At 54.5% G+C, this 68424-nt stretch overlaps 5 protein-coding genes across 6 annotated transcripts in view; 4 read left to right on the forward strand and 1 right to left on the reverse strand.

Moving 5' to 3' along the window:
* The first annotated feature begins 1474 nt into the window (after nucleotides 1–1474).
* Nucleotides 1475–14873, forward strand: LOC309975761 (keratin, type I cytoskeletal 19). 2 transcript variants are annotated; one of them, XM_082860991.1, is made up of 6 exons: nucleotides 1475–1523; nucleotides 13199–13281; nucleotides 13509–13665; nucleotides 13972–14133; nucleotides 14246–14371; nucleotides 14503–14873. In XM_082860991.1, exons 2-6 carry the CDS (start codon nucleotides 13229–13231, stop codon nucleotides 14755–14757), a joined length of 753 nt encoding a protein of 250 aa, XP_082717117.1. In that variant the 5' UTR covers nucleotides 1475–1523; nucleotides 13199–13228; the 3' UTR covers nucleotides 14758–14873. The 2 variants fall into 2 exon arrangements, with proteins under 2 accessions (XP_082717117.1, XP_082717116.1); XM_082860990.1 differs by lacking the exon at nucleotides 1475–1523 and adding an exon at nucleotides 11244–11700.
* Nucleotides 14874–19841: 4968 nt separating this feature from the next.
* On the forward strand, nucleotides 19842–24290 carry LOC309975748 (keratin, type I cytoskeletal 15-like; the record flags this gene model as incomplete). Its single annotated transcript, XM_082860973.1, has 8 exons — nucleotides 19842–20628; nucleotides 21451–21533; nucleotides 21617–21773; nucleotides 22249–22410; nucleotides 22496–22621; nucleotides 22799–23031; nucleotides 23470–23495; nucleotides 24196–24290. The coding sequence occupies exons 1-8, from the start codon at nucleotides 19858–19860 to the stop codon at nucleotides 24288–24290; spliced, it is 1653 nt and encodes a 550-aa protein (XP_082717099.1). The 5' UTR covers nucleotides 19842–19857.
* Nucleotides 24291–32172: 7882 nt separating this feature from the next.
* Nucleotides 32173–52222, forward strand: LOC309976094 (keratin, type I cuticular Ha6-like; the record flags this gene model as incomplete). The annotated part of the gene is made up of 14 exons (XM_082861575.1): nucleotides 32173–32670; nucleotides 33767–33849; nucleotides 34383–34539; nucleotides 34727–34888; nucleotides 34978–35103; nucleotides 35197–35417; nucleotides 36014–36036; nucleotides 48832–49313; nucleotides 50008–50090; nucleotides 50351–50507; nucleotides 50887–51048; nucleotides 51150–51275; nucleotides 51443–51664; nucleotides 52052–52222. The coding sequence occupies 14 exons, from the start codon at nucleotides 32173–32175 to the stop codon at nucleotides 52220–52222; spliced, it is 2673 nt and encodes an 890-aa protein (XP_082717701.1).
* A 3060-nt stretch (nucleotides 52223–55282) lies between these two features.
* Nucleotides 55283–59140, reverse strand: LOC309975759 (keratin, type I cuticular Ha5-like; the record flags this gene model as incomplete). Its single annotated transcript, XM_082860988.1, is given in 9 exon segments — nucleotides 55283–55430; nucleotides 56058–56278; nucleotides 56787–56912; nucleotides 57184–57345; nucleotides 57452–57608; nucleotides 57796–57805; nucleotides 57808–57877; nucleotides 58680–58901; nucleotides 58904–59140. Coding segments are annotated over 9 exon segments (1353 nt in total).
* Nucleotides 59141–67162: 8022 nt separating this feature from the next.
* LOC309976095 (keratin, type I cuticular Ha2-like) overlaps nucleotides 67163–68424 on the forward strand; it is a gene marked incomplete at both ends in the record, with an annotated part of 5021 nt that continues 3759 nt past the window's right edge. The window contains 4 exon segments of the mRNA XM_082861576.1: nucleotides 67163–67340; nucleotides 67343–67587; nucleotides 67591–67629; nucleotides 68262–68344. Coding sequence (XP_082717702.1) covers nucleotides 67163–67340; nucleotides 67343–67587; nucleotides 67591–67629; nucleotides 68262–68344 — 545 coding nt within the window.

Below are 68424 nucleotides of genomic sequence, written 5' to 3' on the forward strand. Positions count from 1 at the left end.
TAGGTCCATCCACCTCACTACAAATAGCTCAATTTCGTTCTTTTTGTGGCTGAGTAATATTCCATTGTATATATGTGCCACATCTTCTTTATCCATTCATCCGATGATGGACACTTAGGTTGCTTCCATGTCCTGGCTATTGTAAATAGAGCTGCAATGAACATTTTGGTTCATGACTCTTTTTGAATTATGGTTTTCTCAGGGTATATGCCCAGGAGTGGGATTGCTGGGTCATATGGTAGTTGGGGTTTACCGTATTTCTTAGTGGTCAAGATGCCGGTGAGGACAAGGTAAAGTGGGCCTGGCAGGAATGGCAAATTCCGGGTTCCCGGAGCCTCCCCTCCCCCTCCCTGGCTCAAACCCTTCCTTCTGAAAGCCCGGATACGGATCTCTGCCTGAAGGTGCTGGGTGGGTTTCCGCCTGCCGGGGACCTCTCTGTGTGTTTACTGAGCTAGGATTGATGTCTTCGCTGCATGTTCTGGTCTCCTCAGGCTCCTGCCCTAATCCCAGACCAGGCCTGCAAAGGAAGTCCCCGCCCCCCCCAACCCCAGCACATTCCACTGGACAGGGCTGGGGCTCAGGCCAGGGTGGCTGGAGGGCTTCCTGGCCCTGTGGCTCCAGAGCTGATTCCCCAGCTTCCCTGGTGGCACCTGGAAGGCCTCAGGCCTGGTGCTTGGGTGCCCCAGGCACCGGTGAGGGCTGGGGCTGGCATCCCATAGGTCCTGTCTGGAATAGCAGTGAAGTACCCAAGGGAGCCAATGAGGTTTTGTCCTCCATTAATGGTGTGTGTGTGTGTTTGTCTGGGGCGGGGCGCATTTTCCTTCCCAATCGACTGTTGGCTGACCAAAATGCCTGTTGGATACAAGGCCCCTGGCAGAGGACGGGGCCTCAGTCATTACTTCTGTGGGCAAAGGGCTTCTCCCCCAGCACACCCCAGACCTGGAGCCCTCCTTTGTTCCCCGCTTCCGGCAGCCCACCTTGTTCTGGGATTCTTTGCGGTTTCTACTTAATGAATGTTTATCCTGCAGCCGGCTGGAGCCAGGAGAGGCCAGGAAGAGCTGAGAGGAGCCAGGAAGGGCCAGGAGGGTCAAGGCTCAGCATTCTGTCTCCAGAGGGCTCTGAATTCCAGCTGCCCTCAAGAATGTACCCGCCCCCCCAACACACACCCTTCCATCTGCCCTCCTCCCTGGGGAAGTAGCTCTTTTTCCCGGAGCTTGGCCAACCTGATCACCCCTCCCCCAGTCTGCTGGGCTGCACTTGCCCTACTGAGGCCACTGACGCCTAGGGCAATTCAGAATTGAAAACATGTGAACACCTTCCGTCCCAGATTATAGAGGTGATACACGTTCACTGTTGCTCTGTTGAGATTTTGAAAAACGCAGGTTCTGGTCAGAAGTCACCTCCCAACTCCTGGCCCTGACTGTGGGCTCCTTGTGGGCAGGGCCTGTGTGGACACAGCCTTTGTCTTTCCCCCTCCCTCAGTGGGCATCAGCGCTGGCAGACGTGGGCACAGGGAGTGCTTAGTGAGTAGAACCCAATTAGAACCTAGTTCTGGACTTCATCCAAAGCGGATCCAGGGATGACCCTGCGGGGGCGGGGGGGAACCACTGACCTTCTCGGGGTGGGGGGCGGAATCGGATAAACCACGGGTCCAGACTGCAGTGCAGATGCCAGGCTCCGGCCCCAAGCTAGGAGCCATCCTAGATTCCTGTCCTTCCCTCGTGCTCCTCGTGACTCCATCAGCTCCACCCGTAGCCTCTGCGTCAAGCCACTTCTCACCAACCTCTCACATCTCCTTGAATCCAGCCCCCAGCTTCTCCTGCCTGGACTTTTGTCAGAGTCTCTTATCAGATCTCCAGCTTCCTCCTTAGCTCCTGGTCTGTGATCTGGAAAGCGGCCACAGGGATGCCAGGGCTCCTCCGATCAAGGTCCCTTTACTCTCAGTATAAAGCCCAGCTCCCTAGGAAGACTGCTGGCCTGTGTGCCTGGCCTCCTCCAGGACTCCCCTCCTGCACACCGCCCCTGGTATACGCTTCTCAGCTCCGGGCATTCTTCCTCAGGGAGTCTGCCTCTGCTGTGCCCTCAGCCCGGTCCCCGGGGATCTGGAGGCTCCTTCGCCTCTCTCAGGTCTCTGTCCACGTGCCACCTCCTCAGGGGCCTCTCTTCCATGCCCCCCAACGCCCTTCACTCCTTCCCTTCTTTGCTTCTCCCCGGGTGCCCTTCACTCCTAGAATCACACTGTCTGCCAGTGTGAAAGCTGGCAGAAGCCCAGCATGAAAGCTCAGGAGAGCAGGGAGATTTTGACTGTTTTGTTCTAGAAGCCCAGAGTCTAGAAGGTGACTGGCACATAGAGGGTGATCTGTAATTATTGGTCGAATGAAAACGAAAAAGGTCTTCTCCCTTTTTTTTCATCTTTTCCAGCAAATAATTATTAAGCATTTACTAGTGCAGGTGTTGGCCTGGGGCTAGATGCAGAGGGGAAGCTCTGTCTAGCTGGGGAGACAGAGCCAGGGCATTTGATGGGGCGAATCCGGGGCCTGGGGCCGGGGAGGCTGGGAAAAACTGGCCCAGCCTGAGTGGATCATGCAGACGTCCCAGAGGAGGTGATGCCCAAGCTGAGCGCTGAAAGAGGGACTTGAGTTACTGGCATCCAGGTAAAGGAGGCAGGTGAGAAGGGAGGATGCTCCAGGCCAGCGGAAGGGCCTGCTTCCCTCCTGGAGGGCAGGGATGTGGCCCTCACGGCCTAGGGTCAGCCTCTGGTGCACAACAGGTGTTTGGTGAAAATGCTGAGATAGCTTGAGTCCAGGAGCCACACCTGATTTTGAGGAAGACAGTTTCAGTTCCTGGACAGGAACCCTGCTGTGGGGAGGTCAGCAAGGGCTCTGTAGGGTTCACAGGATCAGATCAGTTTTGACATGGAAAGGATCCCACATGCTAGAGCCTCTGCCCCTGAGGGAGGAAGCGCCGGTTCCCTTGAGGATGCTGGTGGGAGGGAAGTTAGCAGAAGTCCACTCGGGGGACCACGGTGGGCTCTAGGAAATCAGGGCAGACACGGGACATTTTTCTTTCTCTCTGTCCTGTGTCTGGCCCTCCCCATGCCCCAGCTCACGTGGTACGGGCCAAGGTTTGGCGCAGGAATCTGAATGGGGCCCAAGTAGCCCAGAATCAGGGCAGAGGCAGAGAGAGGTACCCCTGGCTAAGTGGCCGGCCAGGGCCCTGCCTGTATGGAGAGGAGCTGAACCTGGTCACGTACACTCAGCCCTGTGGGAGGGGCGGGGCAGGGAGAGGCCAGTCCTGTCTCCCTGGGGCGTGGAATGTGGCACTTTGGGGGAGGCTGACCCTCTCCCTCCCCCACTGGTCTGGACCTGGGGCAGTTCCCCAGGACTCAGTGCTCCCTCCCCTCCCCCATGCTTGGTCCCTTTCCTGTCAGGCTGGTTTTTCCTCCCTGGGGGACTCTAAGAGGAACACCTGGGGTCATCCTGGGTCAGCCTGCTGTGTCCCACCTTCCCTGGGTTCCCACTCGTGGGAAGTGACAGCCGCACTGGGTCACTTGAGTTGCCGCAGAGCCTCGGTCCCCGTGACACCACCCACCTGGCCTGAACAAGCTTCAGCCATTTCTTGTCTCCATCCTTTACTCTGCATCATCAATCCTGGGACTAAGTCCAGGCCCTCTTTAGCCCCAACGGGTTCTATCTCAACAGACCTAACCTGGTCTCCCCACCCCTGGCCATGCCTCGCTCATCCTACCAACCCATTCAACGCGTGGAACCCACGGCAATTTCTAAACTATGAAATTGACCACATCACATCCCTGGTTGAAATGACTTTCCACTGTCTTCAGGATAAATCAACCCTTTGGCTGAGAGTTACAGCCCCTGCGATTTCTCCCCTGGCTTCGCCCCTCCCCCACATGCCCCCAACTGAACTGAATGTCCAATGGCTCCCGAGCTGGCCCCAGCGATCCCACTCTCCCAGGATCTTCTGCCTGATAAACACCAACAGGTCTTTCAGCCTCTTGCTCAAGGGTGGTGCCTCTGTGAAACATCTTGCTCCCAGGCAGAAATGAGGGCTCCCTCCCTTTGCCCCCCTCCCCGCCTGCCCGCTGCTGCGTGGGAATTCCCAGCACCCACACACCCGATTATGCTGATTTGTATGAGGTCCATATGCCTACTGGTTCAATAGTTATATATATATATATATTTTTTTTTTTAATAAATTTATTTTTATTTTTCGTTTACGATTTTTTTTGGCTGTGTTGGGTCTTCGTTGCTGAGCGCGGGCTTTCTCTAGTTGCGGAGAGCAAGGGCTACTCTTTGTTGCAGTGGGTGGGCTTCTCATGGCAGTGGCTTCTTTTGTTGCAGAGCATGGGCTCTAGAGCACATGGACTTCAGTAGATGTGGCACGTGGGCTCAGTAGATGTGGCTCGCGAGCTCTAGAGTGCAGGCTCAGTAGTTGTGGCGCACAGGCTTAGTTGCTCCGCGGCATGTGGGATCTTCCCAGACCAGGGCTCGAACCCGTGTCCCCTGCATTAGCAGGCCGATTCTTAACCACTGTGCCACCAGGAAAGCCTGGCTCAACAGCTTCAGGATGGTGGCCCATAAGTGGCTACTCCCTCCAGCACCGCTAGAAACTCCCTCACAAATGTCTCCCATGTGCTCTCAAGGTGGCTGCTGGTTGCAGGCTCAGGCGGGGGTCACTCCAGCTCCAGCCCACCTGTCCACGTGCACTACATGGGGAGGCTGGCTGCCCGTCGTGAGAACCCCCAGGTCCCTGCCAGAGGATGACACCGGATATTCCTAAGGCTTCCAATCCTTGGGGAACCAGAACAGAAGGGACCTTGCCCCCCCCCACCCCCGGGTCAAGTTATCCGAGCTGAAGGAGCCCTCCTGCACCCAGACTCTTTCCAAGTCCCTCTTGAAATGTTCTGTCATGGGACTTCCCGTGCTTCCAATGCAGGGGGCATGGGTTCGATCCCTGGTCGGGGAACTAAGATGCTGCATGCCACGTGGTGTGGCCAAAAAAAAAAAAAAAGAAAAGAAAAGTTCTGTCGCCTTCTCTTCTTTTCCCTTCTCACCTTCTTGCTTCATAAAGAGGGAAATCAGAGCAAAGGACCCAGGGGTAGGGGCAGGAGCCTAGAAACCTTTTGCGGGGGGCTCTTTTCTCCCCACATCTACTGCTCCTCTTTCCAAAACTTCCTCTCTCCTTTCCTAACCCAAGACTAGAATGTCAGAGTGTATGAGTGGGGACACAGAGGTCTGTGTTGTGGGTACAGGGAGGGGAAGAGGGATTTACTGGATTAAATATGGCCAGTTATAAATGTCCATCATATAGTGTTTCCTAAGAAATTATTTTTAATTAGCAATTAATCATTTTTAATTAACTAGTAATACGTAAATACATTCTTGTTGTAAAAATTAAAATAGCAGGGCTTCTCTGGTGGCGCAGTGGTTGAGAGTCTGCCTGCCGCTGCAGGGGACACGGGTTCGTGCCCCAGTCCGGGAAGATCCCACATGTCGCAGAGTGGCTGGGCCCGTGAGCCACGGCTGCTGAGCCAGTGCTTCCGAAGCCTGTGCTCCGCAACGGGAGAGGCCACAACAGTGAGAGGCCCGCGTACCGCAAAAAAAAAAAAAAAAAAAAAAAATTAGAATAGCAGAGACAAGCCTTGGTTCCCCTGACTACTATCCTTCAATCAGCTTCTCTCCAAGGAAATCTCTGTTGTCAGTCTGGTGTGTTTCCTTCCTTATTTATGTGCTTACGTGCATATTCATATGCACTTGTAGAAATATCATCTTTTAAGTGTATGTCAGCATTAATTATATGTATTGCTCTCCCGCTGCTTTTATTTTACCCAGCAGCTGGTTCTTTAAGATTCTTCACGTGACTAAATATCGACACGACTCATTCTGTTTAATTCTTCTCCCGCCATGTGAATGTTACATAGTTCACTCAACTGTCTCCCTACCTGTTGTTGTTTCCGTCTTTCCTTTATTACAAATGATGCTTCAGAGAGTATCTTTTTATATGCCTCCCTGAATATATGAACAAGGGTTCTTTGGGGTAAATGCAGAAGAGTGGAACTGGGGCTTGCAGGGTGTGTGGAATTTTTGAAAGAAAGACACAGACAAATCGCCCTGCAAAGTGGCGACTGCAACTTGCCTCCCGCTAATGTGCCTGTGGGAGTTCATTTGCCCACATCTTCCCCAGCACTTGACGTTATCAAACTTTGTAATTTTCCAGTCTAATGGGGAAGAGCGAATCTCCCATCTTCTCCTTGTTGCCCTTGATTGGGCTGGGAGGGGAAATTGGTGCTGGGTTTTGGGGTTTTTTTTTTGCCCATGGGTCATAATTTCCCAACTCCTACTTTATTTTTTAATTTTAATTTTATATTGGAGTATAGTTGATTAACAATGTTGTGTTAGTTTCAGGTGTACAGCAGAGTGATTCAGTTATACATATCCGTGTACATCTATTCTTTCCAGTTAACTTGGTGCTGTTTATAGAAACTTCTAGCTAGCCCTGTTCAGAGTTGCATCTTCTACTTCTCCTTTCAGGGTCCCTGGTGCCCCAATTCCCGAGCTTCTGGGTTTTGTGTTGAGAATCTTCGTGCTTCTGTGAATTTCCTGCCCTCCCCTCCTCTGTCCCTTCCCTATGCTCCCGAGCCCTAGGTCTCAGCTTCCTCGTCTGCTTTTAGTTACCATTTTCGAGCTTTAAAATTTTTTGTGGCCATTTATCATCTTCTGTTGTCTCTTCTTTTATTCTTTTAAAATAGTCCTTTACTGTCAGCTTAACAGGGTTTTAGGAAGGTGCAAAAATGAATGTGGGTATTCAATCTACCACATTTAATCAAAACGAAATGTCTCCATAATCCCCTGCCAGACTGTCAGCTTCTTAGAGGCAGGAAAGGCTTGTATTTACTTCTGTATCCCAGCATCTAGCATCTTGCCTGGCAAATAGGGGATAGGACTTGATACACTTTTGCTGAATGGAGGAGCGAGTGAGAAAGTATTGATAGCTGAGCATCTTGTGCTGATGGTCCTTAGGAAGGGGATGTTGCTTAGGGAAGGGTTACCAATTTACATGACAGGCAAGTCCATGAAGTCTTGCATCCTTTTCCTTTCTGTCCTCCAGCTGATCACTTCTGTTTACATACATGAGCCCATCTCCTCTTCAAGGCTGAACTTTGAATCTTGTTTGTATGACCCACTGGCTGACCAAACAGATACTTGTGTATCCAAGCAGGGAGGACAAGTTGGGACCTTGGCAGGTGACGCTATGCCTTTCCCAACTTGACGACCCTTTCTCCAGACCAGTGGAAGAAATCACCTTAACCCCCAACTCATGAGAGGAGGGACAGCGTTAGTGGTTGGGACTACAGCTTTCGGGAGTTAAAGATCTGGGCTTGAATCCTGGGTCCACTATTTACTTGTGTGACTTTGGTCAAGTTAGTAACCATTTTGAGCCTCAGTTTTTTGGTCTATAAAATGGGGATGATAATACTTTAAGTCACAGGATTAGTTGAGATAATGTATACAAAGTGTTTAACCTAGAGGCTGGTCCAGTAGATGCTGGCTGTCATCATTTTCACCTTTGTCATATCATCGTCGCCCTTATTGTCATAGTCACACCATTTCGTTCTACCCAGGGACTAGGACTCTCACTTCTTTCCAGTGGTCCCCAACCACTATTTCATTTCCTCAGGGATGATGAAAACTCCCCTACCTTGAATCCCTCCCCTCTGGGAACTGCAATCTGCATTTGCTCTAGTGTAAGAAGCTTCTAGGGTGGGTCCAGGTGGAGATGCAGAGAGAACCGTTGGCCTCAGGATTTGGACACAAGTTAGCCATGTGACCTCAGGAGAGTCACTTTACCTCTCTGAGCTTCCTTGGACTGGACCAGCTTTTCTTGTGATATATGGATTATTAATAGGCATTACCTGACAAAAGACGCCATGGTCCCGTATATTTTGGAACTGCTGATTAAATGAAGTTAAATAATAATACTTAATATAATACTTACATGTATATAATACATTATATACAATCAAATGATAAGTATTTATTGTGTTACATTGTTATTAAATAGTACATCACTATCTATCTAATTAGCACCTATCTAACCACTGAAACAACTCCAGGAACTAGATTGTTATTATGATTATTATGCCTCTTTTACAGATGAAGGACTGAGGTTCTCACAGCCTTTAGTACCATGCATTGTGAATTTCCAAAAGGGAGTGGGGACAGCAGTGTTTCTGATCCTATCTGACAGCGGCCCCCCTTTCCCACAAGGATGTCGTGGGGCTGCGGCTCTGCAGCAACAAGTCAGGGGAAGGCTGGGCACTTTCCTCTCCGGGATCCTTTCATGCTCAAACATTCCCTTTTCATCACTCCTGACCCTGTGTGCCCCTCCTCTGCAGACTGTGGGTCCCCAGGCTGGAGATCAGGACTTGGGAAAGGAGCTACTCCGATCAGGTTCTACAAGTTCTTGCCCTCACTCAGCCAGGGGCAGATCAAGGACTCTGCTCGTGGGCAGTCTGTTTACCTGTTTACCGCAGCTTGATTCCTCAGTTCCGTCTCTGGGGGTGGGGCGGTGGGGGGCAGATGTGCCAGAGAAGTGTTTAAAAGCCACACAACTCACGGTGGAAGGTGCTAGGCATTGTTCTGGCCAGAGAGTGGGAGCAGGGGACTGTCTTTGGGGTTAGCCTAGGATTTGGGGGGAAGAGACTCAAAGGAGTCATTTTGGAGCTGGGACTTCCTTGGAAGGGAGAGTGCAGCCTCTGTTGCACTCAGGACCCCAGGCCATGGGGCTGAGGGTTAAGAGGCTGGAAGCCAGAATCTGACACTCCTGGCTGTCCATCTCGAAGCTTCTGTTTCCTCATCTGTAAAATGGGCATAAGAATACCTTTTCCACTGGGCTGCTTTGGGGATCCAATGAGATCTGAAAAGGCTTTGTAAATGGTACTTCCCTGCAGTCAGTTGTTCTTATGGCTTTGGGGTAGGGGGCTGGGACTCTAAGCTCTTCTGAAGTTTAGTGAACTCACAACCCGTTAATCTGGAGGAGAACTGCTGGTCCTATTCTTTGTTTCCTAATGCAAAGTCCCTTCCCAAACTCTCCTATCAGGCCACAGAAGCAGAGGTTCCAGCTGGGGCTTGGTGTGCTAGCAACCATCTGGCCCATCTCCCCCTTCCCCTACCAGGAGCAGGCCTCCTCCTTCAGGCCAAATAGTGACTCACGTCAGATCAGCCCTGGCAGCTACAACCTTTGTGAAAGCCCAGCCACACCCTGATTGCAGGGCCAGCCTTGAAGCTCCTTCCCCCTCGGAGCCCCGGGACCCACTTGCAGGTCTGATTCACTAGTTTGAACAGCCTCAGGCTGGCTTTCCTAGTGGCTTGGGGCTGCTCCTGGTGGGTTATGGGTGTGTGTGTGTGTGTGTGTGTGTGTGTGTGTGTGTGTGTGTGTGTGTGTGTGTGTAGGGGGGGTTTGGTGCCCCTGTTCCTGGATCCATTGGTGGCCAGAAGACAGTTTATTGGGGACAGGTTTCAGAGGCTGGGGACAAGTCTTCATTTAGCCACAGGTGACCCAGGTGATAATATGCAGAGAGGAGGCCTAAGGTTTCACAGGAAACTGAGAATAACTGACCGATCTCCCTACCACCCTGTCAAAAGGGCACCGGGCCTCTGTCCTGAGATTGGGTGGCTGCTTTGACATAAGGATGCAAAGGAACTGCGGGGACAGTTCTGAGGAGGTGTGAGGTCCCTGCGGACAGGAACTGGGGTGAGGCTGCTTCAGGACCCTGCAGTGTCTGGCAGGGGGGCCTCCAAGGCGATCATAAAGGTGGGTGGAGTTACTGAGCTGGATGAAGAACGGGGCTGGGGGCTGTGTATGGAGCGGAGGGACCCCTTCCTCTGTTATCGAAACTCTCCACCTTGCGTGTGGGCGCCCTCCCTAGCAATCCAGTCATTCATCCATGTACTAGGACAGGACTGTTAGGCACAGGAGGATTCAGCCTCTGACACCCTCCTTGGAGATGCTCACAAGGGGGTAGGGATTCCATCCTGTCTCTGGGCGGCAGGTGCTAAAAGTCTCATGGGCGGGCTTCCCTGGTGGCGCAGTGGTTGAGAGTCCACCTGCCGATGCAGGGGACGTGGGTTCGTGCCCCGGTCCGGGAGGATCCCACATGCCGCGGAGCGGCTGGGTCCGTGAGCCATGGCCGCTGAGCCTGCGTGTCCGGAGCCTGTGCTCCACAACGGGAGAGGCCACAACAGTGAGAGGCCCGCGTACCACACACAAAAAAAAAAGTCTCATGGGCGAGTTACTCACCTCCCTTAGGCTCAGATGCCTCACTACAGCATCACTTCAGTAAGTCTGCATCGAATGCATGCTTTTGGGGTTGGAGGGTAGAGGGTTGTCCTGGTTGGGGGTGGGCATGGGTGGATGGTTGGTGAGAGTACTGAGTCGGGGGTTCAGCTCCCAGGTGGATCTCCGGCTTGAGCTCGGGATTCTGAAGGTGCCTTTTACAGTCCCGCTGCAGAACCCCTCCCAGCAGCTGTTCCCAGGAGCCTATTGTCACCTTGGGGCTTTGTATGGCCACAGCAGGGTGGGGCGGCTTTGTCTCAGGAGGCCTGGGAAGTTGCAGCTCAGAGCACCTCATGTGGGGGACTGAGGGGGGGTCAGGGTGTGGGTGATCCCCAAGGGGCAGGTTCTGAGAGACTGTAATTCCCAGTGGGGTGTAGGAATCAAGTGAATGTACTTTGGGGGGGTTAATTTTGATCACAAGGAAGGGGCTCAGAATGTGATGGGGGGACTCTGAGTGAGGGATCACGGGGTGGGGGGCTGACGTCTCGTCGTGTACTCTCAGAAAAACTGTAATTCCTGGGGGGTGTCAAACTCTGGGTGATCTTAATGGGGGAGGGCCAGCATGTGAACTGCGGGGATGTCTAAGTGTACGTGTGATGGGGGTGAATATCCGAACGAGTGTGCCAGCGGGGTGTGTGGCTGGGCATCTGAGTGGGCTGGTGTGGGGCAGCTCTCCGGAGGGCGGGAGCCTCTGGTCCCAGGGAGGGGAGAGTCGGAAGCAGAGCCGCCAGGAACTGACCAATGGGGAGAGCGCCCGTATTTGCTCTCAGGAGCCTGCAAATTCCTGGGCCCTCAGAAATCCGCCCGACACCGTCCCCCCTCCCCCGCCCAACCCCGGGCATAAAAGGCGCCAGGTGAGGGCCTCGCCACTCCTCTTGCCGACTGCAGCCACTCCGACCGGTGTCGCCCGCGTCCTCCTTCGCCATGACTTCCTACAGCTATCGCCAGTCGTCGGCCACCTCTTCCTTCGGGGGTCTGGGCAGCGGCTCCATGCGCTTCGGGGTGGGAGGCGCCTTCCGCGCGCCCAGCATCCACGGGGGCTCGGGTGGCCGCGGCGTGTCGGTGTCCTCCGCCCGCTTCGTGTCCTCGTCCTCCTCCGGGGGCTACGGCGGCGGCTATGCGGGCGCCCTGGCCGGCTCCGACGGGCTGCTGGCGGGCAACGAGAAGCTCACCATGCAGAACCTCAACGACCGCCTGGCCTCCTACCTGGAGAAGGTGCGCGCCCTGGAGGAGGCCAACGGCGACTTGGAGGTGAAGATCCGCGACTGGTACCAGAAGCAGGGGCCCGGGCCCGCCCGCGACTACAGCCACTACTTCAAGACCATCGGGGCCCTGCGGGACCAGGTGGGAGGCGGCCCGGCCGCGGGAAGTGCACCTGTCGCGAATACCCAGCCCCGCGGGCGGGGTGAGGCCCGAGGCGGGGGCGGCGGGCTCCAGAGCCACCTCCCGGCCGGGGCGGGAGCGAGGGTTAGGATGGGGGAGGGCCCGCAGGGTGGGGCGGAGGGAAGCCGGCCGGTGAGGAGGGGCAGGACCACGGGGCAGGAAGTGGAGGCCTGGTTGGGGGGAGCGGGTTAATGTGGGGGGACTGGAGGGCGGGAGGAAGAAGGCGCGCCGGTCGGCTAGGCCTGGGAAAGGGGGGAGGAAGGAGGGGGAAGAGATGGGGCGCGCTGTGGGCTGCCCTGAGGTCTGGACCTGAGTCGCTGTGCAACAGGGAAATGCAAGAGTTTGGCCAGGGAGGAATCTGGTTCTCGCCGGGCCAGACCTGCCTTCTGCTGCCCCCGGTGTGAGGCCCTCTGCATTCCTTGTCTCCCGCCGGGCGGGTCTGGTTTCCATCACGCAGAGGCTGAAGCCCCTCCCCCGCCCAGGGGGCCACTGGGGACTTCGAGGAGCTCTAGGAGGAATGGGAGAGGCTAACTCTGGCCCCTGGGCAAGGAGGGACATATGCTGTGGCCCCCGGACTGGGTAAAGGAGAGACGAATGCTGAGCTTGTGAAGACCTCTGTGGAGAGGCCCCGTGCCGTGTGGGTGGAGACCCCAAGTCCCTGCTACAGCCTCTTGCTGGGAGGCCCTCAGGGTCCTTCAGGGTGGGGCTTGGTCTCTGCCCACAGGGAACGCCTCAGAGCTGGGATCTCGGTCCCGAAGAAATGTTTCAGAAGCCAGTGGGACATTTAACAGCCTCACACGTTGGGTCTCCAAACGCACAGTCCCCACAGCGTAGGCCAGGGCCCACCCTGTGCCTGGAGTGCTGCTGGGTGCCAGGGGCCTAGACCAGACCCGTAGATGAGGGAGAGCTAGAGGTGTAAACAACAAGCGTAGTGCTTTCAAACTTTTTTATAAACTGTGACCCACACAAGGGAATACACTTTGCCTCAAAGAGGAGGCACAAAGTGTCGGCACATAATAGATGCTCGACAGAGCGCTTTCCCTTCCCCGAAGGCAGAAGGTGCTTTGAGTAGGGGTCAGACCACAGCCCACCCCTGTGCTCCCTGCATCTGGTTTGCGGATCACTCGAAGTTGCCTCCCTACGAGCATTTAGAGTTTCCCTGGGTGCAGGTGGTGGAGACTTTTCCCCCCAGGCTTACCTCCCTGCCCTTGCTGTTTCCCCCCGGCTCAGCCTCCCTGGCGGTAGTTTCTCCCGCTCCAGCTCCTGGGCCTGGACCCATTCCAAGGCCTCCCAGAGAGCAGGCTGTTGGGCAGCCTGGGGTGGCTGAGGCTTTGGTCTCCAGGCGGTGGAGGCACACAGGCACACACACTCCTTTGCTCTTCTCTCTCCTCTGGGAAGAAAGTGGGTGGACGGTGCCCATGTACGAACTGGTGCTAACCTCCTGCCTTCCGCCTTCCAGATTCTTGGTGCCACCGTTGAGAATTCCAGGATGGTCCTGCAGATCGACAACGCTCGTTTGGCTGCAGATGACTTTCGAACCAAGTGAGTGTCTGTGCCTTGGGGGCTGCAGAAGCCAGGGCAGGGGCGGGGGGCAATCTCAGGCCCTTATGGGGCTCAGTGCCGTGGGGAGAATGGACTCTGCTCTCACCCACCCCAGCTGGTCTGAAGCACACCCCATCCCCCATGGGCCCCTGAACCCAGGGGAGGTGGGGAAGTCTTCAGAGGTGCAGAGGAAATGCTGGCCTGACTGCAACTATTTCCTCCGAAAGGTTCGAGACAGAGCATGCCCTGCGCGTGAGCGTGGAGGCCGACATCAACGGCCTCCGCAGGTTGCTGGACGAGCTGACCCTGGCCAGGACCGACCTGGAGATGCAGATCGAGAACCTCAAGGAGGAGCTGGCCTACCTGAAGAAGAATCACGAGGAGGTGGGTTTCAAGCTGGGCTTCCCATCCATCCCCGCCCAGCTTCCCAGAGCTGAGGACACTTTTCTTTATCCTGTACCCTCTGACCGTGGCCACATCTGCTGCACCCTTGACCTGGCCCTGAGTGTGTCATGTGGCTCCCAAGCGTTCCAGCAGGGGATGGTGGTGACCCCATCTGTACCCCAGTGCTGGCTCCTAGGTCTGCACCTGAAAACCAGACCCCTATGGCCTGGGGGATGGGGGCGTGACCTGGCTCAGGCCCAGCAGGCTCTGGGCCCTGACATGCCCATCTCTGCTGTATCTTTCTAGGAAATCAGTGTCCTGAAGGGCCAGGTGGGTGGTCAGGTCAGCGTGGAGGTGGACTCCGCTCCGGGCATCGACCTAGCCAAGATCCTGAGCGACATGAGAAGCCAATATGAGGTCATGGCTGAGAAGAACCGGAAGGATGCTGAGGCCTGGTTCACCAGCCAGGTATGGACGGGGAGGCAGGTGCCCCTTGGGGAGGTGGCAAGGAGAGCGGGCTTAATGCTCCCAGGCAAGGGTCTGCCTCAGCGCTTACTCCCTCTGCCTCCTCTCACTGCAGACCGAGGAGCTGAACAGGGAGGTCGCTGGCCACACGGAGCAGCTGCAGAGCAGCAAGACGGAGGTCACCGACCTGCGGCGTACCCTCCAGGGTCTGGAGATCGAGCGGCAGTCTCAGATCAGCATGGTATGTGCCCTCTGCCCTGTGGGATGCGCACTCGTGTCCTTGCGGCCTCGGGCAGCCTGGATGGTGGCTGGGCCCATGCCATTGCTGGGCACCGGGCTCTGCTGAGTCTCCTTCCCTCTCCCTGCCCTCAGAAAGCTGCCCTGGACAGCACGCTGGCCGAAACGGAGGCTCGCTTCGGAGCCCAGCTGGCGCAGATCCAGGCGCTGATCAGTGGTGTCGAAGCCCAGCTGAGCGATGTGCGTGCCGACACAGAGCGGCAGAACCAGGAGTACCAGCACCTAATGGACATCAAGTCCCGGCTGGAGCAGGAGATCGCCACCTACCGAAACCTGCTGGAGGGCCAGGACGCCTACTACAACGACCTGTCCACCCCGAAGGTCCTCTGAGTCTGGCAACCTCCTGGCCTTCCTACTCTGCTGCAGAGGGATTCCCCTGGGTAGGGGCATGGGAGGGGAGGGACCCTTATCCCTGGCTCTCCCCCTGATCTTCCAATAAAACTTTATGGCCCAAGGGAGGAAGGACGTTGAGTTTGTTATTTCAGCCCATGGTGGGGGTGCCAGGCCTTGGCACTGTTTAGGTTTTATTGTTTAGGTTTCATTTGGACCAGAGTCCACGCTTTCCCGGGAAAGGGGAGGGAGGGCGCTCACAAACTCCAGCTGTTACGGTAATTCCTTTGCAGAGGTCTTCATGTATCTCACCTGTTCCCTAAAACAAGGATGTTTAATAAGCATTGCTCCCATTTTACAGAGGGATAAACTAAGGCTCAGAGAGGCGAGGTGGGTTGTTGTATATATAACTGTTCTAACACATGGCAAAGGTGGGATTTGAAACTGGTTTTTGCTTCCAGATTTAGTTTTCTTTCCACTGAACTCACCCCAAGGGTTGGTGTGTGTTTGTGTATCTGTAATTAATGTTTACTGAGCACCTACTAAGTGCTATTTAATCAAACAACCCTGAAAGGTAGTATGAGTTGCATCCTATAGAGTAGGAAGCAGGCTCAGAGAGGTTAAGTAACTTGACCAAGGCCACACAGCAACTACATGGCAGAGCTAGGACCAGAATTACATTTCCTGATTCTTAACCCACAGTGCCACCCCTGCACCCCGTCTCCTAGGATGACACTGCTTGTGCCGTTTCCTCAGTACATTCCAGTCTTGCTCTGTGTGAAGGCCTAGGACTGGGATCCCCTGAGGCAGTTCCTCCTGACAGGTTTTTCCACCTAACTTAAGGAGAAACTGGGGCTTTGGGGTCAGGGGGCGGGCACCAGCTCAGAACAGGGCTGGAGAGGGCGCCCTCGTTGGGGTGTGTGTGCGCACGCACTGACACCTCCATCCATCCCCTGGCAGCCCTGCGTAAGCCCCTTACGCCCACCAGCCCATACCTGGGCTCAGAGCCTGGAATAGGACCCAGCTGTGACCCAGACCTCCCACAGAGACCCCCAAACTGGCTTGCCTGGGGCCCGTCCCAGGCCCCCAAAGGAATGCAAGTCCCAGCTTCCTGGTACAACTCTGCCCTGGGGTTGGTATGGTCCTGTCCCTGTGGTTTACAGCTTAGCGGCCAAGAATGGAGGCCAATTAAAGGTAAACATGTCCCACTTCCCCCAGCAGAGAGGTTCAGGCTGAGTGGGTCTGTTCAGGCCCCGTGGATCTGTGACAGCGGCCGACCGTGTGAGGGAGGGGGCTGAGTGAGGCGGAAGGTCTCTAGGGGGACAGATGGACGCTCTGCCTCCTGTGCTCAGCCCTGCGCTAAGGAGGCTCAGGACTCCGCCGTATCTGGTGTTCATCCTGAAGGGGGTGCTTTTTCCGCCATTTTCCATGAAGCTTGGTAGCCTCATTAGCTTACTCCAAATCACAGGCTGGTGACCCCTGAGCCCAGCTCTTCCCACTTCCCCTGCCGCAGCCCTGGGCCAGGAGCCCCTTCTGCCACGTCCCCAGTTATTCCGCTCTGGCCGTCAGCACCTACAGACTCACTCTCCCACTTGACTTAGGAGGCCTTGGAGCTAGAGGCCAGAGGCCTGGCTGCACCCCCAGTCCCAGGCTGGGAGTGCCCAGATATTTGTCCCCTGTTTGTGAAAGCCTCTGTTGTCACAGCTGAAACCCTCCCCTGTGCCCCAGAGGCCCCTGGAATGTGGCTGTGAGGCGGGGTCTGGGCCCCATACAGGTGGGGCTGGTGACTGGGTCTCAGGTCTGGGTGTCAGGAATAAAGCTTTCCTTTGTGTGCAGGTGCGCGCGCGTGCGTGTGTGCATGTGTGTGTGTGTGTGGACACTTTTCTGTCTCAGTCTGGGAGCTGAAACTAGGGGTACTGTGTTGACAGAAGCAGCTGGGATAGAGGAAAGGGAGCGAGAGGAAGGGGGAGGGGATTTGGAGGGGCAGCCCTGCTGGTCATCTTGACCACTTCAGTTTGCAAGCATTTCCGGTCCGTCATCTTGCTCCATCCCTGTGAGTCAGACTGGGTCAGAGTTATTTCCATTTTTCCAATTGGTAGACTGAGGCTCGGAGAGAGGAGGCTTGATGACTCAACGCCATGTAACTAATAAATGAGAAATGAGGAATTCTCCAGGCCCCAGGGCATGCCCTCTCTCTGACCCTGGCATCTCCCTGGGGAGCAGAGGAGATTCTAACATCTATGGAGGTCCCCACTCCCCCTGTGACACTGAATGCTCACTGTGGCCCTGTAGCTGGGGCCGGTGTTAATGGGGTCAGTGTTTTGTTTTTTTTTTATTTTTTTTATCGTGGTAAAATATACATGACGTAAACATGACCATCTCACGCATTTCTCGGTGCGCAGCTCTGTGGCGGTTCTGTGCACTCACATTGTGGTGCAAGCGTGTCGTGCAAGCGTCACCCTCCATCCTCACAACTCTTCCTATCTTGTAAAACGGAAACTTGATCCCCATTAAACCGTAACTCCTCACTCTCTCTCCCCACCCCCGGCAACCACCATTACACTTTCTGCCTCTATGATCTTGACTCTTCTTAGTGTCTCACGTAAGTGGGAAAATGGCCCGATTTTAAGTCAGGAACCTGGCTCGGAGATGTTGAGTCGCACCCGGAGGTGGAGTCCAGCTCAGGCTCTTTCCACTGGGCTGCATCGTCCCATCCCTAGGAGGGAAGGCCGGCTCTGGGACAGCCTGTCTGCCTGCAGTGGGCAAAGGACAGAAACTGGCACAGCATCCCGGGCGGGCTGCCTGGGGCAGGGCCCAGGTCTGCAGTCTGGGCTGGAGCCAAATGGAGCTTGACCTCCACCCTTGCCCAGCCATCACCTTCTGGTGCTAGTGAGTAGGCTCCGGCCACCCAGACCTTGAGCTCATAGGAACTGTTTGGACCGAAACCAGGGATTTGTGACTGGGGCAGCTGCTGCCTGGCCTGGGCCTGAGAGCGTAGGGAAAGCCCCCTTGAGGGGCTGCTGGAGGGGAGTCAGGGTGCAGAGAGAGGCTGGCTGGGGTCCAGCCCTCCCTCACCCCGGGGTGATGCCACATAATTTTTCCCGGGGTAATTGCTGGGGCCGTAATGTCTGCAGAGGCTTTAAGGAGCTATGGCTGATCTGAGTTAGATTATTTTTCTTTCAGAGGAAAAGACAGTGTCCTCCCATCCACGAGACAAGACCTCACTGTCTGGGCCCAGCACTCAGAGGCTGGCTCACTGTGATACTGGGCGAGGAGAAGCCCACCCCCACGTACCAGGAATACTCCACTACCCCAGCTCAGGTGCAGGAATCTGGAGTCTGGGGAGGGGAACACCTTCTTTTCCTGTCTCCTGTTTGAGTGTGTGTGGGGGGGGCGGTCAGAGGACCCAGTGAGTCCCGGCGATGCCCTCTTACTAGCTGTGCCACCTTATACAAATCACTTCCCTCTCTGAGCTGCAATTTCATTCTTTCTGAAATAGGGGCAGGGATCATCTTCTTAGCTGTGAGGAATAGAGGAGGCGTGGATGCAGAAGTGCACTGTAAACTGTGAGGGATGCGGTGGAAGTAAGAATTTACTGTTATTAAAGCAATAAAAACAATGACCTGCATTGCCCAGTAGGTGCTGGTTATGGAAGAATATGGCAGAGTGTGACGGTCACTCACAGGGCAGATCTGATGCCCAAGGACAAACAAAATGTCCCCGCAGGTGATGGTACTTGGGAGTCCTAAGTATTGGACATGCACCCCTCTATCCGGTGCCTCAGAAGACGGGGAGCAAGGAGGAGGCAGGATGGGGGCTCTTGGGCCTCAGGGCTTCCCCGTAAGTGGGAGCTGAGAGTGCCCGTTGCAACAAGGAAACTGAGACTTGAATGGTACCGTGTCCGAGGTTTTCCAAGCAGTGATGGGTAGAGCCGGGCTTGAAGCCAGGTCCCAGGGAATCCGGAGCTCCGTCAGCCTCATGGTGCTGCAGCTGTGGTCCAGGAATCCTCCTCCTGACCCTCCAGCCTGGTCTTGCTCACTTCCCCACCCCTGGCTGTCTCTAAACCCCGCAGCCAAAGCCAGAGGGCCAGGCCACGCCTCCGGTGGCACTGCCCACAGGCATCAGGTATCCCCGGAACACGGGCCCCTGAGCTGGCGGCGGAGAAAAGGGCTCTCCCGAGTGTTGGACTCCCCTCTCCGGCCTCAGCCTCCTGCTCTCTGAAGCGGTGCCTCGACCTTCAAGATCTCCGAGGTGTCTTCCAGCCCGCCCTGCGGGCCTCTCTATCCCCCCACCCCCTCATGGTGCTCAGGCACATACAGCTTTCTGGATCGGATCCCTCCTCAGCTTCGTGGTGCTTGACGGGACAAACAGCGTTAATCTAGCGCCGCTGTGCAGTGACTTGCCTCTCCCTGGAGAAAGCAGGGGCTTTCTGGATCTTGGTCCTGTCTTATCTGCAGAGGTTTGCCCCAACTTGTCCCAGGAGCAAGGAAAGGTTCAGTGACATGTAGTTGGCAGGCGGTGGGATCATCAATCAGCCCCTTGTCTGCCCTGAGCCCGCTGGCTTTTGTGAGAATGCCAGTGCCATGGGGCTGAGGGCCGGTGTGGGGGAGCTGGAGAAGAAGGAGGGGGACTGGGGGTGGGGGAGGAGAGGAGGAGGGGGGAGGAGAGGAGGAGAGGGGGGGAGGAGAGGGGTGGAGGAGAGGAGGAGAGGGGTGGAGGGTTGGAGCATCAGGGAAGTGACAGATGCTGGCCCCTCTGGTCACCCCAGCTGGAACTTGACTCAGGATCCCTCTCCTGTCCTCAGCCTATCCCTGTGGGCCCTGCATTCCTCTGTGTACCTCTGCCCGCCAATCCCCAGAGCCCGCAGGCTCGCACATGGGGTCTGTGAGAGGGACCGCACAGGGCAGCGATGAAAAGTGGATTCTCGAACTGAGAGCAGGGAGCCGGCCACCTGCAGGCAGCAGAGAAGTCCAGCGGAGAGTGGAGTTGGCCTGAGCCTCTAAGAGTGCAGGCGGAGGCCTGGCAGACGTGATGCGAGTTTGCTCCTTTCGGTTTTCTCCTGGAGAGTAGAGATGAACCTGTAATCCAAGTGTTAAAACCATGGCCCGGGGCAAAACACCATTCATTCTGAATCATCTCTTTTGTTGCATTAAAAAAAAAAAAAAAATAGAAAGAAAAGAAAAACCCCAAACCAGCCACGTGGAGGTGTGCAGGTGGCTGTGTTTGTCAGGAAGGCAGAAGGAGTTGGCTTCCCTTTGGGGGAGGAGACATGGCCCCACAACACCCTGGGAGGGGTATATAAGGAGCCTGGGGCTGGGGGTGACAGGTGCAGACCTCGGGTTTCAGCCCAGCTCACGCCTCCTGCCAGCTTTGCTTGTGCTGCTGAGAGCTCAGGGCTGCTGCCTGGCCATGAGCACCACATTTCTGCAGACTTCTTCCTCCACCTTTGGGGGTGGCTCGACCTGGGGGGGTTCCCTCATGGCTGGGGGAGGAGGCTTTGGTGGGGGGAGTCTCTATGGGGGAGGTGGGAGCCGCAGTATCTCAGCTTCTTCTGCCAGGTTTTTCTCCTCGGGGTCAGCAGGGGGCTATGGGGGCGGCTTCAGTGGAGCGGCTGGTAGTGGTTTGGGTGGAGGCTTTGGTGGTGGCTTTGGTGACTTCGGCGGTGGCGGTCTCCTCTCTGGCAACGAGAAGCTCACCATGCAGAACCTCAACGACCGCCTGGCCTCCTACCTGGAGAAGGTGCGCGCCCTGGAGGAGGCCAACACTGACCTGGAGGTGAAGATCCGCAACTGGTACCAGAAGCAGAGCCCAACCAGCCCGGAGCGGGACTACAGCCCCTACTTCAAGACCATCGAAGAGCTCCGAGACAAGGTGAGTCCTCGGGCGTCAGGGAGAGGGGAGCAGGTGGCTGGTGCCAGCCGCCTGGGGGAAATCCTTGCCTTCCCAGGCAATGATGTGTAACCTCGGCAAACTTGGAGCATGGGGAATGCGTTCCAGGTGTGGATGCCCGCACACATCTGCTCAACCTGGCAGTGCTGGGGATCCTGGCACGCTGGTCTCGACCAGTAGGGGCCGAGGTGAGAGCAGTGTTCACACCCAGCAGGGCTCTGCCTAGCGCATTCCTCGGGGTTTTTTGCAAGAACGGAGGTGTAGAGATGAACCTCCAGTTCTAGGAGTCCAGAACACCAGGACTGCCTGCCTCACCCTTCGAATGTCTTGGGTGACAAAAGCACTGTTGGACCTTCGGAGACCTGGAACTGGGTATGGGCTCTCCCAGCCACTCACTCACCCTTCACTCACCTGCACCAGTTTCTGCAGCTGCCCTCCAGTTTCCCCCGGACTGGAATGTTCTGTAGATGCATGGCTGTGTTGTGCAGGAGGCCGGCGACCGTGAGTTGTCTATAGGGGAGGCTGGTGGAGTACCGCCAAGAGGGCACCCTCTCCAGGCCAGGCACTTTCCACAGGGGGTTCTCCTCAACCCTGGTTCCTTGGTCTTTCATGTTCTGGAGACGAGGAGGGTGGCTTGGGACAGACCAAGTGGTGGCCTGGACTCTGCCCCGGGGCCCTACAGGCTTCCGTTGCTGGTGTCAGAGGGGAGATGTTTAGTGAGGGGTCCCGCCTGGGGTGCAGGGCAGGGAGAGCAACAGGGAAGAGGGAGGGGTCCTCTAGACACCAGCTCCCTGTATCTTGCAGATCCTGGCGGCCACCATCGACAACTCCCGGGTTAGCCTGGAGATTGACAACTCCAGGCTGGCCGCGGATGACTTCAGACTCAAGTATGTTCCCTCTGCCCCCTCTCCCAACTCCAGTGGCCCAGACCCCTCACCCTTCCTCACTTGGGTTCCCTCTTCCTTTCCAGGTATGAGAACGAGCTGGCCCTGCGCCAGAGCATGGAGGCCGACATCAACGGCCTCCGCAGGGTGCTGGATGAGCTGACCCTGGCCAGAGCCGACCTGGAGCTGCAGACTGAGAGCCTGAACGAGGAGCTGGCCTACCTCCGGAAGAACCACGAGGAAGTGAGATCCAGGCAGTGGCTGGGGCTGATGGGAGGCAGAGTGGGGCCTCTGGGGCCTCCTCATAGTTGGGGGAAGGGCTTCGTGGTTCAGATATGCACGCCCCCCAACAGGGGGGTCTCCGTGGAGAGGAAGGGGCACTGTCGACCCAGACCCCTTTTCTCCTCTGATCCACAGCCAGGCCAGGTGGCCAGTGGGCACTGCTGTCCTGATTTGCTTCAGGAACTGACACAAAGGCCCTACTGTCTTGAGGTCCTCCCTCGGCAGGACCTAGAGAGGAGGAGGGACCCTTAGTGCTGAGGGGCTCGTGCGATCAAAAGTCTTCACGTGCAGTGGGAAACGGGGGCCCGGGATGGGTATGGGGCAGAGCCAACGTCACGTGGTGAGTTAGGGATGGAGCCGGGATTGGCACGTGGGACCCCAGACTCAGCTCTGGCTTCCGCCCTCTGTCTCTGAATGGGCCCCACCCACCCTGCAGGAGATGAAGGAGTTCAGCAACCAGCTGGCTGGCCAGGTCAACGTGGAGATGGATGCAGCACCGGGCGTGGACCTGACCCGCGTGCTGGCGGAGATGAGGGAGCAGTACGAGGCCATGGCGGAGAAGAACCGCCGGGATGCTGAGGCCTGGTTCTTCAGCAAGGTGGGCCTGACCTGCCAGCCCCGCTCCAGCTCCCTGAGCTCCTGGGAGGCCCGTGGAGCTCACTTGTCTTGTGCGTGACCTACAGACAGAGGAGCTGAATAAGGAGGTGGCCTCCAACACAGAGATGATCCAGACCAGCAAGACGGAGATCGTAGACCTGAGACGCACGGTGCAGGGGCTGGAGATGGAGCTGCAGTCCCAGCTCAGCAAGGTCTGGCTCCCACCCCACCCACCCCAGCCTCTCCCACCCTCCATGACTGTGTAAGCCTTGGCGTTCCCGAGCTCCCTTTGGGGCTGTTCCTTGCCATCCATTCAGCCTCTCTCCCCAGGCCCTCGGCGGCTTCCTGTCTAGCCTGATGTGATGTCTGTTGGTCTGCTGCCCCACCAGAAAGCCGGGCTGGAGAGCACGCTGGCGGAGACCGAGTGCCGCTACGCCCTGCAGCTGCAGCAGATCCAGGGCTTCATCAGCAACATCGAGGCCCAGCTGAGCGAGCTCCGCAGTGAGATAGAGTGCCAGAGCCAGGAATACAAGATGCTGCTGGACATCAAGGCGCGGCTGGAGCAGGAGATCGCCACCTACCGCAGCCTGCTGGAGGGCCAGGACGCCAGGCAGGGGCTCGGGTGCAGGGGGCAGCGAGGGAGGGCCGGTTGTAGGTGAGTGGGGAGAGTCATCTTAAGTGCAGTGTCTACAGTGAAAAGAGAACAGAACAAGGAGTAAGAGGTTCTGGACTCTGCGCTCTAGTCTTTGGCCGCTACCTTGGGCAGGTCCTGTCACCTCTCTGGACCTGTGTACCCTCTGTAAATGATAGCAGTTGGGCTCGTGGTCTTGGATTTAATGCTGGTTCCATTTCCAGCATGAAATAGATGGAGTGTTGTCATAGGTCAGAATCTGTGTGCTTGGGGGTGGCTCTCAGGGTGTCCCAGGCTTTAAAGAAGTCAGATGTAGGAGTGAGGGTGGTGTGAGGGCTGGAGAGGACGGCTTAGCTGTCTCCCGGGGCCTCCTGTAGGCAGACCTGAGTTTTTGTCTGTTGCTTACATCTGCTGCCCCCTCTCTTTCAGGATGGCTGGCATTGGTACCAGAGAAGGTAAGAGGCTTCACTCTTCTTTTCTTTTTTCTGGCCACACTGGGCGGCATGCGGGATCTTAGTTCCCTGACCAGGGATTGAACCCGTGCCCCCTGCAGTGGAAGTGTGGAGACTTAACCACTGAACCGCCAGAGAAGTCCAAGAGACTTAACTCTTCCTGAGTTGAGGGGAGAGGGAAGCTATTGAAGCCACAATTCTTCTTGGAATGGGGAGGAAGGTGAAAGAGGCCAAGCATCCCAGTAGGGTGGGGACATGCCCATTCCAGTAGGTACCTCTTCCCCAGTGGGACCCCTCTATCAGCCCCAGGTAGGGTTGGGATTGAAGATTTACTGAGAACCTTCCAGGACGAGTAAGCTTTGTCCAGGGTATAGCCCCCCCCCGGCTCCCCCTCCCCCGCCTCCCCCCCCACCCGCCCCACCTTCATGCACTTATGGTGAGATGCCCGTGATTAATTTCTGTTTATGTAGAGCTTAAAAGCCCTGACATTCTTGCTCACTGCACAGCACACCTGCCGCTGCCGCCGCCAATCTCTCTGACGAGTGATTCCGCACCAGTCCTCCTGGCAGCTCTGGGCGGATTGGCCAATGGCCATTATCAGGCGTGCTGTGCAGTTCTCCCAGAGCTCAGCCAAGGTCCTGGCCCCTTGGGAGGGAGGACAGGGAGAGTCTCCCACTCCAAAGCTTGCCTCTTCTTTCTACAGCCTCCCTGGGAGGTGGTGGCAGCGGCAAAGTCCTCATCAATGTTGAGGAGTCAGCGGATGGGAAGGTGGTTTCTTCTCGAAAGAGAGACATCTAAGTGCCCAGCGCAGGAGAGACACCCCCGTCATCCCCACCCTCCCCAGGCTGAGTGGACAGCTGGCTGGAGGGACCAGAAAAGCAAACTCGGGCTTCCCTGGTGGCACAGTGGTTAACAATCCACCTGCCAGTGCAGGGGACACGGGTTCGAGCCCTGGTCCAGGAAGATCCCACATGCCGTGGAGCAACTAAGCCCGCGAGCCACAACTACGGAGCCTGTGCTCTAGAGCCCACGAGCCACAACTACCGAAGCCCGCGTGCCTAGAACCTGTGCTCCGCGACAAGAGAAGCCACTGCAATCAGAAACCCTCGCGCTGCAACCAAGAGCAGCCCCCAACTCGCCGCACCTAGAGAAAGCCCGCGTGCAGCAATGGAGACCAAACACAGCCAAAAAAAAAATAAATAATAATAATAATAAATAAAGAAAAAAAATAAACGAAAAGCAAACTCCAGGCACTGCCTTCAGAGGGTCCAGCTCAAGGGGCCCCTCATCTCCTAGTTGCTTCCCATGCTTTCCCAGACCCCGCCTCAGCTTTCCCACCTCCCTTACAGCAGGGAGGTGCGAGAAGCAGCCGTATTGTGTAACAAGCTCATGGTTTGCACCATGTCCATGCAATAAAGAATTGCTTTTCCTTTTGCAAATATCTCTTGGGAGTATGTCCAGTTTTTCTTGTTGGTGGCCTCTGAGGAAGCCCAGGGCCCACACGCTGCCATCTCCCCCTGGCTTTGAACTCGTCCCTGCGTGGTCACCCTTTGGGTTACCTGGGGTGCCTGGGACAAATCAGGTGGCTCAGATGACTTGCTGTCTTGCTTACCCTCTTTAGTGATCACAGAAGCAGGAGGCGGGGTCCCTTAGAGCAGTGTGTTGTACTTAGCACAGGGCTGGACACACGGACTAATCACTTACTGGATGGTTGACTGAATCGATGGCTCTGGTTCACCACTCTGTGGTTGGCACTGTGCTAGGCACACCCGCCTATGGGTCTCATTTAACCAACTGCCGGTGGTCAGGATTTATTATTCCATCTTAGAGATGAAGGAACTTAGAGAAGCTTACAGATGAGGAGGTCAGGCTGATGACTTGCCCAGAGGCCTCGTGGATGGGTAGTAAGCGGCAGGGCTGGGGCTAGGTCCCACACCTGTATGACTCCAAGACCAGGGCTTGTTCTGGGACCCCAGGCCCTGGTTCTTCACAGCTCATTGACAGGACCTTCCTCCTTGCTTCTGGCCTTCACCATATGTACCCCTGAACCTCCCCTCTTTTCCAGCCAGGCACACCTGACCTCCAGAGTGGCTGAGCCAGTTCCCCTCTCTGCCCCCCTGCAAAGCTGGCCCCCATCCCCCCCGAAGCTGTCATCCCCCCCAAAGCACTGAAAGTGCCCAGAGGGAAAAACACCAGCTCCAGGAAGTCCTCCCTGATTTCTCCAAGCTTAAGTCCAAAGCAGTACCAACCCCTATTTGCCCTTCTCTGTCTAAATCCTGCTCCTGCTCTCCAGTCACCAGTCTCCACCTGAGGGCTCATTAGAGCAGCGGTATCCACGCACACCTGATTTGTCGCTTCTGGTTTGGGGCTGTTTCCTTTAGGATTCGTAGCTCCTGATAGAGGGCAGGGAATGAGGAAGTGGAGAACTCTGGGTGCCATGGCTGGGCTGGGCTCGGGTGAGGATTGTGGGGAGAGGGAGAACCGGTTTCTTTGTTCTGCTGGGAAGAGCAGGTAGGACGTGCCGCTGTTCTCCTTAGAATCAGATCATTTGGGAGGAGGGCCAGGCCCTCTGAGAGGGAGCCCGTAGGTCTCGCTGGGTACAACTCCTCACCCAGCAGCCGTGACTGGAGAGAAGGTGGCATCTGTTCTTTCTGGGGGAGATTTAATCTAGAATGTGTCTCCTGAGTACACACTTTGAGGCCCGATTTCCCTGGGGCCGGAGGAAGGAAACGGAATTTATTAAGTGTCTGCACACTGCCAGGCTCTGGGGAGGGCATTCAATGGATGGCATCTCATTTATTCTCCAGACAGCTTTTGAAGCTGTGGGGTCAGACTTCAGAGGCAGTTGTCAGAAGAGGAAACCGAGGGCCAGGGAAGCTCAGTCACTTGAAAGAAGCCATAAACTAGGAAACAGTGAAACTGGGTTTGGGACGGTCTCTCTGATTCCAGACCTTTGCTTTTTCCCTGGATGCCATAAGGGTGACAGAAGCTGACAACCTCTTCCTTAGAGGGTGTGATGGTCTGAACCCCATTTCTTAACCTCTAGGGGCAGCCTGTTCAAGTGTCACACAGCCATTACAGTCAGAAAGATTGTCGTCACATGCCACCTTGGTCTCTCACGCTGTGGTTCAAGCCCAGAGCACCAGGTTCCACGTCCCCAACGTCCTGGGCTCAGCCAGGCTCCTTCTGGGAACTCTCCGACCCCACTGTGGCCAGGCTGCTGCTCGTGCCTCGCCGACTTCCGGGCCTCTGTTGAGCGGTCTCAGGTCGCCTAAACGGCCACCGAAGAGTCTTCTTTGCTTGCAAAAATTACCACGTCTGCAAAGGTGCAGGGTGGCATGGGGGCTCAGCCCTCATCCAGTGAGCCTTCTCTCCGGGCCAGACCCTGAGCTGTGGGGGTGGGAAGGGGAGGCTGCTTCTATCTCCCCTGAGTTCCCATTCCTGCTCTGCTGGGATTCAGGGACAGGCTAGCAGAGAAGCCCTTGGAACTTGCCAAGTCCCGTCCCCTGTCTGACCGTGGAGTGAGAAGCCCACACCTAGGGATAGCTCATGCCTGGCTGAGCCCTTAAATCATCTTCGGGGGGCAGAGACAGCCCACTTCCTGCCCCTGGATGGAGGTGGGGCTGGGTTTCCAGCCAATCCGGGAAGCAGGCAGCAGGCCTCTCTCCTCCCCACAGAGAGGGCAGCTTTGGGACTAGGGATTAGGGCCCAGGGGTGTGTGCTGTGTTCAGGCTGGCTTTCCCAGAGCAGGCGTGGGGCATGCCCACCCCTCTCTCCCTGAGGACTTTGGTCCCTGTTCTCCTCCGGGTCTCAGTTTCCACATCTTTAAATGGAGGTGTCTGACTGGACGAGCTGATCTCGAGGTTGTCTATGGGCTGCTCTGCGTCCTGGGAGCCTGGCCTGTGACAGCAGGGGCTGTGTCTGTTCCCTGCACTGCTGAGTCCTCAGAGGGGTAGCTCAGTAAATAGCTGTCGCACGAATGCATGAACTTTCTTCTCTTTTGCTCTTTCTTGCCTTAGACGTGGCTCTGGACATTCGCTCATGTCTTGGGTACGTGCCCACCTGGGGGTCACCTGTCCCTCCGTGGGCAGCTGGCGACACGAGGGGAAATAAGGAGGTGGCAGCTTTTCCCATGAGATTTGCAGCTGGGGTGACCCCACTTGATACCATTCCTGCTAGATATTCCTTCTCACCTAAAGCCAGCAGACAGCGTGTCTCTGAAACAGCTTCTTGGACGGTTAGCCAGAGCTCCCCTGTGCCAGGAGCAGTATTTGGAGGACAAAGCCCTTATCTTCAGGAAATGTAAGACTGAGTGGGGGAAATAAGACAGGAATGCCACCAACTGTCACCTGTCTGGTTGCTGTGGGTGCCATGCTGGCTGCAGAAACCAGAGAGGGAGGCAAAGCAATGGGCTGGCACTGGATGGAGGAGGCCCAGAAGAATTCTCCGCCGGGTCATCTAACAACGAGAAGCTCGCATTTCCTCACTTGTAACAGGGAGGGAAGAGTAGCTACTGCAATCAGAAGCCCTCGCACTGCAACCAGTGCGCCTGCCGGGAGCTCCTGTGGGTCAGGTGCTTCTCAAATGCTAACTCCTCTAATGCTTATTTTTCAGTTGCAGTCACCAAGGCACTGAAAGGTTGAGTAACTTTCCCAAGGTCACACAGCCAGTCTGTGGCAGAAGTAGGGTTGAAACAGGTCCACCTAATTCAAAGCCTTTGCTGGCGTTTCTGGGGAACCCTGGCGGTATAAAAGGGATTTTAGAAAGCTGATTATGTAGAAACGTGAAGCCCTGAGGCCTTGAGGCTAGGCTGGAGAAGGCTCCTGGGGATTGCTGTGTCAAGCAGGTGTCTCTGAGGGTGGAGGGCTGACAGAGGGCCCGGGTCCAGGGTCTGGGGTGGGTCTGCCTTTCACAAGAGACCCCTCCCCTGTGAGGGAGCCTTAGGACTCTTTGGGAGGTGGTCAGCCAGCCTGGGCTCCAGGCCCCCCGTTGTCCAGGGAGAGAGGGAAGGAGGGAGGAGCCTGATCCAGGATTCAAGCAAGGAATGCTGGGTTAGGAGCTGGGGGATGAGGTCTAGGCCTCAACTTTGCAGATGAACAATCTGGTGACTCTGGATAAATTTTTGAGAACTAGAGCCTCAGAGGGCATTGCTGAAGGAAACTTAGAAGCCATTTCAACGTAAGGCCCACGATGAGTCACCATAGGTACCCCCAATGTACCCCATATGTACCCCCATATGTACACCATATGTACAGTGAATCAGTGGTAGAGCTAGAGATCCATGCGAAACTCTTCCCTTCCCGCTGCCCCGGGCCTTGGCATTCTGGGTCTCAGTTTCTCCCACATGTGAAATGAAGGAGTTGGATGGGGAATTTCCTAGGACAATTTAGGCTTTGACATTTTGCGTTGAGTAAGTACCCTTACGAGCCCCCAAGCTTTGGAGCTCACATCAGGCCAGACAGGCTGACCATCAGACCAGCAGCTGCACAGGCCTAACCACTGTGGGATGCAGGCCCAGCCACCAGCTGGGTCTTGGGTGACAGGAGGCCTGAGAATGGAGAGGGCAAGAGAGAAGGCCCTCTGGATGGGACAGCGCCAACACTGGCCTGAAAGGCATTGACCCGGCAGTAGTCAAGGGCGCAGACCCTAGAGCCAGAGGTTTGAATCTTGGCCCTGTCATACTCAGGTTTGGGCGATGTAGTTAACCTCTCTGGGCCTTCGTTTCCTCATCTGGAAAAAGGGTACAATAACAATAGCAGAGTTGTTTCAAGGACTGCTCTACATGCATGTAGAGTGTCTCACACAGTATTCACAAATGTTAGCTAGTGGTATTTTATTATCTTTTAGCACATACAGAATGGAACCCTCAGAGGTCAGACACCGAGTTTGCAGCAAGACCCCAAGACACCAACTGGTGGGGTAGAGAGAGCCAGATGCCAGTTTATGGGGACCTTGGACGAGTGACTTATCTTCCCTGAACCTCAGCTGCCTCATCTATAAAATGGGGCGAATAAAAGCCCTTTCCTGTTGTTGTGTGACAACCTGTTAAGCTCAGCTTCCTCTGCAGGGGCCACTCATAACGGGGCTTTCCCTCCCCTTCCCTGGAAACGTTATAGCAGAGGTGATTTTGTCAGAACGCAAAGAAGGAAGCTTTAGACGTGTGGGTAGCGCCTCAGCCCCAGCACTCTGTCCTGCCCCATTTGGACAAGGGCTGCGAGAGGAGAAATGGGGTCCCCAGGATGGGTCTCTACCTAGCTCCCTGCAGTAGCACTGGCATGTGTCCCCCCGCCCCATGGGCCCTGGGGTTCACCTTGGGTCAGAGGAAGGCATTCCCGTGCCAAGGCATCAATACCCTGCTCGGGACGGGTGCAGAGGGGCCGTGCCCTGACCCTGTGAGGGAGGCACGTCCTGGCCACCGCGGGGCTTTGGAGGATCTGTGGTTATTGTTCCTCTAAGAGGCGTTGGCTGAACTTGCTCTTCAGCCCCAGGAGGATTGCCATTCCAGGTCTGGCAGGTTCCATTAATTACCTTCTTGGAGGGCTCCTGCTTTGGGCTGAATCACACGTTTTCAGAGAGAGAGAGCTGAGCCATCAGTTTGGGCAGGAGGGCAGGGCACGGTCAGGGGTCAGCCTGAGTCCCTGGCCTCCCCGTGGTCTTAGAGCACCGCAGCCCTGGCTCTCTCCCTGGCACTGACACCCACTGGGGGAGACGCAGGCCCACTTCCCTACCCATAGAAAAGAGAGGCCAAGAAAGCCCTGACCCCGAGCCCTCGCTTCTGGTCTTGCTGAATCAGCGAAGGGGCTTCCAGGACAACCTCAAGCCTGTGTCATCTCACTCCAGCTCCTGGCCTATCCCACCCAGCCCCTTAGGCTGCTGTGGGCGGGCAGCTCCCAGGAGGCCATACGGCAACCTTGGCCCCCTTGGTGAGTGGAGGCCTTGAGCCCGAGTCCAGTGTCCTGCACTCTCAGCCCTGGAACCTCTCCTTCTCTCCCGGGCTTCTGAGAGGCCAGCTCAAGGCCCGTTTCTTTTTTCTTTCAGCCTGAGTGGTGAGGCCTCCTCCGTTGGCTTCTTAAGCAGACCCTGAGTTTCAGTAGCATCCCAGGCTCCTCGGCAGAGACCCCGGCCCCAGGCTCTGGGTCACATCCTCTATGTGGCCTCTTGGTCAAACACTTATAAGCTGAGGCAGGTGTCATGTGGTTGGGGGCTAGAAAGAGCCCTGCTCAGTATTACAAGGCTTCCTTTCTGGACGTGGCTATGGCTCTGTGGCTGCTATAATGGAGTAATTAAACCCATGGGCCAGGCTGACCTAGGGCTTTTTGACCTCGACACTACTGACCTTCTGGGCTGGAGAATTCTCTGGGGCAGGGGCTGTCCCGTGCACAGTAGGCTATTTAGCCGCATCTCTGGTGTCTATCCTCCAGATCCCAGTAGCATCCCCCAGTTGTGACAACCAGAATGTCTCCAGACACTATCAAACGTCCCTTGGGGAACAAAATAGCCCGTGGCTGAGAACATCCGAATTGATCTATGGTGACAGAGTTGGAATTATGGGTATGTTAGGGGCACGGGGTGTATGGGGGGCGATTGACTGGGAAAAGGTGCAATGAGCTTTATGGGGTGCTAGAAATGTTCTGGGTGGTGGTGACACAAGTAGCACATGCTTAAATTTTCATACGTGGGTAAAAATGCATTAAGCTGGATGCTAATGGTTTGTCCATTTTACTGTAGGAAAAAATGCCTAAAAAATTGAGCCTAGTGTAGACAGGACCAGACTTGGGTTTCAGTCCTGACTCTGCCCTTGAGGCTCAGTTTCCTCCTGTGTAAAATGGGGATAATAGGAGTACTCACCTTATTGGGCTGTTGCAAAGATTAAATGAGGCAGTCAATATAGATTCCTTAGCCCAGTGCCTGCATATGGTGAGGGATCTCAGGGTGTTAGTTATTATGATGTGCAGGGTCACTTGCTCTTTCTATGCCTCAGTTTCCCCAGCTGAGGGAACTGTGTTGGATGGTCCCTAGGGTCTCTCGCCGCCATGACTTTACCTGATGGTCTTGGAGCCATTTTTTTCTCAGCCTAAAAGCCTTCAAGCTTGCTGATTCTACAGGACCAAGCAAAGTTCGTCCTTGTTGCTGGGAGCGCTGGAGTAGATGAAATGCTGAGAAAGACGCAGAACATTCCAGTCAGACCTTTTAGAAACAGGAAGAAGGGAGGCAGAGGGCTGAAGTGACAACACGGGGCCACTTTGCAGCCACCCTTCCTCTGCAGAGGCTCCCTGGCAGACCGGTGCAGCTCAGTCCCGGTTCTAACATTGGGTGGGGCCGATGGGAGTGAGTTCCCTAAGCGGAGAGGTGAGACAGAATTCAGTTTTCAAAGGGTAGTCTCAAGTAGAACACTGTTCCCTCTGAATCATCACTTTTGTTAAGGATTAAGAAAAAAAAAAATGCCCCCTCCCCCCATGGCACAACCCACCCTGGAGAACAGAGGTAATGAGCTTGTGGGAAACAGACGTGCAGTTGGCACCAGTCAGAGGGTGGGGAAGGGAGGAGAGAAGATGGGGCAACCGTCCAACCCCCTGGAAGGTGTATAAAAGGCATCCACTCTGGGGAAGAGCCACAGTCCTCGGCCAGGCCAAGCCAAGATCCTACCGCACCAGCACTCTCTGCCCATCTCGCTCTCACCATGAGCTGTTTCCTGCAGAATTCCTCCGCTAGCTATGGGGGTGGTTCCTGCAAGCTGGGAGGAGGTCGCAGTATCTCTAGCGGCTCAACCCGGTTTTGCTCTGGAGGATCAGCTGGGGGCTTTGGGGGGGGCATAAGCTGCGGCTTTGGTGGAGGGGCTGGTAGTGGCTTGGGTGGAGGCTTTGGAGTTGGCCTTGGAGGTGGCAGCTTTGGTGGGTGTTTTGGTGGTGGCTTTGGTGACTTCGGTGGAGGATACGGTGGTGGCCTTGGCGGCAGCCTCAGTGGTGGCGATGGCGGCCTCCTCTCTGGCAACGAGAAGATCACCATGCAGAACCTCAACAGCCGCCTGGCCTCCTACCTGGAGAAGGTGCGCACCCTGGAGGAGGCCAACGCTGACCTGGAGGTGAAGATCCGTGACTGGCATCTGAAGAAGAGCCCAACCAGCCCGGAGCGGGACTACAGCTCCTACTTCAAGACCATCGAGGACCTCCGGGACAAGGTGAGTCCTTGCAGGTCGAGGAGGGTTCCTCTGAGCAGGGCAGAGACACACTGGCCAGGAAAAGCAGGGTCCCCAGGGACCAGAAGATGCAGCGTGGGCAGAATTCTTACCCTTTCTTTGGGGGAAAAATCTAGTCTTTTACTGCTTCTCTCTTCCTGATGGGTTTTCTCAGGCTACGCGTTCTCTCCCATTATTCATTTTTATTGTTCTTACTCATGCCAACATTTTTTACTGCTTTCCAGTTATGTTATTACTGACTTGATCTCTATAATCCTAACCCACTGGGTCATTTGGAAGCTGTGCTGGGTTATTTGGAAGTTTTCAAAGCCACTAAGAATGGCTAAAACCAACAGAGAAAGGAATGCATGTTCATTCATTGGTTTGGGAACACTATTTTCTAGGGGCCTCCTTTAAACTGGCATTCTCAATTGGCAGCGACCAGGTAGGGGAGATGCAGGCAGAGGCTTAGGCAGTGCTAAGCTGAGATTCTCTCCGTTAAGGCCTGTCCATCACGTTGTGATGCCAGCTTGTTGGAACAGAAATCCATCTGCCTGGGCTGAGTCCCAGCTATGTGGGGTGGATTTTAAATGCTTTTGTTTAAATGTCTAACAAAAGTTTAGAAGAGAAATTCAAATGGATGGGGATACTTGTTGGAATTCCACCCTGCTCAGAGGGGAGGCCAGCTCCGGTGATGTTATTATGAACTGTGGGGGGCCAGGCTGATTCTGTCCTGATCTTAAGGAGAAGAAAGGCCCTCAAGACAGTGGCCACGAGAGGTTGCCAGTCTGACGCTGCAGAGACGTGACTAACCACAGATGTTCTTGGTGGGGTCGTTCCCCTGAAATGTACATCCCAATCTTTCCCACCATGACCAGACATAGAATGATGGAGTGACAGAACAAACCAAGGGGACCCGTCGTCCTGTCTCTCACTTTACAGAAGAGGAACTGAGGCCCAGAGAGAAGTGTCCTGTCCCAGCTCGCAGGGGCAGAGAAGAGGCAGGGTCTGATGGCCACCCGTCCTGCCCGTGTTTTCTCAGTCCTGCTCCCCAAGCTTGTGGACCCTCCAGTGGTTGGTTACCTTCTGTATTTTGCAGATCTTGGCGGCCACCATCGACAACAACCGGATCATTCTGGAGATTGACAACTCCAGGCTGGCTGCCGACGACTTCAGGCTCAAGTGAGTTTATTTCCCTCATTCCCCTTTCCCAGCAGTTATAGTTTTAGACAAATGCTCCTCTGAACAACGTAACCAGAGTATCCCAGGAGTGAAGGTCTTGTGGAAGTAGCAGAGTCCAGTGCAGGGGTAGTGGAGTGTCTAATACCATTTCTTCCTTCCTTCCTTCCTTCCTCCCTCCCTCCCTGCCTTCCTTCCTTCCTTTTTTTATTGGAGCAGAGAAAGGTTTACTGCAGGGCTAAGTAAGGAGAATGAGTGACTTGTGCTCAAAAACCCAAACTTCTAATACCATTTCTATGGTTTTTTTTTCGCGGTACACGGGCCTCTCACTGCTGTGGCCTCTCCCGTTGCGGAGCACAGGCTCCGGATGTGCAGGCTCAGCGGCCATGGCTCACGGGCCCAGCCGCTCTGTGGCATGTGGGATCTTCCCGGACAGGGGCATGAACCCGTGTCCCCTGCATCGGCAGGCGGACTCTCAACCACTGCGCCACCAGGGAAGCCCTCTATGTTGTTTTTTCAATTTAAAAATCCTTTAGGTATGAGAACGAGCTGGCCCTGCGCCAGAGCGTGGAGGCCGACATCAACGGCCTCCGCAGGGTGCTGGACGAACTGACCCTGATGAAGACCGACCTGGAGATGCAGATCGAGAGCCTGAACGAGGAGCTGGCCTACCTGAAGAAGAACCACGAGGAGGTGAGAGGTGGGCTGTGCTTGCCATGGCTGAATCACCTTCAGTGATGACGGGGAGCCCTCTGCTGCAGCCAGGCTCAGCCCTCCACTGTGGGACCTGGAAGCACTTTCCAGAACATTCCAGTAGCATTCAGAGCCGAGGAGGGCCAGGCTGAGGAACTTCATGCGTCTTCCTTTTCCATCCCTACAGGAGATGAAGGAGCTCAGAAACCAGGTGATCGGCCAGGTCAATGTGGAGATGGACGCCACCCCAGGCATTGACCTAAGCCGCGTGCTGGCGGAGATGAGGGAGCAGTACGAGGCCATGGCGGAGAAGAACCGCCGGGATGCCGAGGAATGGTTCAACAGCAAGGTACCTGGCCCTCTAACCTCGCTGAGCCAGGGGGTGCTCGGGCCCTCCAGCTGGGCTCTTCCATCACCTTGGTCCTGCTTGAATTCCAGAGTGAAGAGCTGGCCAAGGAGGTGTCTTCCAGCACTGCCAGTATCCAGACCAGTAAGACGGAGATCACGGAGCTCAGGCGTACGCTCCAGGGTCTGGAGATCGAGCTGCAGTCCCAGCTGAGCATGGTACACCTGCTGCCCCTGCCCAGCGGCTGCCCCCTCTAGGCCCCTCCCCCTGGCCCGGCTCCCCTCTGACCTTCTCCTCTGCTGCCCCACCAGAAAGCCGGGCTGGAGAACACGGTGTCGGAGACCGAGTGCCGCTACGCCCTGCAGCTGCAGCAGATCCAGGGCTTCATCAGCAGCATCGAGGCCCAGCTGAGCGAGCTCCGCAGTGAGATGGAGTGCCAGAGCCAGGAGTACAAGATGCTGCTGGACATCAAGGCGCGGCTGGAGCAGGAGATCGCCACCTACCGCAGCCTGCTGGAGGGCCAGGACGCCAAGTAGGTCATGTGGGAAATTGACTGCAGGACCCTGGGCTGTCAGGCCCTTGTGTCTGGGAGGAAAGGACACCCGTCTGAGCTTCAACAGCCTGGACCAGGATCCAGGACCAGCGCTTCCTTCTTGTCTTCTGACATCAGACTGTAGGGGCATTTCCATTAACTTTTTAATTCAGGCCTCCAGGTTAGACTGGCAGGACTAGGGACTATGGAGAAGATATCTCATATTGGAAAAGTATTAGCTTGGATTCAGGGCAGCCCAGCAGAGCTGTTAAAATAGAGATTTAACTGCCTTCAGACTACCTGCAGGGATCCGGCCATCCTTGTGGGATCAAGGGAGGGGTAAGGGGTCGAGTGCAGCGCAGGGAGGACAAAACACCCAGCAAATGCCTAATAATATCTCCTCCTGAGGCTTCCCAGACAGACAGCACAGGCCTGGGAGTCACCTGACGCTGCTGCTCTGTGGGCTGGGGGCACAGCTGGGAAAAGAGCCCAACTCAGGGGCTCAAAGTGATGATCTGAGAGACTCCATCTGAGGACAGGTAGGTGGCTGTCCTCAGTTGCCTTCCACTCATGGCTGCCTCTCTCCTTTCTCCCAGGCTTCCCGGCTTCCCCGCAGGAGGTAAGGAAATAACCTAGTGGGAGAGGTGACGCGGCTCCTGCTTACGGCCCTGTGGGCGGGCTGGGCGGCAGTGCTGGGTTCCCCAGTGTAGGGAGCGGGGAATGGTACTGGAGCAGAAGTAGGCACCTGCTCCTCTGTTTTCCTTTCAAAATAGGTGGCTCTGTCCCCACAGCCCCACAGACGGGGCTGTCATGGAGGGAGTCCCCCAGACAATAACACAGAGTCCCCATCAACTACCCACCACGCCACCAGACTGACTAGGGGTTTGGGGCCCTCCTGGGGGGCCTGAGCTGGCCTGAGCTGGGTCTTCTCCAGCCTGAAGTTCTTTTGCCTCTTCCTTTGCCCAGGAACCATCTCTACTAGCAGCACCACCTCCACTCGCCGCATTTCAGAAAAAACTAGGCCTTAAATCTGCCGGGCAGCCCCTCGCTGTCTTCAGTGCCCAGAGGAGAGAGCTGACGGTTCCCTGCAGGAGCAAAGGACGGACTGCAGGACCCGAGGCTCGGCCACTCCGCTCTCGGCCCTCACCCTCCCAAGGGCAGCCACTCCCCGCCCTTCTCTCTGGGTCTGCTTCCTCTTCCCCCTGACCTGCCTCCTCTGATTCCTCAGCTTCTCTACTAAAAAGAAAAACCAATTCAATAAAGTTTCCCACTTTCTTGCAAATGTATTTTTTTGATTCTGGCTTGGTTTTTGAGGGTGGTACCTGCCAAAGCCCTGACTAGAGGCGGTGGGGGGAGGTGGGTGGGTGAGGTCGGGCTGAACGGCCCACCCTGACGAGGCCCGGCCCAGAGAGCTCCCAGATGGGAGGGACACAAGGCACCCGGGCGACCGTCAGCCACGGGGTCGATAATGACAAACACAGGGCCACAGGTGGCTCACGGGTGATGGCGCCCTGCAAACATGGACATGCGGGAAAGAGGTACAGAGGGCTTGCGGCAGAATGCAAGGGGCTCGTGCAGGGTCGGTGTGGGGAGAAAGAGGCCTAGGACAATTACTCCAGCCCCAGCTACTGCCTTCCTGCTTTCTGCGGAGACAGCTTCCTTTGGGCACCCTCACATGCAGTGCCCCCCACCCCTCTGTTTGCCCCAAGGTCCTGCCATTCCAAGCCACTCAGTGACCAGAGGCACGACTCAAGGAGTGACCTCAGCCTGGGCTGATGGTGACCCTCCTCCCCGCCTCCCCTCTGGACCCCTGTTCCCCCTGCTTCTCTGGACATCCCAGCTTACACGTGCAGCCTCCTCTGGCTCTGCTTACTCCTCACGGGGACGGGTCCCCTGGATTCTGACGTAGGCAGTCTTCTCTTTTGCTTCTTCGCCCCACCCCTCCTTGGGCCATCTGGGCCATATCCATGGTCACAATTACCAGTATGTCCTGATGACTCTCCGTCGAGGTCGCTCTCCTCTGTTCCAGTCTCACATGCCCAAATGAGCCGGCCATCACCTCCTCAGATCCACTCATCTGAAGGAGCATCCCTCCTTCTCCCAGATCTGGGCCTTCCTGGTCCTCCATCCCAGAGGACCCAGGAGCCTTGGTTCCTCTTGGTTCTGTCTCTCCTTCACCCTCCTCACAAGTCCATCCGTGGATGCCCATGTCCTCAATGTCTTAACTTGCTGGGCAGGTTGCCACGGCCTCCGTGGCCTCCCTGGCCTCCCTGCCTCCAGTTTGAACTTCCCCTTTATCCGTGCTTCACACGCCAGCCAGGGCCATTGCTGGAAACGGAAAGCCCTCCCGGCTTAGAGATGCTGCGAAAGCTCCCCACAGGCCACTGAGGAAAGTCCAGACTCCTCACCATCCAAGAGGCCACCGGGGTCTGGCTACTTCCGGCCTCTCTCTGGCCCTAATTCTACACTGGCTTCTCCCCGCCCACCCAGAGGTCCTGCCACTGCAAACTGTTCTCAGTGAGCCAGCCACATGGCTGGACCCCTCCGGCCCTTGTTCAATGAGTGACCTCCGTTCGATCTGAGCTTCCTCTAGCTTCCTCTCCTGTTCTCTTTGTTTTTTTGGAGACCACCAGATTTTTATTCAGCACTCCGACTGAGATGGACACCCCCTCCTCTGCGGCACCCGGAGAGAGTGGGGTGCACTCAGGTGTTGGCACATCTGCGCCCTCCTGCCCGGGTATTGACTGTAGACCGTGTGTGCTGAGGGAGCCGGGCTGTGTCCAGCCGACTGCTGGGGCTCAGCCAGTGCTTACTGAGGGGAGACACCAGGGAATGAACTGGGGTGCCCCTCGGATGCCATCTGAGTTTTGTCACGGGGTGGCAGGCCAGAGGGGAGGGGTGTTCTGCCACTCTTGCCCATTCCCTGCCCCTTCCTCATTTCCCCTCCCCCTCCCGCCCCCCTGTCCGCATCGTCGCTGCCCTCCTTCATCCTTCTCCACCCCAAGCCTGCCTGGGCACTGGGCAGTTGGTTTAGTCCACAGTGGTCGCTCAGAAGTGACCCGCCCAGCGTGCTTAGCCAGGGGAAAGGTGTCACCGTCCACTCATCCCAGATCCCACCCCCACTGAGGAACGAGGTGCGGCTCAGTTGTCATCCACATGCCCAGAGCTGTGCTAGGAGCTCAGAGATCAAAGACAAAGAGGACATGACCTCCGCTCCCAAACCCGGTTCCTTTTTTTGTTAATCTATTTCATCAGCAGCTGTTAATTGAGCGCACCGTGTATCAGACACTATATTGGATCCTGGAGAGAAAGAGATGTGCCAAAACTCAACCTCTCTCTTTAGGGAGTTCACAGACTGGCGGGCGGCAGGAGGTGACACCCGCAACGATAACTTACTGCCATCTTCAAAGCTCAGTTCAGGGTTCACATTCTGCCACAGATCTCTGCTCTTTCCCTACCACTCCCACCCTCCCCGGTCTGTCCTCAAGGCCCCCTGTACTGATGGCCGTCATGGACATTATTGGAGGGCAGGGCGCGATGGCCACAGGCTCTGGAGCTGCGCTATCCTGGCGTGTGTCCCATCTCTGCCACTGATTCCATCTGTAACACTGGCCAAACCACTGAACCCTGTGGGCTCACTTTCCTACCTGCTAAGTACCACCGCCCTCGGAAGTTATGAAAGTCAAATGCTTAGAACAGTCCAGGCTCGTATTAAGTGCTCAGTAAATTAAGCTTTGTTGTCCTTTTTCCTTCAGGGCAGGGATCGTTTTGTCCTCCTCACCATCCTCCTAACTAGGCTGTTAAAGGAGCTCAGCAAATGTGTTGGATGGAGCAATGAGAGCTGACAAGGAAGACAAACTCTGGGTAATGAAAGAGGTGGACAAGCACATGGTCCTGTAGACGTGAGGGAGGGGACTGGGCTGGAGGAGGTCCTGAGAGCTGAGCCCCGGGGCTGGTGCACGGCCCTCCCGGGCCTTTCTGGGCTTGGAGCTGCCCCTCTTCCCGAGACCCAGGCCAAGGCTGTGTAGGGAGCAGGCCCCTCCTTTTCTGAGCCAGTGCTGGGGGGCTTGGTGGGAGGTCCTGGGGAGGTCCTCCCCAGACCCCGGGGAGGACACCCGAGAAGCTGCGCTCCACCCGAGGATCTCTGTGGCCCTATCAGGGGTCCCGAGGAGGCCTGGAGGGGACCCTGGGGTGGGGGGTGGGGGTGGGTGTTTCTCTCAAAGCTAATCCGGGAGACTTCCTGAGCTGGACAGGGGTGGTGACCTCAGGGCTCTGGTCTGAAATGTGGGAGAGGCTTGGGGGAGGGGAGGGCAATCTGCTCTTTCTATCCAGGACTCTTTTCATCCCCTCAGTCATCTGCATGGGGCGACCATTCAAGGGAGGGCGGCTTTATCAGTCCTGCTAGGTCAATACTGCCCCTCCCTGGGGTTGGCCAGATGCCCACGTGCCCCACCCCTCCCCCAGGCTCAACACCCCTGCTTCCCAGGGCTGTGAGAAACAGCTCTGTCCATGGAGGCTGACTAACCTCTATGTCAATGGTTGCCAGTTAATGCAAAAATGCCAAAATAGAGGATTTGCTAATAAAGGGGAAAGTAACGTGTTCAGCATTTGTCTAGGGCTCTTTTTTTTTTTTTTTTTTTGCGGTACGCGGGCCTCTCGCTGCTGTGGCCTCTCCCGTTGCGGAGCACAGGCTCCAGACGCGCAGGCTCAGCAGCCATGGCTCACGGGCCCAGCCGCTCCGCGGCATGTGGGATCCTTCCGGACCGGGGCACGAACCCACGTCCCCTGCATCGGCAGGTGGACTCTCAACCACTGTGCCACCAGGGAAGCCCTAGGGCTCTTTTTTATTCTTTATTTCATTTCATCTTTACAATAACCCCAAGTTGGCACTGTTGCACCCATTTTACACATCTGAAGATTGAGACTCAGACTGGTTGAGAGACCTGCCCAGCAGGAGAGCCGGGACTCACATTCCAAAGCGCTTTCCAGGACTGTGGCTGGCCCTCGGTCAAAGCCAAAGTTTCAGCTCTGGAATCTGTGGCAAAAGCGGGCTCTCACTTAAGCCCCAATGCTTAGGGGACAAAGTCGTCACCGTGGAATGTGCCCATAGCACCCCAGTGCCTCAGGGCTTGGGAGGGATGTGCCTCCTCCTGGCAGTGCTGCACGAAGGTGGCTGATTGCTGTGTGACTCCTGGCTGCACAGTCAGCCTCTTCCTCACGCTTCCCTCTCCCAAAGGCTCCGCCCTGGGCGGATGGACCAGTGCACCTCTGCTTTCCCTAATGGGGCTGTGTGTCCTGCCTGGGCCCTGCAGGGGGCGGGCTCACTCCAGAAAGCATGTCAGTGGCACTTTAGCTACTTGCTGTGACATGGAGTGGAGGGACAGGGTACTAAACCTGGTTCCGATATGAGACCCTGTCCAGTCCCCAGCCTTGAGTGGGGCAGCTGGGCAGCAGGCCATGGCTAAGGGCGGGGCTGCAGCCCCGAGACCCCTCGGGTGCCTGTTGTCCCTCTGTTTTGGGGAGCAGCCTCGAGGGTCCACAGAAGACCCTGAGTATGATGAGGGTGCCTGGGGCTTCCTAGTAAGGGGAATCTCGCTTGAGGGAAGAGAGGAAGAGATGTCACAGGAGGGCTGTGGTCCACACACTGTCCCAGCTTCCCCATGTCAGTGGCTGTGCCCTTCTTCCCTCCTGGCCTGGGACAGTGCATCTTGGGGTGACTGGGACCTGCCCCCTGTTGGATGGTGTTCCTGGAGCTCTTGGGGGCTGGAGAGGAGAAGGGTATGCAGGCCACATCCTTCTGAGCAGCTTGTCCTGGGGAGCTCTCAAAGAGCTGAGCACATCAGCCTCTCCACTCTCCTGCAGCGCTTGGGAGGGAGCAGGTGGGCGGGCACCTGTTGGAGGGGGTGGGGATTTGGGGGAGTTGGCAAGGAGCTGGTATTCACTCTTTCTGGCCCATTTTGATGAACAGCCATAATAACTCTGTGGCTTCTTTCATCCAACTCATCTCAGATGAGTTTGAAAGTAGAACCCCCAGTATAAATCCTGGTTAATTACTGCCTGGAGCCCATAGTCTGTTTTGCAGACAAAATGTCGTTAGCAGGAAGAGAGTGAGGTCGACTGCAACACCAGCCCCTGTAAATGCAGACGATGGAATCCAATCAAACAGGGTGTTTGGGGAACTTGTTCTGTGGTCCAGTTAAGTGGTACCTGAATCAAGGGGACACGGGAGACTGAGGCACCAGCTTCTTCTCCCAGCGGGTCTGTGCGTCTCCCACAAACCACAGGTTCTCTAAGGACATCAGGGAGAGCAGTGACAGCTCTGGAATTCTCCATAAAAGCTGGGTGGGGGGGGAGTTAGCAACCGAGTGGACCAGAGCAGGAGGTCCTGGACTCTTCCAGACAGACAGGAGCGGTCAGCCAGTGCAGCTGTGCAGGAAGAGCTGGCCTGTAGGCGAGACAGAAGTGGCCCTAGGATGCAGAAGGTGGAACTTGGTGTGAGAGAACTGGAGAGGTATGGCTTAAGACTGGGCTCAGGGCAGCTCTCTGGGCCACCCCAGTGGCAAGAACAGTTTGGGGCAGGATCCTGCAGCCCTGGACAATTGCCAAAACCATACCCCAGGGCGAGAGAAAGTACCTTTATATTTGGGGGGAGGTGAGGGTTCCAGGGTGATTCTGAGCCTGGTAAAGGGGGAGTTTCGAGGCCTAATTAGAGTCAGGTCCTGGCCCAGTGGGGATTCAGGACCATCGACGGAGCAGCACATTGAGAAACTGGGTGCTCAGGAACCTGGCAGAGCCCTAGGGTCTTGGGAGAAGCCAAGGGCCGTGGTCACCTTGCTGCTCTCCTGAGGCCCCTAGCACTGGCTCTGGGCCCTGTAGAGGGGCAGCCAGGGAGTGGGGAAGACCTCCATGGTCCATTAGTGTGTGCGCTCAGACTGCCCTCAGGCTGGTGAGGCCTGGCGACAGCAGGGGGTAGGCGCAATCTGGGGGCACAGGCCGGGGGACCAGGAAACGGAGGCGAGAGGGACTTGCCAAATCTTGCCGAGGAAGGACTGAGTCACCCCGCTGAAGGCAGCTACCATCGGGGTGGAACGTCACTGAGGTGTCCAGGAAACAGAAAGGACACCTTAGCACTATTCTGAATACTGCTCACCGGGCCTGTGGGGGCAAAAACGGCAGCCACTGAGATCAGGGGACAAAGGATGGAAAGTCGCGATTTCCCAAGGGAAGCCCATTATACCTGTTCCCGAGACCAGCCAGTCATGGTGACAAGTCACAGGGGAAGGAGGGAAGGAACAGCTGTGTCTTGTTTGGCCCAAGTTCTCAAACAGTGATGCTCCTTAGTGAGGATTACCAGAGAAAATGCAGGACGCCTAGTTAAATTGGAGTTGCAAATACACATGAATAAGCTTTTAGTATACACATGTCCCAAATGTTGCGTGTATGTTTATTTGCTAAATCTGGCAACCCTACCCTCAGCAGGTGTGCAGACCGCCCTGAGTTTTCCACCATCAAAACCAAATAAGCCAGACCTTTCTCTGATTCTTTGGACACGTTAAATCAGTGGCTCGAAATGTCATAATTGAAGATATTTTTTCCCCTGCCATAATGCTTCCTTCAACTTTGTGGACCTGTTCCTGCCTGTCTGTACTAAAATCTAGCATCAGCTGGCAGGAGATCTGGTAGGAGTTTTGATGTGGTTGTTTGACACGGAGTATGTAGTAACCCTGCTGTTCAGGGAGGGGCCGGGAATCCTGAGTGATTTGTTGCTTGAACAAATTCTTTGTTACAAGAAAAAAGCACGAGTGTTGAGGGGAATGAGATCAGTGTGAGTTTCCCTTGTTCTGGGTGGGTTGTGGGTAGGAGTCTAAAAAGTTTAAGACACAGATGGGGTCAGCACTTCTTAGATCTCACGGGCCCAGCCGCTCCGCGGCATGTGGGATCTTCCCGGACTGGGGCACGAACCCGTGTCCCCTGCATTGGCAGACGGACTCCCAACCACTGCGTCACCAGGGAAATCCCCTATTGGGCTTTTTGAATGGTCTTGTTACCCTTGCTGCCCAGTCGTAGGTGATCTGGCTGCCGCATGGTCCACTGTCTGCTTCTGCCGGTGCCACTGGGGCACTGTGGGTGCTGGTACACTCTGACCACAGATCAGAGGAGCAGGGCTCCCTGGGCACACTGTGACAGGCAGTGCCTGAAGCCTTCGACATCGAAGGGAGACAGCTCAGAGCTGGGTAGAGAAGACTCAGGCTTGACTTCTTGGGTCTTTGCCCACGGAGAACCTTGGCTTTCAAATGGAAGCTCATTTGAGGGTGGGGACCTATTTTTACCAAAGAAGGAGTCACGAACTCAGCCGTTGACTTTGAACTTGGTGGCTTTCCAAGGTGACCTTGGGGAAAGCCAAGAGTGTTTTCTGTTCCTGCAGCAGCATCCTCCCTCTTCCCCCTGCCCCCCAAGCTGAGGTCATGGTGGTCAGAGAGCATCCTGTCAGCTCTGTAGCCCCCAAGCTGGCACCTGTGTCTGCAATAGGTGGGGTCAGGGAGCTTCTAGGAGCTTCTACAGTAAAGGTCAGAGGCCAGAGAGTCCTGGATACAGTCTGGGGCCCCTGCAGTTCTGGACACAGTCCCAGCTACAACCTCTTTGAGCAGCTGTCTTTCCTTGCACGGCTGGGTTAGGCCTCCACATCAGCACCCCATGAAACCTGGGTGAGCAGTCTGTGCCCTGGAGATAGCATTCAGCTGGGGCTCAGACTACATGGGCTGTAAGAAGATTTTTTTGGGGGCTGCGCCATGCGACTCATGGGATCTCAGTTTCCCAACCAGGGATTGAACCCGGGCCACAGCAGTGAAAACCTGGCATCCTAACCACCAGGGAACTCCATTAAGAAGAGTTTTGATCTCTTAAATCTGTGAAGTGAGTTCCTGTTTATCAAGCACGTTTCAGCTTAGTTGTCACAATCCTGTGAATATGGCATTATAAGCTCCACTCAACTTTTGGGAAAATGGAGACTTGAAGGAATTAAGGAGCTCGAACCAAGCAAGGTCTGGCTGAGTCCAGGCCCAGGGCCCCTGCTGCCCTGCCCGATACTTTCTAAGCCCTTCTTCTGCAAAGCCAAGTCTTAGTTGGCTCAGTTGGCCAGAGATATCATTTCAGCCTGGACATGCTGGGATGACTGACTAATGTCCTGGTGACACTGCACCTCCAAATGGACCCTTCTAGGGACCAGCCTTGGGAGGTGGACTCATGTGGCCTCTGCCTATGGAGGGAGGCTGGGAGGAAGCCGAGAGGTTGCGTTTTCCTGGTGTGCAGGTGTTGGAGGATGTCAGAGGATAGCGGGAAGGATAAGTGCCCACCGAACCGAGAAGGCATCTTGAGACCAAAAGCAAGGCGGACAGCTCCACCTAATCCATGGGATCAGTTTATTACTCACAGGGTGGGATGGGGCTGACAGCGGTCTGGAAGCACCTGCAGCTGTACTCCGCACCACCGAGGCGCCATTGGGACAACTTTATAGCTAACTTAGGGTATGGGGATAGGAGCTTGGAGACGGAACGTGCATTCCTGAGTCAAGATTTATGAATGGGTAACTAGTCTCATGGATGCCGGGAATATGTCATGGAAGGTTTTCATCATTGTTTGGGGACTAACAGATCACAGAGGCCACCCGGTCCTAATGATTATTAGACAATATCTATTAACTACAAAGTCCTTGATGATAGAGAAGTGATTTACTGCCCAGTACAGTCCTGGGTAGGGTCAGCAGAAGGACAGGAGGAACGGGAAGGGCCCAAGATGGCGTTATGCTAACAGCCATACAGTAGACCTAGAGGCAAAGGGAGACTGAGTTCCATGGGGACCGCAAAGAAGAGAAAACCCAACCGTGTCACAGGCTGAACCTCCATAACTCCACTTTGTCCTGTGGTCAGTGACAGAGAAGGGACAGTGGCTGATGGTGGGTGAGTCACAGACACGTCCAGGTGACTCCTGGCCGGCTCCATGGGAAACATTTGGGCCTTAAATCCTACGTCTGAGATGCAAGGGCCTTGAGCTCACCCTGTCCAGTCCCTTCCTGTTCAGAATGGGGCTCTGGGGCCCAGAGTAGTTGAGGCTCAAACAGAGTGAGGCAGAGGTCGGCCTGGAGTCCAGGTCCCCTGACTCTTAGCCCAGTGTATTTTTGATTCATGTTAGAAAGGATGGTCTCAGAATAGGACCCTATTTTGAAATAAAACCTGATGCCTGGGTACCCCTGACGTACTTAACGCTGAGCAGGTGGATTTTCTCCAGGGCCACCATGGGTGGGGGTGGGCTGAGCTGCCTCGGGAGGTGAGCAGCCCTACGAAACCTGGGTTCTCTCCTCTGATACAGGAAGAGCATTTGTTCCTCTCGGGCCTCAGTTCATCCCGTGATGGTCCAGGCTTCCAAGGTGAAAGAGAGCAGAGGAATTCCTCCCATGAGGCCCCCCTACTACACTTCCCTCCAGGTGGCCTTGCAGTCTACACCATGGAGAAAGGCAGGGGACCAAGGGCGACCGAAAGACCTTCTCTGGCCAGCTTGTCACTCGCTCCAGAAGAGGTACGTGCCTCTCTTCACAGACTTGGAGACACCTGTCTGGACTCTGGCCCACAGTGGCCCTCTGGAGGTACGTACTGAGTGACGGGACACAGCCGAAGCAGCAGACAGCTGCTCACTCAATTGCCCTGAGAGAAACTTAGAATCAGCTTCAGATACAGATTGCACAAGCGGAGGGATTAAAAAAAAAAGAAAAAAAGAAAATGAGAACGTTAACTTCAGATTCCAGCAGCCAGAGATCCCAAAGAGAGAAGAGCCGTGTCAGGGGCATAGGAGGTGGTACCCTCAGGGCGAGCACGCTGTGTCACAAATGAAGTGAGCTGGATCATGGGTGCATTAAGGACTTGCCTGAACGGGCCCTACAGTGACAGCCAGACTCTGCACTAGTTGTCCTAGAAAACAAAGGAGGTGCTTACAGGAGGTCTCCCTGTTCTGATGGCCCAGTGGGTCTCAACTGGGGGCAGTTTTGCCACCCAGGGGACACTGGCAGCTTCTGGAGACATTTTTGGTTGTCACGCCTGGGGGAGGAGGTTGCTACTGGCATCTGGCGGTAAAGTTCAGAGATGCTGCTGGCACTTCACGACGCACAGGGAGCCCCCGCGCAGGGAATGGCATAGTCTGAGATGTCCACAGGGCCGAGTTTGAGAAGCCTCAAGACAGCCCCATCCTAGGCCCTGCAGGGAGAGCAGGGAGGATGGGCAGCCATAAGGAACCATTGCTGAGGTAGCGGAGCTCTGGAGGCCTGATGCCCCGGCTGTCCCTCCTAGGAGGGGCCGCACGGCTTGTGCACCCCGGGGAGCCCATCAGGTGGCTCTCGGGCCTCCTGTTGAGGTGTCCACTGAACTGGGCGAGGTGTGTGCACCACAGCCAACCCTCCTGAGTAATTTCAGAGAGAAGCTTATAATGTGTGTGTATGTGTTTTTAAAATTTTATTTATTTATTTATTTTTGGCTGTGTTGGGTCTTCGTTGCTGCGCACGGGCTTTTCTCTAGTTGCGGCGAGCCGGGGCTACTCTTCATTGCGGTGCGCCGGCTTCTCATTGCAGTGGCTTCTCTCATTGTGGAGCACGGACTCTAGGCGCGCAGGCTTCAGTAGTTGTGGCACGTGGGCTCAGTAGTTGTGGCTCATGGGCTCTAGAGCACAGGCTCAGCAGTTGTGGCACACGAGCTTAGTTGCTCTGCAGCATGTGGGATCTTCCCGGACCAGGGCTCAAACCCGTGTCCCCTGCACTGGCAGGCGGATTCTCAACCACTGTGCCAGCGGGGAAGCCCTATAATGCGTTTTAAGAGGTTGGTAAATTACAACTTCAGAAGCACATAAATGCTTCTGTAAATGCCAGCCTTGCTGTGTGTGTCTGTGTGGGCGAAGAGTAAGCAGGTTGCTCAAGCCTTGGGAAATCCCACTTTGAGGGTGGAAGACGGAATTTACCTTTGGTCCTCAATTCTCAGGCTCTCCTCCTGGCTTGCTTAACTCTCTGGCAGTGTGTCATCTGTTCCTCCCTTCCCTGTCCAAAGGGTCTGCTGCATTGACTGTTTCTGTAACCTGTTTAGGCACCCGTGGGCTGTCCAGGGTCCTGGTTTTACCCCCTTAGGTTCAGGAAATTGGGGGTCACAAAGGAAACTTCCCTCCAAAGCAGCCACGACCCTTTGCCAGCCACAGCCGTAAACCATCATCAAAGACTGTCCTCTTAGCCCAACCAACTTTTCTACGGCACCCGATGGGTTTTAAAACACTTTTACTTCTGGCCTGGTTTGACTCTCCTCGCATCTGTGTGAAGCAGGCGGGGCAGGCTGATGATCTGTACTGTCCCAGTGAGGACCCTGAGGATGCCTGGGAGGGAGTGATGTGCTCAGCATCACAGGGTACCTCATCACAGAGCCAGGGTTTGAACCTAGGTCTCCTGTCTTGAAATTCTGGGTGCCTGCACTTGACCTTGGTTGTATGGCAGAAGCAGTGGGACAAGGGCATGGGATTTGGGGTCCGAGAGTCCTGGTTTCAGATCCAAGATCTGTACTCACTGCCTGTTCATCTCAAGCAAGCTTTCCCTCCCTCTTTCTTTCTTTTTCTACCTGCCCCTCCCTCCCTTCTTTCTTTCTCTCTCTCTTCCTTCCTTCCTTCCTTCCTCCCTCCCTCCCTCCCTCCCTCCCTCCCTCCCTCCCTCCCTCTTTCTTTCTTCCTTTCTTCCTTCCTTTCTTTCTTTCTTTCTTTCTTTCTTTCTTTCTTTCTTTCTTTCTTCCTTTCTTCCTTTCTTCCTTTCTTCCTTTCTTCCTTTCTTTCTTTCTTTCTTTCTTTCTTTCTTTCTTTCTTTCTTTCTTTCTTTCTTTTTCTTTCTACCATTCTCAGCAGGACTGTTGTGAGGTGTGAATGAAATAACTACAAGCCTGGCACATGACGACTCCTCCATGAATTTTAGTTCCCTTTGCTCCCTTCTCACCATCCCAGGGGCCCAGGCAGAGGTGAGCAGCTACGAGGGGGGTTGGGGTAGTGGACAGAGGTGACAAATACCTGGCTCCTCGGGAAAAGTGTGCAGACAGGGCAGGTACCACATGTCATTTGTGAGGCCACTTCTGATTCATGGCATCTGGTGCAAGAACTTTGAGGAGGCAATAAAATTCGTATTCTGCTAGGAAATGACAACAGCTTAGAGTCCTGACTTAGCAAACTAATTTTTTTTTTTTTATAAGGCAAGAAATTTGGATGGGTAGCAAAAAATCACATTTTAATGAGACTAACTTCCTGGAATGGGAACAGGCTTTCCCAAGAGTAACATGGCAACACCCCACGGAAAGTGTATATAAATGCCCCAGAGAGGCCATGAGAGTCAGAACCTGAGCTCCTTGCTAAGCTGCAACCTCCTCTGCTAGCGCCATGGCCACCCAGCTCTGCTCTCCGATCTTCTCCTCTGGATCCATCAAAGGCCTCTGTGGCACCACAGGTGGTATCTCTCAGGTGTCCTGTGTCCGCCCTGTGGGATCCTGCAGAGTCTCTTGCCTTCCTGGTGTTGGGGGGTCAGCCTCCTCCGTCAGGCTGGGCCTCTCCGGCCTTGGGAGTTGCTTGCCTCGTTCCTGCCCGTCCTCTGGGTTCCCCTGCTCCGACTTTACTGGGAGCGGGGGTTGGTTCTGCGAGGGCTTCCTCAATGGCAACGAGAAGGAGACCATGCATCTCCTGAACGGCCGGCTAGCCAGCTACCTGGAGAAGGTGCGCCAGCTGGAGCAGGACAACGCAGAGCTGGAGTGCCGCATCCGGGAATGGTACAAGTCTCAGACGCCGTACATCAGACCAGACTACCAGTGCTTCTTCAAGACCATTGAGGAGCTCCAGCAGAAGGTAACTGGGACCTGGCCCTTCTCCAGCCCAGCAGCCCAAACCCTGGGAGGGGTCTGTCTCGTCCCACCACAGATGGGACTGTAGCTCTTAGGGGATTCTCTCTCCTATCAGGGCCAGCTTTTCTCTCTAAGGTCTTGGTTTCTTGGGGGACCCAGACCTCTCTGCTGCTTGTAACCTCCCCTCCAATCCAGCCATTCCTCCCCTCCCTCCGCTGTCTCAGCTATAGATAGGGCAGTCACATGCACCGAGCCCCTACTGGACACAAGCGCTGTGCCTGACAGCTTCCTATCCTTTCGCTTGTTTATCCCTCATCTTAAAGAGATGGGTATTACTGGACCCATCTAACAGATGCGGAAGTTGAATTTTAGGGAGGTGCAGCAACTTGCCCGAGATCCCATAGCCTGTTGCTGTTGGATGCAGAACCTGAATCCAGGTCGGCCTGGTTCTCTCCACTCACCCACTGGGCCACTTTGGGGCTGCGGATGTCAGGACTGAGGGCCACCGACATCCCTTTGATGCCCCTCCCAGGAATGATGCTCCTTCTACACTTGGGCTCAGGATGTTCAGGGCTGGAAATGCCAAAGGTGCTGGTGGTACTTAGAAGCATGGCATCCGAAAGTTGGGCTGTCCCCTCCCCACCTGTCCCCGCACTGCTGGGCCTTCCCCAGCTCATGGGACACCCCCTGTTCCCCAGATCCTGCTGAGCAAGGCTGACAATGCCAGGATGTTCCTGCAAATTGACAATGCCAAGCTGGCTGCTGACGACTTCCAAACCAAGTGAGTGGCCTGATCTAGGAATGTTTCTGTGCTGCTCCCTTGCCTCTGTCCCCCGCCTCTGAGAGCTGGTGAGTGGGAGTGAGGCCAGATGGAGCTGTACGTGGGAAATGTGGCATCGCTCCTGGATCCCTTTCGGGTCAAGGGAAAGGACCACAGTGATGCTGACCCCAAATCAGCCACTGCAGCTGGTCAGCAGGGCAGTGGGCCCTGCCTGTGCATGGCTGCTTTGCTGTAGACTCAGCAGGACTCTCTGCGTGCAGGTACGAGACGGAGCTGGGCATGCGGCAGCTGGTGGAGGCTGACACCAAGGGACTGTGCTGTACGCTGGACGAACTGGCTCTGTGCAAGGCCGACCTGGAGATGCAGGTGGAGTCGCTGAAGGAGGAGCTGATGTGCCTCAAGAAGAACCATGAGGAGGTGAGATTGATGCCAGGCACCCCCTCGATGTTTTCCATCCAGCAGGGAGCCACTGCTGACCCTTGGGTGTAAAACTATGACAACCACCTCCACAGTAACCCCAGCTGACATTTACTGATGGCCCACTGTGTGCCAGGAACTATACGAAGCACTTTGCATTTCATTCTCACTTCATGTCATTCTCACGATAATCCCAGGAGTCATATACTATTACAAGCTCCATTTTACAGATGAGAAAACTGAGGCACAGAGAGGTTAAGTATCCTGCTTAATGTCACACAGCTGGCAACTGAAGGAGGAGGGTTTTTATCCAGGTCAGTCGAACCCTCATCCAGCATCCTTTTCACAGCCTTAATGCCATCTTGCCTCCTTTCTGCAGGAAATCAACAAACTTCGATGCCAACTTGGGGACAGGCTGAATGTGGAGGTGGATGCTGCCCCGCCAGTGGATCTCAACAAGATCCTGGATGAGATTAGATGCCAGTATGAGACCCTGGTGGAAAATAACCGCAGAGACTTGGAGGCCTGGTTCAACACCCAGGTGGGGTTGGGCCAGCCCAGGACAAGCTCCTGGGGAGGGGTCACCCTTGACAGTAGCTTCACTTGCTCTGACCATGCTCTGGGTCCTCTCATGCTTTTCAGACTGACAAGCTGAACCAGCAAGTGGTGTCCGGCTCGGAGCAGCTGCAGTGCTGCCAGAAAGAGATCATTGAGCTGGGACGCACCGTCAATGCCCTGGAAATCGAGCTGCAGGCCCAGCACAACATGGTGAGTGGCCCCTGCCTGAGTGGCTGGCCAAGCTTGTGGCAGGTACCCTGATCCACCAGCCTCGGTTATCACGGGGTGTGATCGCAAGTGGTACCCAGATACGCAGGGCTGTGGGTCTCTGGGTGGGATTCCCTCACATTGGGAGTGCTTCCTCTTTCCCACTGCAGCGGAATTCCCTGGAATCCACCCGGGTGGAGACCGAGGGCTGCTACAGCTCCCAGCTGGCTCAGATGCAGTGCCTGATCGGCAACGTGGAGGCTCAGCTGTCTGAGATCCGCTGTGACCTGGGGCGGCAGAGTCAGGAGTACAAGGTCCTCCTGGACGTCAAGGCCCGCCTGGAGTCGGAGATCGCCACCTACCGCTGCCTGCTGGAGGGAGAAAGACTGCAGGTGAGTGGGTTCCGGAGGTCCCGGCTTGTGGAAAGGGCTCACTTGGACCCAACCCTCAGTGCCGCGGTGAGGGCATCAGTCCTAGAGTGGTTATTGCACAGATGAAGGGGGATTGATCAAAGCATCTTCAGAGAGATTCCTTCCAGCCCTGGGCTTTGGGCTTTTGCAGGGGGACAAGTCAGCCCCATTCATGGTACTTCTCCAACCATTGTTTTTGGCTGGGAGTTTCTGGTCTTCATCCCTGCAGCCCTTGGGGATTTCAGAGGCACTGTCTGAGCCCTTTGTCATTGTCACCCACCTGTCTCACTTGACCCCTGTTTACGTTTAACGCAAATGTCAGTCCAATGGCCAATGCCAAACACCCTTGTATGATCTCATTTCCTCAAGCTGCCTGCCCGCCCTTGTGCCACGGAATGCAAGCCTGCCGTTATAGTTCCTTACATCCCAAGTGTGCCCTGCGCCCCGGCTCCCCAGATCAGCACGCAAATCTGCACCATCACGGAGGAGATCAGAGATGGGAAAGTCATTTCCAGCAGGAAGCACGTGCAGCCGCTGTAACCAGCTGCCCAGCCCAAGGGGCAGGCCCTGGCCCACAGGAAGGAGGACACCCCTCTGGGTCCCGGCTCTAAAAGATCCCCCCTCCCTTCCCTAGAGGCACTCCCTGCTCAACAGATTTTTCTACCTAAAATACTTCTTGGACTGTATTTCTGACCTTTACTGCTTCTATGCTTTGTAAAACTAGGTTTCCCTGGAAATTTACCCAATAAAGTGTGTTCTCTTGGTAAAGCAAACTTGCCTCTGTCGATCTTCTGTGGTTAGTTACTGGGGGTGTTTGATCTGGGCTTGCTGCGAAGGTGTGGATTTTGGTTTCAGGTCTGTCTCCTCTGGCTCTGAGTGGTAAGATGTGACAGAATGATTCAAACTATTTCATAACAGGGATACCCTAGGGCCTGGACCATGAGAACAGATGCTGACCTAATCCGATGGCTGCTGGCCAATAGCCTACAGGCTTGACTCTGCCCATGGGGACCACCTGGGGCGGCCCCAGGAGAGGCAAAGGCTCCCAAGCCGTCCTCCTCGGTAGCCCTGCCTGGTCTGGTGGTTCTCTCTTCCCTTCAGTGTCTCCTCCCTTGTCTAGCTCCCGTCACCTCGCTGGCCACCTCCAGGCCTGACACTGGGGACAGTTTAGGAGAGGAGATGCCACCCAGAGAGGCAAACTCCAAGCAGCCAGCCTGGGCCAACCACTCCAGGGAGGGGAGTTGTGTGAGCTGGGAGATGCAGGTGGGAAGGTTGGGTGAACCCACATCCCTAACACTGGACACAGGGCTGAAGTGAAGGGCGGCAGGGACAGTGAAGTGGGGAAGGGGGAGGGGACAGCCAGACCTCACTGTGGAGCAGAGTTCAGAGTGCCTCAGATTCCACTGGCTGAGCCATGCTCATCTGGGCATGGCTCAGCCTGGACGCCCCTCTGATCAGAGAAGCATGGCCTGTGAGAAGTCTGAGGGCCCCATGCCTCCTTTGTCCCCCTACCTCATTCTTCAGTTGAGAATATAGGCCCAGAGAGGGCAGTGACTTGCCCCGGGCCACACAGCGGTGAGTGGTGGGGATGAGGCCATTGCTCAGCTCTTCTGACTCTAACTCGGGCACTCTTCCCAGCGCACAGATTCTCTGTCTCTGTCTCTCCCCGACCCCCTTCCCTCTTTTCTCTACCTCTGGGCTCTTACTTGAGTCCAAGACCCATGGGAAAGACCTGGTTCTGTCTATGTCACCAGGTAGTTGGTGCTAAACATGAATCTTCAACCTGCTTGACAAGCCAGAGGTGCAGCAAACACATCTTGGACCTCAGGGGAAGAAGCGCTCGGGCGGGCTGGAGCAGCTGGTGCTGAGCCTGGCTGTGCACCCTAACCACATCACGTGACCTCTCTGGTCCAGCTGGTGCATCTGTAAAATGGGGGTGGGGGGAGGCTCCAATGTGTTCACAGTGCCCGGAAGTGGTAGCTATGAGCGCTGGTATTAAATGAAGAGTCCCAGGGCGGAGAGTGGGGAACGGGAAAGCCCAGCAGGTGGGCCCAAGCTCTTTGCTTGGTTACACAGCAGGACGCTGGCAGGGCCAATACTGCCCTCCAGCAGCACCCTCAGAGCTGAGCCCAAAGGGCTCAACCTCAGACCTGCTTGGCTTTGGGGCAAGAGGCCGGGCAGTAGGGCCAGTCCATGTGGTCTCAGCCCTGCCCTGCCGCTCTCTGTGCTCCGCACTCCTGCTCTGGGGTCTGAGGTCTGCAGCTCCGGCTCTGGCAGAGGTTCAGACGAGAGGTGGGAGGCCGGGCATGCGCAGAGCGCACCACACCCCAGGGTGCTTCCCCATAGAAATAGCTAGGGGCTGGGCAGTGGGCTGAGCCTCTGTTCTGGCCACTGTTCCAGCTGCCTGGCTCCTGCGTGGAAACAGCAGACGGTGGTGCAGGCTTGTGACCTGACAATCACGCTGTCAGCTCCTCGAACCACGCGGTGTGTTCCCTGTCTATGTGCCTTCTACAGCTGGCAGAGTGCATTCACAGCCTCAGCACATGCATTCAAACAGCCTGTGTGTGGTAGGTGCTTTATTTATGCAGCTTTCTCTACCTTTTTATCCAGTTGTTCAGAGCATCTGTGTTGGTTAAGGAACCCCTGCTCTTTTTTTTTTTTTTAACATCTTTATTGGAGTATAATTGCTTTACAATCTTGTGTTAGTTTCTGTTGTATAACAAAGTGAATCAGCTATATGCACACGTATATCCCCGTATCCCCTCCCTCTTGCATCTCCCTCCCACCATCCCTATCCCACCCCTCTAGGTGGTTGCAAAGCACTGAGCTGCTCTCCCTGTGCTATACAGCTGCTTCCCACTAGCTAACCATTTCACATTTGGTATTGTATATATGTCAATGTCACTCTCTCACTTCGTCCCAGCTTACCCTTCCCCCCCGTGTCCTCAAGTCCATTCTCTACGTCTGTGTCTTTATTCCTGTCCTGCCCGTAGGTTCATCAGAACCATTTTTATTTTCTTAGATTCCATATATATGTGTTAGCATACAGTATTTGTTTTTCTCTTTCTGATTTACTTTACTCTGTATGACAGACTCTAGGTCCATCCACCTCACTACAAATAACTCAATTTTGTTTCTTTTTATGGCTGAGTAATATTCCATCGTGTATATGTGCCACATCTTCTTTATCCATTCATCTGTCGATGGACACTTAGGTTGCTTCCATGTCCTGGCTATTGTAAATAGAGCGGCAATGAGCATTGTGGTACATGACTCTTTTTGAATTATGGTTTTCTCAGGGTATATGCCCAGTAGTGGGATTGCTGGGTCATATGGTAGCTCTATTTTTAGTTTTTAAAGGAACCTCCATACTGTTCTCCACAGTGGCTGTATCAACTTACATTCCCACCAACAGTGCAAGAGGGTTCCCTTTTCTCCACACCCTCTCCAACATTTATTGTTTCTAGATATTTTGATAATGGCCATTCTGACCTTTGGGCTCTGCACAAAGACAGGGGATTGGGCTTTAGGATTACGGTTGAATTGAGGCCAAGTCCAAGCTCTGGAGATAATGGCCTTGGCTTACTGGACTAGCCACTCTCAGAACCGGCCCCGCAGGCAGGGCACACAAATGGGGCGGGGGCTACAGGTGGTGCGGGCTGCACCAGGCCCACAGGAAGCCACAGGAAGACAGGGGACGCATGACTTGGAGGGCGAGTGCTCAGGGGCACATGGGTTACAGGGGAGCCTAGGAGAAAAAAAAGGCCAGAACACTATAATTTTCCAGTTGCTGTTTTCAATAACCCGGAGCACCTTAAAAATCCCCCTCGTCCTGGAGTTCGGGGTTTGGGGGCATGGGCCACCCGTTCTCCTTGCTGGGCCCTGCAATAAGCCTTTCTCTGCTCCAGACGCCAATGTTTTGGTTTGTTTCGCCTCCCTGTGCGTTGGGCACACGCACTTGAGTTCCGTGACGGTTGTCAAAGAAAGAAGTAATTACGATATATCATGTCGTTCGGCTGTGAAAAATACAATGAAGTCATAATGATGAAAACTCTAAATATTGATTTAACTAAAAGTGAAATACATATGAATAATCAATTACATTCAAGAATTAATTTAATGATTTTTTTTTGTTAATGAATGAAGAAGAAAAGAAAAAACACCCTAGTCCCGCCCCCTCATTTTACCAATGGGGAAACACAGGCCCAGAGGGAAAAGGGACTTGCCAGGGTTGCACGATGAATGTATAACAAGACCTGAACTAAAACCCAAGGCTCCTGATTCCAAATGCTGGGCTCTTCCCAGGCACCATGCTGTATCCCCAGAACTTTGTAGATCGTATTCAGAAGATGAGAGAGCGTGCAGGGATCCTCACTTGGAGTCCTCGCTCTCCAGCGGCCCCCGGTGTGTGTTGATCTCACACTCCAGCCAGGCCCGGACATCCAGCAGCACCCGGTACTCGTGGCTCTGCCGCTCCAGGTCACAGCGGATCTCCCCCAGCTGGTCCTCCACGTTGGTGATGAGGCACTGCATCTGGGCCAGCTGGGTGCTGTAGCGGGCCTCCATCTCTGCCAGGGTGGGTTCTAAAGCATCTCTCTGGGAGGGCAAGGATTGTATAGGGAGGAAAAAGGTTAGATGTCAGAGGAGGAGCGAGGAGGTCACGCCTAATCCATCTGAGTCTCAGTGAGGCCTCAGAATCCAGGAACGGGAGCTCAGAGAATCACTCTGAGCCTGGATGAACCACAATCAGATATCTCATTTGAGATGAGCCAATTAGCCCCTATAGCCTCCTGATCTATGAAGAGGAGCTCCCCTATTAATGAAATCTCTGAGTCACTGATAATTGTCCAGAATGAATCTGCTCACACAAATACAGGAGCTGCTGCTACCAGGACATGCTGGTGCTACAGGTCTCCTGTCCTTTACCCCTGGGACATTGGTGAATGGGGGCTGGGCCCTTATTCCCTCTTCTCTGCACAGAAAATCCCTGACACTCAAGAACTTGACCTTCTGGAACCTGCCATGTGGTCAGAAATAGAGGCTGGAGGGCTCCTGCACTGCTAAGCTTGGTCCAGCAGCAGCCCCGAGCCAGCCTCGGGCTCACCATGCTGTGCTGGGCCTGCAGCTCGATCTCCAGGGCATTGACCATGCATTTGAGCTCAGTGATCTCCGCCCAGCAGGACTGCAGCTGCTCCAAGCTGGACACCATCTGCTGGTTCAGCTCCTCGGTCTGAAACACACACACAGGGACACTGGGGACTCAGCTTGAGAGATCGACAGAGGCCACTTAGGATCATGGGTCAGGTCCAGATCACCCAGTCTACCCCATTCATTTCACCCTTGGGGAAACTGTTGCTTTCAGGACAGCCACCTGCCCAAGGTGCACAGGGAGGTCAAAACAGAGCTGGGACCCAAACTCAGGCTTCCTGACTCACAGCCTCAAGGTCGCTCTTGTGACCCATTCTATGTCTCTGTCACACTGACTGTTTCAATGTACCCACCTGGCTGTTGAACCAGTCGTCAGCATCCCAGTGGTTCTTCTCCACCAGGGCCTCGTATTGGCACCTCATCTCATCCAGAACACAGTTCAGGTCAACAGGTGGGGCAGCGTCCACCTCGACATTGAGTCTATCACCACGCTGGCAGCACAGCGAATTCACTTCCTGTGGCCCAGACCAGGGTCAGCACTAACTTCCCCAGAGGACTGACTCACTCATCCCCCTCCCCCATGCTCACGTGATCCCATGTTTACCTGCCCCCCGTGCTCACCCCCTCATGGTTCTTCTTGAGGCTAAGCAGCTCCTCCTTTAGGGACTCCATCTGGGCCTCCAGGTCAGCCTTGCACAGGGTCAGATCATCCAGGATCCTACACAGGCCATTCAAGTCTGACTCCACCAGCTGCCGTATGGACACCTCCATCTCGTACCTGGCAGGCACATAACAGGGCGCCTAAAGCTGCTTTTGCTTTTTATATCTAAGTCAGATCCCACCCCAGACTGGCCTGGTGCTGTGTGTCCTGCCTTGTGCCTCAGGGACTCGATAACCAAAAGTCTGAGCACCACCCATGTCCAGCTCTACCAGCCCCCAACCAATGAGCGAGTGGGACAACTCACTTGGTCCTAAGTCATCTGCAGCCAGCTTGGCATTGTCCATCTGCACCACCAGCCTGGCATTCTCTGCCTTGGTGCACAGGGTCTGGGGAAATAAAGAAGTGACTTCAGTGAGAGAAAGGGCATTCTTCTGGCAGGAGCTCCCCAAAGCTGGTGCAGGCTGCCTCTGAAGGAAGAGGGTCACCCATCCCTGGGCTCTTTGCACTGAGACTCCGTGGAGCCTTACGGGCATGCTGTAGGGATCAGAGCAGGTGACCCCTAAGGTCCCTACCAAGGCAGAGCATCTCTCACCTGGGTTAGAGAGAGAGAAATGCTGCAGGAAAGGCCTGGCACGGCGGTTTCCTCCTGTCTTCCTATCTCCCAGGACTACAGGGGGTTCACGGCAGGTTATTACCAAGAGCATACTCTGTAATTCCCTGGACACAAATGGTCCCTCTCAGGAGTCAGCTAGGACTTTCTGGGAATGCGGGCTGGGCAAGAAGGAAACTTCTGACAGGCTCTCCCTTCCCTGAGTTAGTTATAGGAGACCTGGTCTGCACCAAACACATCAACCCTGATCCCCTCCCCTTAAAAAAAAAAAAGAAAGAAAAAATTAAAACTCAGAGAGGTGGCTTGTGGTACTAAAGTTCTCACAACCGGTTAATTCATAGAGCCTGTATTCAAGCTCTGGCTCCACTAACGGCCCCCTGGGTCACCTTGAATAACCAGCCCGAGCCTCAGTGTTCTCATCTGTAAAATGGCCTCATGATACCTCCCTCATAAGATTACTGAGAGGAGCAAATGAGGCCACCCATGTGACCAGGCTTTGTGACCTCTGAAGTGTCCCGTGGGAGCAGGGTTGCCAGGCCAGTGCTGCTGGCACCAGGCTCCTACTCTGAACCCCTCACCTTCTGCTGGAGCTCCTCGATGGTCTGGAAGCGGGACTGGTAGTCGGGGCACACAAGCGGATCTTGTTGCTGGCTCCGCTCCCGGATGCGGCTCTCCAGCTCCGCGCTGTCCCGCTTCGGCTGCCGCACCTTCTCCAGGTTGCTGGACAGCCGGTCGTTCGGGAACTGCATGGTCTCCTTCTCGTTGCCGGTAAGGATGCCCTCCCCGACCCAGCCCCCTCCCTCTCCATGCTGTAGCTGCTGGCAAAGCCTCCGGAGGGGAGACAGCTGGCAGCCCAGCAGCCGCTCCTGCCCAGCCCAGCTGAGCGGGCAGAGAGACTCCAGGCCCCCCGGGACGGGCCGGGGAGCTTGCAGGAGCTGCTGGAGTACATCGTGGACACGCGAACCGAGTCCCCACCGGCCCCTCCCGGGACCTTGAGAGGCCCCGACAAGAAGCTGGCCTCGAGGCATTTGGAAGCCATGGCTTCGGCGGCACAAGGGATCAATCTCCGAGACCAGATGCCCCCAGTGCAGAGAGGCAGCTCCTCACCCCGAGTTTATATCTCTGCCCCGGTGGGTGTTGGCCTTTACAAAGTGTTTTCTCCTCATCAAAGTTAATACCACTTTCTATCAGAGCCCCTCATTAACCTGTTACTTAGCTTCCCGTGAACATCTCCCGGCCTCGTAAAAACGGAGCCCCGTTGGACCGGTGGCTCCGTCGAGACTCATCTGCGCCCCCCTGTGTCTCCGGGAGGACCAAGTCCCCATCTGTGCTTCAAAGGGGCCTGTGGTCAGCGCCCAGACCTCAGCTGCCTGGTTAAGAAGTGTGGGAGTCCAGCCACCATCTTTTTTTCTTTTTTTTAAATCAAGGATGATATTATTATTATTATTATTTATGGCTGTGTTGGGTCTTCGTTTCTGTGCGAGGGCTTTCTCTAGTTGTGGCAAGCGGGGGCCACTCTTCATCGCGGTGCGCGGGCTTCTCACTATCGCAGCCTCTCTTGTTGCGGAGCACAAGCTCCAGACGCGCAGGCTCAGTAATTGTGGCTCACGGGCCCAGTTGCTCCGCGGCATGTGGGATCCTCCCAGACCAGGGCGCGAACCCATGTCCCCTGCACTGGCAGGCAGACTCCCAACCACTGTGCCACCAGGGAAGCCCCCAGCCACCGTCTTGACTTTCTCCAGCATAGTCTCCTTTGATGAGCCCAAGGGAGTAGAGGAGGCCTCGGGCTGGCTCCTGGGAGATCGACGAGCAAGCCTGGTTGTTGCAGGAAGCTGGGGGCCTCGCACCTAGGGAGACACAGAAGACTCTAGAATGGCCAGGGAAATAGGGCCATGGTGACCAACTATCCCGGTTTCCCCATATTCTGGTTCCCGTGATAAAGCCCCATATACCGGGGAACCCCTCGGTCCTGGGCAAAATGGGACAGCTGGTCACCCCAGATACAGCAGCGCCTCGAGGGACACATCCCCGCTCCCTTTCTTGCCAGCAAATCTCCTCTAATGAAACTTCAAAGCTTTTGCACAGCAAAGGAAACCATAAAGAAGACGCAAAGACAACCCTCAGAATAGGAGAAAATATTTGCAAACGAAGCAACTGACAAAGGATTAATCTCCAAAATATACAGGCAGCTCATGCAGCTCAATATCAAAAAAAACTAACAACCCAATCCAAAAATGGGCAGAAGAGCTAAAGAGACATTTCTCAAAAGAAGATACACGGAAATGTACAGTGGAGAAAGGACAGCCTATTCAATAAGTGGTGCTGGGAAAACTGGACAGCTACATGTAAAAGTATGAAATTAGATCACTCCCTAACACCGTACACAAAAATAAGCTCAAAATGGATTAAAGACCTAAATGTAAGGCCAGAAACTATCAAACTCTTAGAGGAAAACATAGGCAGAACACTCTATGACATAAATCACAGCAAGGTCCTTTTTGACCCACCTCCTAGAGAAATGGAAATAAAAACAAGAGTAAACAAATGGGACCTAATGAAACTTAAAAGCTTTTGCGCAGCAAAGGAAACCATAAAGAAGACCAAAAGACAACCCTCAGAATGGGAGAAAATATTTGCAAATGAAGCAACTGACAAAGGATTGATCTCCAAAATTTATAAGCAGCTCATGCAGCTTAATAACAAAAAAACAAACAACCCAATCCAAAAATGGGCAGAAGACCTAAATAGACATTTCTCCAAAGAAGATATACAGAGTGCCAACAAACACATGAAAGAATGCTCAACATCACTAATCATGAGAGAAATGCAAATCAAAACTACAATGAGATATCATCTCACACCAGTCAGAATGGCCATCATCAAAAAATCTAGAAACAATAAATGCTGGAGAGGGTGTGGAGAAAAGGGAACCCTCTTACACTGTTGGTGGGAATGTAAATTGATACAGCCACTGTGGAGAACAGTATGGAGGTTCCTTAAAAAGCTACAAATAGAACTACCATATGACCCAGCAATCCCACTACTGGGCATATACCCTGAGAAAACCATAATTCAAAAAGAGTCATGTACCAAAATGTTCATTGCAGCTCTATTTACAATAGCCCAGAGATGGAAACAACCTAAGTGTCCGTCATCGGATGAATGGATAAAGAAGATGTGGCACATATATACAATGGAATATTACTCAGCCATAAAAAGAGACGAAATTGAGCTATTTGTAATGAGGTGGATAGACCTAGAGTCTGTCATACAGAGTGAAGTAAGTCAGAAAGAGAGAGACAAATACCGTATGCTAACACATATATATGGAATTAAAAAAAAAAATGTCATGAAAAACCTAGGGGTGAAACAGGAATAAAGACACAGACTTACTAGAGAATGGACTTGAGGCTATGGGGAGGGGGAAGGGTAAACGGTGACAAAGCGATAAAGAGGCATGGACATATATACACTACCAAACGTAAGGTAGATAGCTAGTGGGAAGCAGCCGCATAGCACAGGGAGATCAGCTCGGTGCTTTGTGACCGCCTGGAGGGGTGGGATAGGGAGGGTGGGAGGGAGGGAGACGCAAGCGGGAAGAGATATGGGAATATATGTATATATATAACTGATTCATTTTGTTGTGAAGCTGAAACTAACATACCATTGTAAAGCAATTATACTCCAATAAAGATGTTAAAAAAAAAAAAAGAAGATACACGGATGGCCAACAAACACATGAAAGGATGCTCAACATCACTATTCATTAGAGAAATGCAAATCAAAACTACAAGAGGTATCACCCCACACCAGTCAGAATGGCCATTATCAAAATATCTAGAAACAGGGCTTCCCTGGTGGCGCAGTGGTTGGGAATCCGCCTGCCGATGCAGGGGACATGGGTTCGTGCCCCGGTCCGGGAAGATCCCACATGCCGCAGAGCGGCTGGGTCCGTGAGCCATGGCCACTGAGCCTGCGCGTCCGGAGCCTGTGCTCCGCAACGGGAGAGGCCACGGCAGTGAGAGGCCCGCATACCGCAAAAAAAAAAAAAAAATCTAGAAACAATAAATGTTGGAGAGGGTGTGGAGAAAAGGGAACCCTCTTGCACTGTTGGTGGGAATGTAAGTTGATACAGCCACTGTGGAGAACAGTATGGAGGTTCCTTTAAAAACTAAAAATAGAGCTACCATATGACCCAGCAATCTCAGGGCCTAGGCCTGGCCCTGAGAAGGCTTCCACACCTTCACCTTTCTCAAAGCCTGTCACTAAGGCTGGCCAACCCTGAAGCCCTCAGCTGCTCATCATTTCAACGGGGGTCAGGGTTTCTGTTCTCAGGCTGCCTCCTGGGCCAGGTTTTCCTTCTGGGTGCTGTTTTGGTGGGGTCTGAAATGCAGCAGAAGGCTCCTGTTGGAGGAACAATAAAGAGCGTTTGCTCTGGTTCTCGATGTCTAACCAGCTCTGTTCTGATATTGTTGGTTTGTGTCTCTGCTGGGTGAGGAGGGGTGACTCTTTGGCAGATGAATCGGGGAGGTTGGACCATGTATGACCCTGAGGATGACAGGGTCCCTGTGCCCCTAGTTGGGGTGGTTAGAGGTCTACAGTGTAGCATTTAGCTCAGCTTTCCTGATTAAGACCCTTCTCCAAGATTCCAGTGTTGTGACAGGTGACAGGTGACTAGACCCCTACTACTACCCTCTTAGTATATATGGTCGCTCTGGGGTCCCAGGAGAGGAGGATTAACGCTGAGGTCGGTATAATGTGAAGCATTTTAGGCCACTTCATTAGCCTCATGCCTGTGGTCCTTGTAAGAGAAACAGTACGGAATCCCACACCCAGGGGACTCCATAAAAGTCCCATGCTTTTAGAAGCGTGATATCTTCAACCTCTTCACACAGCCCTTCCAGTTCAGCAAACCCCCTTAAAACCCACAGCCCATCCAAAGCAGGAGATGGGAGAGTGAGCCTGCCACTGTGACTTCTACCCACAGTCCAGACAGTCTTGTTCTTAAGAGACTCATCATGTTCTCATGTGCTCTTGACCTCTGATGAGGTGCATGGTGCCTTTGGGTCCCAAGGCATTTCTGCATGGAAGTGGGAGCTCCCAGCATCTCGGACCAAAGACTCACTTGTGCCCAGAATGTCCCTCCTCGACAGACCAGGCAAATGCCAAAAGCCCCACCAATCCCAATTGGAAATGGAGAAGGATGAAGGGAAAACTCTGAGATAGAAAGGAAGACAGGTTGTCCCTAGATGGCCACATGCTCTTCATAAGATGCCAAGAGCACTGCTAAGGAGCTTCAGCGACGTCAAGAAAGTTGTGACAGTGCTCCAGGTGGAGAACAGATGGTGAAAGATGCTGACCAAGGTAGTCCTGAGACCCCCAACCCTTAAGAGCACCCAGTAGAGTTCACCTTGATTCAATTTTAGAATCCTCCCCTTTCCCACCCCCTGTAAAGGAAGGCCTGGAGTTTTGGTTTCTCCCAGCACCCTCACTCCTGGTGCCCGGCACCACCTCAGCTCCCATCTTCTTGGAACCCCTTGGTCCTAAAGAAGATGAGGGTCTCAGGATGGTCTCAGGATCATTCAGTTCACTCAGCAAACTTTTACTAAGTGCCTCCCTGGGCCAGGCAGTGTGTCAGGTGCCAGGGGTGGGATTGACCCTTGTCTGACGGAAGCCTTGGGATGGGACAGGAAGGATGTCCACTCACTGCCTCTCTCCTGTCCTACCTCAGTGGTGGAAGGAGGCCAGCTAAAGGGGGTCGTGGCCTTAGTGTGACGAACATGGGCTCCGCATGTGGTCAGCCTGACCTGGGTTCAAATCCTAGCCCCAGCGTTTACTGCTTATGGGAGCTTTAACAGGTGGTAGTCCCTTGGGGAGTCTCAGTTTCCTCATCAGTGAAATAGAGAACAGGACACTTGCCGTGCTGTAAGGTCCCTGGTGCTTTGCCGAGCACACGCTTAGCATCTGAAAACTGGTAACTATCATTAGCTCCATTCCAGCAGGACGCCAGGATTGCTCTGAGGATGGGCGTCCACCTTTTCCTTGCCCCACTTTCATTTCTGGCTTCCTTCTGATTTAGACCCGCAGAGCTAATTCCTTAAAGACTGAAGAGATCCTGTCCTCTGAAAAAACAATGAAATGGAAATTACACTTAGAAAAAAGATATATATGCTCCTATCACCCAGTGGTTCTCAAACCCACCTGGAGGACTTGTTAAACACGGATGGCTAGGTCCCACCCTCAGAGTCCCTGATTCAGCTGGTCTGGGATGGACCTGAGAAACCGCTTTTCTAACGTGTTCCTGAGTGATGTTGACGCTGTTGGTCAGGAGGCCACATTGTGAGAACCACCACTACACGTTATTACAATAATGAGTGTAGGCAGACCTCATTTTCTCGTGCTTTTCTTTATTGTGCTTCACAGACACCGCGTGTTTTACAAATTGAAGGTTTGTGGCAACCCTGCATTGAACAAGTCTATTGACGCCATTTTTCCAATAGCATCTGCTCACTGCGTATCTCTGTGTCACATTTTGGTAATTCTCACAAACGTTCTCATGATTATTGTATTTGTGACGGTGATCTGTGATCAGCGGTCTTTGATGTTACTGCTACGACCTTCTGAAGTCTCAGATGATGATTAGCATTTTTTAGCAAGAAAGTATTTTTTAATTAAATTCTGTACATGTTTAAAAAAATTTTATTTACTTATTTATTTTTTTAACATCTTCATTGGAGTATAATTGCTTTACAATGGTGTGTTAGTTTCTGCTGTATAACAAAGTGAATCAGTTATACATATACATATGTTCCCATATCTCTTCCCTCTTGCGTCTCCCTCCTTCCCACCCTCCCTATCCCACCCCTCTAGGTGGTCACAAAGCACCGAGCTGATCTCCCTGTGCTATGCGGCTGCTTCCCACTAGCTAGCTATTTTACATTTGGTACTGTATATATGTCCATGCCACTCTCTCACTTTGCCCCAGCTTACCCTTCCCCCTCCCCGTATCCTCAAGTCCATTCTCTAGTAGGTCTGCATCTTTATTCCCGTCTTGCCCCTAGGTTCTTCTGACCATTTTTTTTCTTTTTTTTTTAAGATTCCATATATATGTGTTAGCATACCATATTTGTTTTTCTCTTTCTGACTCTGTATGACAGTCTCTAGGTCCATCCACCTCACTACAAATAACTCAGTTTCATCCCTTTTTATGGCTGAGTAATATTCCATTGTATATATGTGCCACATCTTCTTTATCCATTCATCTGTTGATGGACACTTAGGTTGCTTCCATGTCCTGGCTATTGTAAATAGAGCTGCAATGAACATTTTAAATTCTGTACATTTTTAAAAGACATAATGCTACTGAATACTTAATAGACTACAGCACAGTGTAGACATAACTTTTATATGCACTGGGAAACCTAAAAATTTGTGTGACTCGCTTTAGTGCAATATTTGCTTGATTGCCACGGTCTGGAACTGAACCTGCAATATCTCCAAGGTGTAATTATATCTTATATTTTTAGGGTAAGGATTAAATGGGCAATTTAATGCCAAGCATCCAGCACAGTACCTGGTACTTGTACACGTTCAAAAAGTGCTGGTGATGATTCTGAAGGCTGGTCTGATGGGTCTCACTCCATGTGGTTGGTATTTGCATCACCCGTCCTTCTGTCCTCTCTAAACAGTTAATACAGACAAAAGAACTGGAATTTATGGTTATTGCAAGAAATCAAACTGAGAGATGATTTCATCTAACGCTTTCAATTTGCAGGAGGGAACTGAAGCCCAGAGAGGTAGAGTGACTTTCCCAAGGTCACACAGCTAGTTAGAAGGTAGCATCTCTATTTTGACTTTTCTTAAGCAACACATTTCAGGGAATAGGGCTGGGCGGCATTTTTCCTTCCATGCCCCTTCACCAACGCTTCTAGAAATATATGAAAAAGAAGAAAAGTACTTATACTTCAATATTATATTGAGAAGATGCGTAAATAAAAAGTGGCTATATAACACACCCATAGTAAACACGAAGTGTGTGAGCCCACAAGTATTACAGGCAGGACTAAAAACCACTGGTCTCACCTGCTGCTTTCTTAAGAAGTGCCCAGTGGCTTCTAGAATCAGAGCACTTGCTCCTGGTCTCCTGGCTTTGCTCGTCCCAGGGCTGCAGTGTCACTTCTCAAGGGAGCTGATTCACTCTGCTCCCGTCTCTGGGGTCCCAGAGTGAGCCCCCCCATTGCAGAAAGTGAGGTCAGAGCCAGTTCCAGCTTGTTCAACAACAATAATCGAACTCTCTGTAGGTGGAGCAGTGAGAAACGAAGGGGAGGATCCAGAGATGGTCGAGATAGAGCATCTGCTCACAGAGATATTCATGGCATTGACTTCCTTTCCCAAGACTGGGGTCCTTACCTCTCTCTTTCTCCGTAGCATCCAGTTGAAAGGAGGTCCCTGATTCTTAGGCTGTGCTGAGTTTGTTCTCTCCTCCCTAATATTATTTTCTTCCCCTGGGAGGAAGATGATGCACATTAATAAGACTCAGAGGCTCTTTTTCTTTCCTCCCTGGATGTACACCACTGCCAGCATCGGTGCAGCTTCCGTCACCCACACATTTCCTCCGTAAGGGGCCGGGCCTCCCCTTCCCGCAGGGAATGATCTCATTAAAAGGAGGGGTCGCTGCCCCACAGAACTGTGGCCTCTCTCAGGGACAGAGCAGGTGGGGCCGCAGGGGGCAATGCCACTGGCAGCACAGAGCCAGGCCTGGCAGCCCCACCCTAGAAATGAGGGCCCGGGCCTGGAGCTGGTCCTTTGAAGATGTATCCTGAGGCGCTCGCCCGGTCATCAATGATGGGAGCCCAGAGTCCTGCCTTAGCCAAATGACAAGCTTGGCCTCTTTCATGAGGAAAGGAACTCCTTCTTGGAAACCAAATTACAAATGAATGAGCAGCTTCCTCTGGGACTGGTGGTCTAGCATAAGCCCCCTGACTCCAAGGGTACATAAAAAGGCCCGAGCGGAATGGGGTTGGCAGACACGGACACTTCACGCAGCTGCAGCCTCTCCGACATGACGTCTAACTGCTCCCCAGCCTCCATCAAGAGCTGCCCCCAGTCACCCTCCGTCTGCTCCAGCAGCACGAGCTGCCGGCTGGAGCTGTGCCTGGGTTACGTCTGCCAGCCCGGGATGTGCGTGCCCTCTGTCTGTGCGCCCACCCCCTACCGGCCAGCCACGTGCCTCTCAAAGGCGCACTAGCCAGCTCCTGCCAGCCCGGCAGCTGCCGCCCGACCAGCAGGAGCTCCAGCTCCACGGGTTCCTACAGCCGATACTTTGAGGGTTCCTTCAATGGCGATGAGAAGGAGACCATGCCGCTCCTGAACAACCACCTGGCCAGCTACCTGGAGAGGGTGCGCCAGCTGGAACGAGACAACGCGCAGCTGGAGAGCCGCACTCGAGACGCCTCCCGGTCTCGAGCGCCTGCCTTGGGTCCTGACTAGCTGTCTTATTTCAAGACCATCGAGGAGCTCCAGTGGAAGGTGAGGGCAAGCGGTGAACAGACTCCCTGGGAAGGAGACCCAAAGAGCTGGCCTTCTAGATCTGAATCTCACTCGTTTCTTAAGCCACGTTCAGGGAAAAGAAACTTCCCTAGGGCGCAGGATTATTTCCTAATTCGAGTGCTCAGCCGGAGCCCTTCACGTGGAAAGAGGCCTGGGATCTAGTCTCAGTTCTGTCATGGATTCATTGCGTGACTCTAGGAGGTCCCTTCCCTGGGCCTCAGTTTCCTCATCGGGAAAATGGGGATAATAAGGGTCCTTATGTCAAAACGTTTCCGTGGGTTAACACAGGTAAAGTGCTTAGCCCCGCCCTCGGTGCGTGGTGAGTTTTCGGTAAACCTGAGCGCTCGTTGAGGACCCTCCTCACTGTCATGCCTAACAGCTTTTCCTCCCACGTTGCTCGTTGCCTTCAAAATGGGGCATTCAGATTTGTGAAGACCCAGGTGCTTGAAAAATAAACCTCACGTTTTCTGAGGACTTGCAGTTCACTGAATATCCCTCAGAGTTCCAGAGGCTTCGGCAGGGATGGCGGCAGGACTACTGGTTCTCCTCACTTGGGTTCTTTTCCTTCTTCTTGTCCTGGACCGACCCCCTCTGTGTGCTGTGGCCCCCAGGTTCTGTACACCGAGGCAGAGAATGCCAGGATGATCGTGCACGTCGACCATGCCAGGGTGGCTGCCGATGTCTTCAGGACCAAGTGAGTTCGGCCAGGGGACGGAGGCGCCCTGTCTCCCGGCACATGCCTGGGGGCAGCTTTCTGTCAGTTTCATAGACAGT

This window comes from Leucopleurus acutus (assembly GCF_964270905.1).
Source record: "Leucopleurus acutus genome assembly, chromosome: 19".
NCBI lineage: Eukaryota > Metazoa > Chordata > Mammalia > Artiodactyla > Delphinidae > Leucopleurus > Leucopleurus acutus.

Bases quoted from the DNA above. Each gene is read 5' to 3' on its own strand.
- LOC309975761 (XM_082860990.1), top strand. From the start codon at position 11,281: ATGACTTCCTACAGCTATCGCCAGTCGTCGGCCACCTCTTCCTTCGGG. The intron at 11,701-13,198 runs GTGGGAGGCGGC...TCCGCCTTCCAG, and splicing joins TCGGGGCCCTGCGGGACCAG to ATTCTTGGTGCCACCGTTGA. The intron at 13,666-13,971 runs GTGGGTTTCAAG...GTATCTTTCTAG, and splicing joins TGAAGAAGAATCACGAGGAG to GAAATCAGTGTCCTGAAGGG.